This window comes from Malus sylvestris, chromosome 17 (assembly GCF_916048215.2).
Source record: "Malus sylvestris chromosome 17, drMalSylv7.2, whole genome shotgun sequence".
NCBI lineage: Eukaryota > Viridiplantae > Streptophyta > Magnoliopsida > Rosales > Rosaceae > Malus > Malus sylvestris.
Genome location: NC_062276.1, coordinates 21,229,972 through 21,302,060, shown reverse-complemented (window position 1 = coordinate 21,302,060; position 72,089 = coordinate 21,229,972). Strand labels below are relative to the sequence as shown.

The 72,089-nt window shown below is 37.2% G+C and overlaps 5 protein-coding genes, 1 long non-coding RNA gene and 1 pseudogene across 6 annotated transcripts in view; 4 read left to right on the top strand and 3 right to left on the bottom strand.

Annotated features, from left to right (window-relative positions):
* The window catches only part of LOC126611387 (transcription factor MYBS3-like), a 3,139-nt gene extending 2,659 nt beyond the window's left edge, over positions 1-480 (top strand). Inside the window, exon 3 of the mRNA XM_050279623.1 lies at positions 1-480. This exon is cut by the window's left edge and continues 256 nt beyond it. Within this exon, the coding sequence (XP_050135580.1) occupies positions 1-272 (272 nt within the window). The 3' untranslated portion in view covers positions 273-480.
* A 701-nt stretch (positions 481-1,181) lies between these two features.
* On the bottom strand, positions 1,182-2,432 carry LOC126611388 (uncharacterized). Its single transcript, XM_050279624.1, has one exon. It carries the CDS (start codon positions 2,144-2,146, stop codon positions 1,811-1,813), a length of 336 nt encoding a protein of 111 aa, XP_050135581.1. The 5' UTR covers positions 2,147-2,432; the 3' UTR covers positions 1,182-1,810.
* A 10,372-nt stretch (positions 2,433-12,804) lies between these two features.
* LOC126611373 (protein PAF1 homolog) lies at positions 12,805-18,361 on the top strand. Its single transcript, XM_050279608.1, has 12 exons — positions 12,805-14,230; positions 14,657-14,725; positions 15,202-15,309; positions 15,398-15,584; positions 15,674-15,747; positions 15,830-15,949; positions 16,311-16,416; positions 17,023-17,109; positions 17,199-17,267; positions 17,355-17,426; positions 17,543-17,686; positions 17,786-18,361. Exons 1-12 carry the CDS (start codon positions 13,272-13,274, stop codon positions 17,921-17,923), a joined length of 2,133 nt encoding a protein of 710 aa, XP_050135565.1. The 5' UTR covers positions 12,805-13,271; the 3' UTR covers positions 17,924-18,361.
* Positions 18,362-21,902: 3,541 nt separating this feature from the next.
* LOC126609608 (uncharacterized) lies at positions 21,903-23,966 on the bottom strand. Its single transcript, XM_050277462.1, has 4 exons — positions 23,658-23,966; positions 23,410-23,511; positions 22,431-23,322; positions 21,903-22,322 (listed from the first exon to the last, which is right to left on the bottom strand). The coding sequence occupies exons 1-4, from the start codon at positions 23,904-23,906 to the stop codon at positions 22,105-22,107; spliced, it is 1,461 nt and encodes a 486-aa protein (XP_050133419.1). The 5' UTR covers positions 23,907-23,966; the 3' UTR covers positions 21,903-22,104.
* Positions 23,967-41,728: 17,762 nt separating this feature from the next.
* Positions 41,729-43,444, top strand: LOC126609780 (clavaminate synthase-like protein At3g21360; annotated as a pseudogene).
* On the bottom strand, positions 43,277-49,310 carry LOC126609777 (lysM domain receptor-like kinase 3). The gene is made up of 11 exons (XM_050277705.1): positions 48,014-49,310; positions 47,349-47,423; positions 46,315-46,608; positions 45,935-46,080; positions 45,732-45,821; positions 45,545-45,650; positions 45,186-45,337; positions 45,008-45,105; positions 44,782-44,929; positions 44,218-44,325; positions 43,277-43,754 (listed from the first exon to the last, which is right to left on the bottom strand). Exons 1-11 carry the CDS (start codon positions 48,612-48,614, stop codon positions 43,590-43,592), a joined length of 1,983 nt encoding a protein of 660 aa, XP_050133662.1. The 5' UTR covers positions 48,615-49,310; the 3' UTR covers positions 43,277-43,589.
* Positions 49,311-65,096: 15,786 nt separating this feature from the next.
* Positions 65,097-65,811, top strand: LOC126609784 (uncharacterized). Its single transcript, XR_007618294.1, has 3 exons — positions 65,097-65,219; positions 65,295-65,341; positions 65,470-65,811. It is a non-coding gene; the product is annotated as an uncharacterized LOC126609784 (long non-coding RNA).
* Positions 65,812-72,089: the final 6,278 nt, after the last annotated feature.

The following is a 72,089-nucleotide window of genomic DNA, read 5'->3' as shown; positions in this document are numbered from 1 at the left end:
GTGCAGGGCCCTTTAGAGAAATGGTTGGTGAGCCCTCTCATCAACCGGTCTTAAGGCCGATTCCTATCGTTCCTAAGGAGCCTGTGAATGTTGATGCGCTGGGCATGTCTCAGCTCAGTCTTGGAGAGACGGAGAGAGGACTTAAGGAGCCTTCACCTCTCTCCTTAAAACTACTCGGAGAGCCATCAAGGCAGTCAGCATTTCACCCGAATGCTCCAGCTAGTGAGCCGGACGTGAGCAAAGGCAAGAGCAGCGCGATCCAAGCAGTCTGAATCTGGGGGAAATGGAGCGGCATCTCCGTCTTCTATTCGGGCTGTTTTGTACTTTTTGTTTTGCACTAGTCTGAAGGCTTATAAATAACATAGGCTAGATAAATTTCGTTGGAGAAAAGTTAATTCTTTCTAATTGTAAACAGCTAGAAATTTGAAACTGAAGGGTCCTGGACTCCTGGTAACTTAGTGATGCCTTGTGTCGATGAAATCTGAATTTCTTGTAGTCTTAGCATACAGTCTGATATAAAAGCATAAATGGTGATGGCAAAACATGCTTCATGCTCCAGTTGACGGGACCTTTCGGCCGTTGGACTCTTGCGTTCGACTGCGGATATGAGCCTCAGGCCTACCAACGTAGATTTCACCAAAAACTGACCGACTCCGTAAACTTCATAGAAAGTTACTATGGACTCTTTTAAACCCTAAATTTTCGGACTGACTCATACTCCCTTTTCATACCGTGACCTCAAATTCACAATTTGACCAACGGAAAAAAGTTATTTCGCAGTTCCACATAAATGAAAACTGAAAGCAGTTACCGATCATTTTTGTTTACGTTATTCCTCCAAAAATCATGTCCATTGAAAGATAAGATGAGATCATACACTTTAAGCTAGGGCTGGGTTCGGTTCTTATCGGTTCGGTTTTTTGCCAAAACCGAAACCAAACCGAAATTTTGGTTCAGTTCGGTTCGGCCCAAATTTTTTTCGGTTTTTTTCGGTTCGGTTTTTTTTTCGGTTCGGTTTCGGTTTTTTTTCGGTTTTTTTTTTTTTTTTCTCAATTCGGCAAAACTTAGTTACTTTTCCTGCAGCAGCTATTCGTACTTCAGCCTCATTATCCCGAAGAAGCCGAACGTATGCAGGCACTAGGTCCGACCTAATATATTGCAAACATCACCACACTCATCAATTAGAACCCAACTAAGTAGGTAGAGAGAGAGAGAGAGAGAGAGAAACAACTGATTCACAGTTACAGAATTACAATATCCTAATCCAAGTAAAACAGTATTCACGATAGGAGCCATGCTTTTCTCAAATCGAAAAGACTTTCAGATATCATGTATCATTCAGCACTTTCCAAACTAGTTGTGCTATTCTTTAAAAGCATTGAGAGGACAATACTCAATAATTCAGCACTTCCTTCACTTTCCCACAGTTTCTCTGTACTCATGCACAACAGAAAAAAAAATCCAACGAAATCCGAAATAAGCATACAAAGATCGATTAACCCTTACAATCAACTTCTTATTAAACGGTAATTCCCATTTCAATTCCTTACACTTTCCTAGCAACCAAGCATACGCTGATAAACTAACTAATCCCGCAACAATTCCAAATAAAGCATAATTCAAATCCCCTAATCACTAATCAAAAAGAACAAAACACAAATTAAAGCTAAGAACTTTCAAACAAAAATCATCAAAAACACGAAGCAGTACCCTCTTCTCCAAAACGACGGTGGACTGGGACCCATCAAGCAGCTGCTGCTGGGACTGACTCAATCCTTCCCTCCTTTTCTTGAGCAAACTATCCTCCCGCTTATTCTTCTTGATCTCCACCAAGTTGTCTTCCCTCCTCCGCCGCGCTTCCTCCGCGTCGACCCACCCCCGTCTTATACGATTTCTTCTGCACATCGGTCCTCGTGCCTGACCGCAGAGTCAATACCTGGAGGACTTTGGGGCCGAGGAGGTGAGAGGACTTTCGGAGGGTATGCGGGTCGGGCAAGGACCTGGAGGAGATGGATTTGAGGTCCATGTCGGTGAGCTCCAACTCCACCGAATCCACCACAGTACGCGTGTCATCGGACAAGGCGGAGTTGATCAGGATCATCGCCTTCACTTGCAGCGTCGGAAGCAGCGCCGGAACTCCCCCCATCCATTTTTCAGCGCCTGTTTGCCGCGGCGTTTGATTTTTGGGGAGCGAGAGACTGAGGAAGCGCAGCGGATGAGAGAAAGAGAGGAGAGATTTGAGAATGAAAAGAAAATGAATGACGGCTAGGGTTTGTGAACTTTATAAATTTTATAAAACATTAAGATTAGAATACCTATAAATATTATACTGGTACAATTATAGCAATACAAAGCCTACAGTCAAGTTGGTTTGAAGGAAGCTATCCCCAACCTGGACGGAAGGGGTTCGAATCTCCTCTCCAGCAGGTTTTGAGTATTTATATTTTATTTTCATATTTCGGTTCGGTTCGGTCCGGTCCGGTTTTCATACCTCAAAAACCGAAACTGAACCAACTAAATTCGGTTCGGTTCGGTTCAACAGATTCGGTTCGGTTTTTTTTTCGGTTCGGTTTTTTTCGGTCTCGGTTCGGTTCGGTTGTCGGTTTTTTTCGGTTTTCGGTTTTTCCAACCCACCCCTACTTTAAGCAACAAAATAAGTAGAGATCATATCAACGAAGCAAACATAATAACTAGTGATTATTTTGGGTTATACATCCTGGTGACGAAAATGCATGTACTAGTTTATACATGCACGAGCCGCTTCCTAGGTTTCTGCTTAAGCGCTCGTGTTGCTCCGAGCATTTTGCAGGTCAGCGACCGCACCTTGAGGAACGAAGAAAAAATGCTCGGATACGAGAAAGTTTTCTCAGGCGTACCCGATTGTACGTCCTCTTCACATTATGCGGTCATGTGTGGGACTATGATTTTTTGGATTCAACCACCTCCAATCGACTCCATTATCTCTTTGACGGAGATTATGGGCAATTCCGACTGGATTTCTCTTCTGTCCGCTGATGTGCTCGAATTTGATTCCAACATCACTCAAAATATCCGCTATATCCTCATTCCTGTCTTATTCATTATCGAGTAAACTGCCAAATACTTCCCCCTCCCCCACCCTTACCCCTTAACTAGTGCGAGGCTGCCGATTTACCTCTCCAGATGGTCCTGCAATAGTTACTTCTTTGATATTGTAGTCCTAAATCATTGCCTTTAGGTAGTCTCATTGCACTCCCATAAATTAAGGGGTGTAGTCAAACTAAGATTTTAAAGGATTTTAAAAGTGATAGATTTGATAGGATTTAGGAGGATTTAAAACTCCTACAAAATTCATATGGATTTTAAAGAATTTGAATGGATTTGGTTTGTAGGTTTTGGTGGATTTTCATATAATTTGTTTATTGAAAAAAAAAAAGGACAAATCTTTTCCCCTTGCCTTATTGGACTCGATAGCCACTTTATCCCCTCCCTTTTCGGGTTCTCTTTCACACCATCACGGCTCCATCTCTCTATCAATTGATAGATGAAAATAACTATGGTGAGCTTTTGAGCATAACATCATCAGCAATCATCACCACTGACTGCCCTTTTAATAGAAAACTAGTATCAGACACTGTTACCTACACCCTTGCACACCTTGCAGTCAACCAAGCCCGACTCTAACTTCAATTTTCCATTATTAACCGAAATCCTATATATGATATATCCTTGAATGCTTCAAACTAATATTATGTAGTGACACACCCCGATCCTAGAATCAAGGCGTGCTGGCCGTCACGTGAGCGTGACGTAACCAAAAGTGCGATGCGGAAGCAAAAGATATGAGAAATACGAAGGAATAAAAATCAACTACTAGCAATAATATCCAACTAGCATGCTAAAGTAAGTTTAAGTGTAAAACACATAAATTTAGAGCATAATTACTAGGTGCAGTCAAGTAAGACTATAACTACGTTACAACACCCGTAGGTGAGTCCTACATTTATATAGTATGTCAATACGCCGTGGGAATCCTCATGGGCCACCAACGCTGCTAACTAGAACCTGGAGGGGCGCAAAACAAAATTGAGTGGGTCAGTAAAACCAAAGCTTTTCGAAAACATTTCATCAAAACAATTCTAACCCCTCACTGTAAAACCTGTATACTTTCCCAGAAAATAACATAATAGTATATAAATCCTCATATATCTCAAATCATCAATCTTTATCAAATCCAGAAAATATGCCATGCTATAAATCTCAATAACAGAATATGGATGCATCAATATAAAAGGTGACATAATGAATCAACCGGAGACCCTGCAGTTGGTCCTGTACGGTTAATTCTATAGCTCAATATCCAACTCAGCCGGAGTCACCACAATGACTTGTATGGCGTTACTCTGCACATAAGTCGGAACTACCTGAAGTAGTCTGTACGACGAGAATGGTGTAATAATACGCTCTAGTGCTTCTCTCATCAATCATCTGCGCGCATAATCTAAGGTCACCTACCAGTCGGAACCACCTTTAGTGATCTGTACGACTAGCATGTCGGAACCCTCTCATGGTCTGTACGACATGCACTTACTTGGATCCAAGGTGAGCGTGCGGTGCGGTGAATAATATAAGCATTAACACCATGGGTGCAGGTTACGAGCTCTCAACAAATTCACATCATCATTAATTCATATAAACCATATAAACTCACCTGATACTCGCCTGTGCGTCCACATCACCAATTCACATATATATATATGCATCAATTATCAATTCATATATCTCATAATATGCATGCATGGCATTTTAAAACATACTTTCATATAAATTCAATTTCTGGGAAAATCAATAGCATATAGGTATAAATAGAAAACAACTGCCCATTCACTGATAAGTCGAAGGGTCGTAACCCCCGTGACGTCCCTGGATGCGCTCGTCCTCGGGATAGGTATCACCTATATGCGAAATAACTAAAACAATGTTATTTAAAGCACATAACCGACAATTCGAAATAACTTCTCATACGATGCTCAATTTGGGTATATGAATATACCATAGTGACCTACTCGACGTCACGGACATCGACATATTTTCAGAAAAATTCTCTGAGGCTGCACGAGCCCCCACGCGTCGGGATGGGCACGGGTCCACGCGCCCCCACGTGCATCACCCCTAACCTCTAGTCGTCGGACTAGTTCGCCGGTCGCCGGAAAATTGGAGATTTTTCAATCTCCTTGTTCTCCGTCATTTCTCAACCATTTTTCATGCATTTTATATCAAAATGAAGCCCTAAGCATGTAGATTCACGTTACACTACTTTAAGGCTCTAAAAACTACGAAATCTCACCGGAGAAATTCCAAGAAAACCGGCCAACTTCGAACTCAACTATCCCGACGTCCAAAACCTTCAAACTAAGTACTCCGAGCTTCCTTAGGACCTCACTAAGCTCACTATAAGCTTAGAATTCCCTGAAAATCAACACATCACGAATGCATGAACAGTACTCAAATCGGACCTCGGGTTTTCAACGTGATTTCTAAGGTTTCCCGTTCTAAAACTAGTACCAAACGACTCAGAAGGTTGAAAGGATGAAGAACTTTACCTTTTTGGTGTCGATCCGCGATGTTTAGAGGGAATTTGGCCTCGTCCGTACGTTTTCGAGAGGGAGAGAGTGAGACTGAAACGGAGAGGAGAGAGAGAGAGCACGGGGGAGAGAGATGAAGGGTTGACCCATATGTATGTGTGTGGTCCATCCCAAAATAATCACCATCCATTTTTCTTAACTCCCTAACCACAAAAATACAACCTTTACCAATTTAAATAATTTTCCAAAAGCTTATGAAATATGTATTTAGACCAATAATGTGTCACACACACATACCTTAGTAACCACTAAGGGTAATCCTGTCATTTCACATCCCCGATAAATAAAATCTCGGGATGGGCTGTGACATGTAGAGTAGGGATCAAAGATGTTGAACACTACATTGGGTTCTAATTGTTGAGCATTGTCACACCCCGACCCACGAATAAAGACTATTCATGAGTTAGGGCGTGAGCCATATCTTAGCTATAGAAATAAATTTTACAACCAAGATATGGTGAAAAAATTTAAAATAAAAGTGATTAATAACTAAAACACAATACATCACAACACAAAATTTTACATGATAAAACTTGAGTTTACCACATATAATTTATTGAATACGCAGCAGAAATAAAATAGTACATAAATTAATTCACAACAAAAAGTACCAACAAAATAATAATTGAAATGAGTAGCTCTTGCAAATACATAAAATGTATGCAACGAGATGCATGAATGTACTCACTCCCTTCTAATCCCGTCAACACATACCTAAGGCACTCAAGCCTGCACGTCCCATACCATGCTTATACCACTTGGCTCCGAATACCTTAGAATATGAATTAACTCCCGTTCATCCCTTAACCTAATTTTTGTAATTAAACTCTCAGTTTCCACTTTATTAAACAGACACTTCCTCCAACGCCCAATTGTATATTCAAGCCCTTCCCCTGACACTTGACATATACAAGATTTCATTATTTTATAATCAACCAATTTGTATACTTAAGCCCCGCACCCTACGTCTGACATATACAAGGTTCATTATTTTATATTCAAGCCCTTGAATATCCTCACAACGCAAACACTTTACACAACTCAACACAACTTTTTTTCTTGCTTTGCATGAATGTTTATGTATATGTCATGTTCATATAGATACCAATACTCACATTTTATCTAACAAGCCTGCAAGTTTCAACATAAATTAATTTGATTAGTAACAAGAGTAATATAATCATTTTATTAATAAAATAATAATCTTTAATGTAAATGATGAGCAATATGTTACCATTTCCTTTTTTTTTTTTATTGTTTAAATTTCATTTCCTCCCTCTTGTTCTCTTTCTTCCTTCACCACTTCCGCTTCCTCTTCTTTAATATAGCTGATATTCTACATATGTAATAGGAGTCAGATTGCTAAAAAAACTTCCATGAAAGGGAGAGAAAGAAACTGGAGATGTTGGCCATGCAAAGAGGTTGGCATAAAAGGCTAGCTCAACCGAACATCAGCTGTTCGAACTGGGGTACAAGTCATAACATAGATTGGATTATAGTGGTTTTTGGATATGTTATAGATGAGATGATAAGGAACAACTTTTGTGAAGGAAGTGTTTTGATCGGAGCTCTAAAAATTGGGGTTTTGGTGCTCATAACATGGCTGTCCAATTTTCTGTGGGATTAGAGACTGAGTTGGTATTTTAAACATATTGGACGATCACACTGTTGGAATTTCCTCAAATTTGGATATATCATGGTAGAGAGACAGACAAACAACTCTCATGAAGAAAGTACTATGATATAATCTATGGATGATGGTATTTTGGGCTGTTAAATAGGCTGGACGAATTTTTAGTTTTTTTTGGATATCTTTCTTTTGATAGATGAAAATGATGGTGAGTTTGGTGGAGATTTGTTGGGTAAGGTCTCATGTATTTTTTATGGGATTTGTCTCACACTTTTTGTACATCATTCTCAAGGGAAATAAATAGAGATTTTCAATAGTTTGGTGGAAGTGCTTCTCATGACAATGATCTCCCAATGTAAATGCATAAACAACACAAGATTTAAGTGGTTCGCCAAATCGACTACATCCACTCGGGTTTGCTTTCATTATTTCACTATATATACGAGGGACTTACAAATACAATGACAGATGGCTTAAAGCCCTAAGAACATTTTAAAGAAATATAAGAAGGTAATATGAAAGGGAGAATTGCTTTCTTGTTGGAGTGGTTCCTTCTTCTTCTTTTTTCTTCTTTTTCCTCTCTCTTTTTCTCCATGTCTTCCGTTGGTTCTTGCTCCTTCCTTTATAAAGATTGCATGACATCTTCATCTCCAAAATATCTCCCAAGTGTGCCAATAGAAAGAAACCAAGTGTGGTGCCAATCATTAGACATAAAATGTGTTCCAATACCAAGGCAACAAGTGTTGTCCTAATGATTAAGAATGATAAGTGTTCAAGTGGCAAAGCAATAAGTGTCTAGTTAATTATGAACAAATGAATATCATGCAAGATGTTCCTTGTATCAAGGGCCACGTCCAAACTCTAAGGAATATGAATCCCACCCATTCTCACCTCATTGGAAGATTTGGAACAAAATTGAATAGAAAATATTGTAGCCAAATGATTAAGATTCCTCTTAGCCTTGTGAATCATCACTCTAAAACCACAAAATATTGCCAACTCATGCACTTAGACATACGTATAAGCCAAAGGCTTCCCACCTCCACATTTTGGAGTGATGAATAATCACCAATCATTAACTCCTAATGATTACAAACTTTCCACGTCAACCTATCTAGAGTAGTGACTAAGCCCTCCTCTTTATTCTCTAATGGTTGCCAAAACACCACTTAGCCTTTGTGAGAAAAGTAAAGCCTAACTCATCATAATCTCCTTCTCCAATTCAAACTAAAAATATCTCTAATTACATATGAATTTGAAATACTACTAGCTAGTTTTTGAAATAATTCGTAGCAAAAGGGATTTTACATTGAAACTATTTTACATATTGAAAGTAGGTTCTTGCATAAAAGATATCTAATAAAATCATTACATAAAAATAATTACCCACACACACACACACACACATATATATATAACCATTTTTTTTTAAATATGGGGATTACAAGCATTAACGTGATTCCCCTTTGACTCGAGAACTCATAACAAAAACCCAGCTCAGACTGTGAAAATACAATATTGTGGAATGCTTACAAAAAGAGATTCTACCAAAGTATATGGTGGTACCTGTTTGTGGCTGGGTTTGGTAGAGATTTAAGGACTGCCCAGATGGAAAAAGATTTGAGGGCTGCCTAGATGGAAAAAGATTTGAGTTCTTGGTTATATATACTTCCTGCTCTCAAATTTCACAAAATCCACAACTTATGGAAATCCTCCAAAATATTAATTTTTTTGAATACACTTAGATTTGGATGGAATTTAAAATCTCTAATAAAATCTCAATGGACTACACCTAGATTTGCATGGATTCTAAAATCCTTTAAAATCTTTTAATTGACTATACTAGGATTTTAAAGTCTTTTAAAATCCTCTCAAATCCGAGATTGACTACACCCGCTAATATACAATCGTCTTGGTACTTTTTCAATATATTATGTTAGCAACAATCCACCGTTTTCAATCTTGATAAATTCGTACCTACAAAGCAATCAATACTTTTAATCAAATACCAAAGCCTCACATGCCCACGAGAGGGAGTTGGCCAATGAATCATTGATGCCTAAGTTAGTTTTTTTTTCTAGAAAGAGTAAGTGTTTAAGGCTTATATTCTTAGCAAAAAACTTACCGAAATTTGGAGGTGATGAGGGTATTTATAAGAGGTAGTGGCATGCCATGCTGAAGGTTTTGTCCTATACATGGCAGCTTCCTATTGGCTAAGTTATGTGATGCGCAAAGGAAATGATATTTCCAATATATTAATTAGGAGATAATACCTTAATGGGAATATGTCACAGCCCGTCCCGGGATTTATATATCGGGAGCGTGAAATGACGATTTTACCTTCGACGTTACTAAGGTATGTGTGTAATATGTTTTGAATTTTCATGGTTCCTAAGTTTCTTTGGAAAAAATTGATTAAGTTGGGTAAAATTTTGAATGGTTGGATTGTTTGTCGGTTAAGGATTTAGACAAATGGATGGTGGGGATCATTTTGGGACATCACAAACCCTCCATCCCTCTCTCCCTATCCCGTGGACTCTCTCTCTCCTTTACCCCGACCCTCTCTCACCCAAAAACTGTACGGACAACACCAAAACCACCCCAAACTTCATGGATCGACGTGGAGATTAGGACCATCGTGTTCGTGAGTGTCCTACGAACTCAAAGATACCATTTTCAGGTAAGAACTCCTTCGTTTTCATGTTTAAAACCCGAGGACCGAATGTGGCACTATTCATGAACTTTATGTTTGTTGATTTTTAGGACAATCCAAGCTCACAGTGAGCTTTAGGAGGTCCTAAGGAAGCTCGGGGACATTCGTTGGGAAGTTTTGGACGTCGGGATCGTGAAATTCAAAGTTGGCCGAATTATCGAACTACCTCAGGTAAAATTTAGTGGAATTTAGACCTTGAAATTGGTGTAATGTGATTCCTCATGCTTAGAGCTTCATTTTGGTACCAATTTCGTGAAAAATGGTTGAAAAATGAGTGAGAAACCATAGTTGGAAGTTTTGCCTAGAAACCGGCGACGTCACCGGCGACCGGAGAAGACAATGGCATATTCCGTTAAAGTTAACGGAAAATGCTAACGCCGTTAGTTAACCCTAACGGTAACCGTTAGCTTTTGACGGAATATTCCGAGGAATATTCCTGACGCCGTCTGCGACTTCCGTTAGGGCACCTGCGCGTGGGCCGCGCGTAGGGCCGTGCCCTGGCCGGCGCGTGAGGGCGCGTGGAGAGTCCAAAAATTGTTCTAAAAATTATGCGACGTCCGTGACGTCGAGTAGATCGATGTGGTATATTCATATACCCAAATTGAGCACCGTATGAGAAGTTATTTCGAATTATTGGTGATGTGTTTAAAATTAACGTTTTTATAGTTGTTTCGCATATAGGTGACGTATATCCCGAGGACGAGCGTATCCAGGGACGCCACGGGGGTTACGACCCGTCGACTTATCAGTGAGTGGGCAGTTTTGATTTCGTATTACCTATATACAGTTATTTTTCCCAGAAAATACGTTTTTATGGAAGTTATGAATTTAATTGCCATGCATGAAATCATTGAGATATTTAGTTTGATTACTGATGCATATATATGTGAATTGACGCGGTGGACGTTCAGGTGAGTTTATTTATATTTCAGCTGAGTTATATATGTGAATTGCCTTGAAAGCTCATAACCTGCACCTAGGTGATAGTGCTTATATTGTTATTCACCACACCGCACGCTCGTCGATCCAAGTAGGTGGATGTCGTACAGACCATGTGAGGGTTCCGACATGCTAGTTGTACAGATCACTGGATGTGATTCCAACTAGTGGGTGACCTTAGTTATGCGCGCCGATGATTGATGAGAGAAGCACTAGAGCGTATTTATACACCTGTCATTGTACAGACTACTATATGTAGTTCCGAGTGACGTGCAGAGTTGAACCGTATAGGTCACCGAGGTGACTCCGGTTGGATTGGATGTTGAGCTTTAGAATCAGCCGTACAGGACCATTGTAGGGTCTCCGGTTGATTTATTATTTCACCTGATTGATATTGATGCATTCTGATTATATTTTGGACATGGCATATCATTTATGAGATATTATGATGATGGATATGTGCTGAGTTATGATGTGGCGTATATATATATGTATAAATACTATTTTCTGGGAAAGTATTCATGTTTTTACGGTGAGGGGATTAGAATTGTTTTAATGAAATGTTTTGAAAAACTCTTTGGTTTTACTGACCCACTCATTTTGTTTTGCGCCCCTCCAGGTTCTAGTTAGCAGTTGGTGGCTCTCGAGGTCTTTTTCCGGCATTCTGACAGACTCTTGTCATGTAGGACTCACCTGAGGGTGATGTATTTTTATTTTAGTCCTACTTGACTGCACTTAAACCTATGCTCTGAATTCACTTGTTTGCTTTATAACTAGTCCGGATATTTTAGTAGGTTGTTCTGTTAGAGTTTGGTTTGAATTCCTGCTTATGTATGTTGTTGTTTCGCTTCCGTGTCGCACTTATGGTTACGTCACACTCACGTGACGGCCAGCACACTTGGATCCTCTGGATCGGGGTGTGTCAGAATATCCCTAATTGATTGAGAGCCCTGCCCATTTAATGAGAGCAATTTTGTCTTACTTGAGTAAAAGTTCACATATCGCCTCTAGGATTTTTGAGATTATTTTTTGTTCCACAAATGCCCCCACATATGTTAAAAATAATTAAATATTTTATTAATTGTTTAGTCATGGGACACAAGTTGGCAGCCACGTCATGTATGAGATTAAAATGAAATAGTAAGTAAATGTATGAAATTGAAATGTTTTAATTTTTTTTATGAGGTTACAATTAATTTTGAGGAACTAAAATGTAATTTAACTTTATATTTACTATAGTGGATGCACCCGATACACTCGAGTTCAAAGCCCTACTACATTTTCAATTATTTAAAAGTAAAATTAGTTTTGTTAGGCTATTTTCATTAGTTTTCTAAATATACTAGTTAACATGTTATCATACATCCCTCCTAACACATATATATATTTTTTTAATTAATGCACTGCCAATAGCCTTGATGAGATGTCGCGTGTCTCATATTCAAACTTGGTAACATACGAGACACAAACACACAATAAATGTGAGACACTATGCGTTAATTTACGAAACACCATAATAAACATGATATTCTGGTCTCACTGAATATGGCATTCCATATTTGGGGTAATAAATACCCTCTTATTATGGAAAAAAATATCATCTTCAAAAATCATAATTTGAAAATTCGTTGCGATTAGCCCGTTAATTTTGTTAAAATTTGACGGATACGTCCACATAACTAAATTACTCAATAAAAATATAAACCCATGTTGGCGCACACCAAAATTATACAAATCATTGGGAGCGTTTACAAAATAAAAAAAATAAAAAACAATTAAATGTTCCACATATTTGTAATTTTGTAAAATTTCAATAAAATTTGAAAAAAAAGATGTTTAAAACCAACATGCAGCCAAATCATGAAATCCAAGATAAAAGCTTTCTTGTAGCCAAAAACACCAAAAACAGAATAACAGAGTGACGTGGTGAAAGAATCCGAGAGCTCACCAAACACTCTGTGCGCCTCGTCGTATCATATATAAATACCCAGAGGAACAGCGTCTCCTTCCCTCCGATCTCCGATCTCTCTCTGGTCACTCAATTTAGGGTTTTCTGATCCTCTCTGCAACTGTAATTTAGGGTTTGGAGCGAAATCTTAGCTTCCTCTCGTTCGCATATAATCTCCCTCATTCAATTCAAATTTTCAATTTTCTAGGGTTCTGGTTTTCGATTTTGTTTAGATATCTCAGCTATTCGATATGTAGGTGCGCATATATAGCTTACAATTGGGAATTTTGTTTTGGATTTTGATGATAAATTTGTTGCGTTAGGGTTTTGACCAGAGCGAATTTGGAAGGGACGTAGTAGAATTTGGCTTTTTGTGGTAAAGTAGATTGTTTGGTGCTCGAGAATTTGCTCAGCTATATGGCTTCATACCGGCCATTCCCACCCCAATCATCGTTCGCGCCACCACCAAATCAAAACCCTCTACCGCCAGCACCGCCGCTTCCGCAACAGCGAGGCAGTCAGTATAACCAGAATTGGGGATATAATGCTAGTAGTGGTGGTTCTGGTGGCAGCGATGGGGCTGTTCCGGCGGCTCCTTCTTCGTATCCACCAAATTACAATTACCAGCATAGTAGTTATGCCCCTCCAAGAACTCAACACCCTCGTCCACCACCACAATACAACTATCAAACACCGCCTCCACCACCACCCGAGTCTTCATACCCACCACCACCGCCCCCTCAAGCTCCTCCAGCGGGGCAAAGTAATATGCCATTACAGCCTCCACAAGCCCCCATGTACTACCAGAATTCTCAGTATTCACAGTATAGTCACCAGCCAATCCAGCCTTCGCAGCAGCCACTACCTCCGCCCCCACCACCTTTGTCCCCTAATTCTTCTGTACCACCGCCACCACCTCCCCCTGGTTCACCTCCACCACCCCCTCCTCAAAGTAAGGATAGTGGGGTAGATAGGGGATCCCATGACAAAGGGGCTTCCAGAGAGGCATCACTGTCCGGGAGGCGTGAACGTGGGCATTTGAATCATGGGGTTCCTGAAAAACAGCAGAAGCCCCCTGTTCCTTCAGTGCCAGCAAAAAAAGCAAATGGGCCCCCAGGGAGAGTGGAAACGGAGGAAGAGAGGAGATTAAGGAAGAAGAGAGAGTTTGAGAAACAAAGGCAAGAAGAGAAGCATAGGCAGCAGCTGAAGGATTCCCAAAACTCAGTTTTGCAGAAGACGCATATGTTGTCTTCTGGGAAGGGACATGGTTCCATTGTTGGGTCGCGAATGGGGGAAAGGAGAGCTACTCCATTTTTGAGTGGTGAGAGGACTGAAAATAGGCTAAAGAAGCCAACGACATTCGTATGCAAGTTGAAGTAAGTATGCTAACAATGGCTTACCTTTGTTTGAAGAACATAAATTTGCCCTTTCTAATTGAACTCAATCTTTTTCTGTTTTAATGGAAACCGACTTCAAACCTTGATATATCCATAACGATTTGATAATACGATGATAATTCATTCCTTGACAGTTTAAGTTGAACTGGTACTCAGTTGATTCTATATGTTTAGTGGAACATAATGATCTTTTAAGCAATATAACATGTTTTAAAATGTAAGCTTGTCTCAAACCACCGACGGTATGTGACAGTCAATCTCATATATCCTAGATGTCTGAACAACATTCTTTTAGTCTACTCCAAAGAAAAATAGAACAAAATAATTTTAGTTTGAATTGGTGCCCGCTCACCACTCTGTGTTTACTCCCATGATGACTCTAATTAAATTGTATTTTCTTTGAAGATTCCGGAATGAACTTCCAGATCCTAGTGCACAGCCAAAGCTTATGTCATTGAAGAAAGAGAAGGATCAGTAAGTCATCTCTTCTGTTGTTCAACCATCTAGACAATTATGCATTTAGCCGTGTTCACTGGTTCATGACTTTTGAGTGTGCAAGAATGAGTAATTGGCAGTTCATGAAATTTTAACTGTTAGAATATAAAATCCAGAAAAGATTGGTGTGGTGGGGGACACTAATTTACATGGCTCGGCTTAGTTTTAAATCTTTTGGGGAAACTAATAGTCTAGGTTGAGTTCATTTTTTCATGTTTTAACACCCACTCTATGGTTTAAGTATCATTGGGATTCTGGGATCCAGCATGTTTTTAAGTTATTGTTGAAGCTTGGACTATGGGAACCAATTCTTATGGTTCAGTTAATGACTTTATGACATATGATCGGCTGTTTAATTGTTATCCTTATTCCTTTGTTATCAAATTATTGAATTTCATGATCAAATTCAATTATTATTTTGTGGTAACTTTTACAATCTTCCCTCCCTCCCCCAGATATACAAAATACACAATAACATCGTTGGAGAAAACATACAAGCCCAAGCTTTTCGTTGAGCCAGATCTTGGGATTCCTCTTGACCTACTCGACCTCAGTGTATACAAGTATCATACTTAACCCTAAACTTTTTAAGATCAATAGTTTTGGTATTGCAAGACAATTCCGAACATATGTTTTTACTGGTTCAATCAGTCCTCCTCCTCCAAGTGTTAGACTACCCCTTGCTTTGGAAGATGAGGAATTATTGCGGGATGATGTAGCAGTGACACCTGTGAAAAAGGATGGCATCAGAAGAAAAGAGCGGCCTACTGATAAAGGGGTTGCATGGCTAGTTAAAACCCAATATATATCTCCTCTTAGCATGGAGTCTGCAAGACAGGTAGTCAAACAATGCTCTATTTTAGATGAGAAATATCTCTTTAAATTATTGGTAAGCTATGTTATAATTATGTGCATTGCCATCTACAGTCTTTAACTGAAAAACAAGCAAAGGAACTGCGGGAAATGAAGGGTCGCAACATTTTGGAGAACCTCAATGACAGGTTGCTCTGCGCCCACCTACTCTTGTGATTGTGAAACTAATGTTTATTATTTATTAACTAATTATAATGAATCATATTTCAGGGAAAGACAAATCAAGGAAATTGAGGCATCATTTGAGGCCCGCAAGTCACGACCTGTTCATGCAACCAACAAGAACTTATACGCTGAAGAGGTTCTACCTCTGTTGCCTGATTTTGACCGGTATGTAATATTTAATGTTCTATTTAAATAACATGATGATATATCCTTTATATGCTGATCTATATAAGTAAAGTTATTATATGTGGCGGCAATGGAGTATGGTTAAGTCAAGCTGTGCTGTTTATTAACAGCTTGTTATTTTAGGCGCCAGACACTTTGAAATCAGAAGCATCTATGTTCATAAATGGGCGTGTGTACATGCAGATTCTAGATATTATTTCAATGATGACAAATCTGAGAATGAACAGTTGGGCTGGCGGCTGATTAATTAAATACCTAAAGCATTTACTTAAAGAAATTGTATTGCCTCTAGAATGTTCATATTTACTTTGGGCTGTTACTGATGATTCTTTTGTAACAGGTACGACGACCAATTTGTCCTTGCATCATTTGATGGTGCTCCTACTGCTGATTCAGAAATCTACAGCAAGTTGGACCAGTCGGTTCATGATGCGTATGAATCAAGAGTGAGTTGGGGTTATGATGCATGCAACCAGTTTTTTGTCGTAAATTTTGGATGTTCAAACCTTCCATTTTCAATGTCTTGGGCTTTGCAGTCTATAACACTGTTTAGAAGTGAAAGCCCCAAAATCAGTGAAGTATAATAGAATTAAAAAAAACTAATAGAAGACCAACATATTTGTATGAATTGAAGACCAACATATTTGTACGAATTGGTCTGGTTATAGCTCTGGCAGGCAAACAAGAAAAACTAATATAACCTGTATCCACTTCGTCTCCCACTAAAAATAGCTCTGGCAGGCAAACAAGAAAAACTAATATAACCTGTATCCACTTCGTCTCCCACTAAAAAAATTACCCAGGTTTGCTCCTAACCATATTTCAAACAGTATTCCTTCACTTCCTGTTAATGTGTCTTAGGTGGTTGCTTATTCGTTTTGGTTGGGAAACAATTAATAATGCATGTAAGTGCCATCGCACAACATAATGTCCCTAGCTTTAGATGAATTTGAATGTTTTCATATTTCTCCAAAGTTGTACTTCGAATATTTTCTTGTTTCTTCAGCATCCAATAATTGGCTAGTAATCTGTTATGATCTCATCCATTCCAGGCCATAATGAAAAGTTATAAGGTAACAGGTGTAGATCCAGCTAACCCTGAGAAATTTTTGGCTTACATGGTTCCTTCACCGAATGAGGTAGGCATGCTTGTTTTGAGAACATTAGCATTAACAGTTCATAGCTGCTCTCGGGGCTCATTTATGATTTACCATTTCAATGGTGGCAGCTGTCAAAAGATCCCTACGATGAATCTGAAGATGTTTCATATTCTTGGGTTCGCGAGTATCATTACGATGTATGTACCTTGCCCACAGTTTAAGAAGTTAATAAGTTTGACTTTTTGACTGTTTATTTAATAACAAGCCTATTCATGTCTCAACAGGTAAGAGGTGATGATGTACACGACCCCACAACGTACCTTGTTTCCTTTGATGATGATGAAGCACGCTATGCGGTATCTCCTCGAATCGAGAATTTAATCTTTAATTATGCATGCACGTATTTCTTGATCTTTGTTTTTGGAGAAGTCTTCAAAGGTATCATTGTTATAAATTTTCCATTACAATGCAGCCCCTTCCCACAAAGCTTGTTTTAAGAAAAAAGAGATCCAAAGAGGGAAAAACCAGTGATGAGGTTGAGCATTTTCCTGCACCTGCAAGAGTGACGGTTAGGCGGAGACCAACTGTTGCATCAATTGAACTAAAGGATGCAGGGGTATGAGAACCTATTTGTTGAAATTTAAATTTCTTTGGGGGTAATATAGGGTTTTGATAATCGAATGATTGTAATTGCATGACTTGCCGCTGTTTTCAGGATTATTTAAGGGGATCTGTATCAAAATTGAGAACAAGAGGCTATGATGTTGAAGATACCCTTGAAAGGCCACAAAAGATTGCACGACACCATGATATGGATGAATATAGTGGTGGCGACGATGATTTATCCGATTAATTTCTCCGTTGATGTAAATGTCGCTGACTGTCGTGAAGGCTAGCAACTTATCTGGGATCTGCCCAAATTGCGATCGGATGTCAATGCAAAGTAAAGGCAAGTTCGAACTCATTTGACAGCTTGTTTTTGGGACGCCCATTCGATCTTCAAAATATCTGCTGCACGTATCATTAGCCAGAAGACATTTTTTCTCAGATACCATGAAATGGTAAGATGAAAAAGAAACCTTGTAAAGAAGTTAGACGTGTTTTAGAACGTTTTGATTTGAATATAGTGCTCTCGAGTTCATCCAGAAAGAATAGGTTTTCCCTCCCACCAGTTCTAATCCATGTCTTTTACTTGATTAGGTAATATGGTATTCAGCAATAAATTGTGCGCCTGCTTGTTTTATTGAATATTTGATTTTGTTATTAATATATTACATACTTTACAGAGGTATTTGTCGGTTCACCCTCTCTCTAGAGCTGCTAATTTTTCTTTTGAACTTTAATTTTAGCCGATTACTCTTTTGAGCTTTTATAATTAGTCAATTTCCTCTCTAAACTTTAACTTTAGCCGATTACCTCCCTAAACTTTTATAAATAGCCAATTTCCCCCTTACCATTAGATTTTTAAAAATTTCATCCTTTTTGCCCCCATATTGTTATTTATTGTCTGCTTGATCAAAATGAATGGACAATTAGATGAAATTTTTTAAAATCTAGCATCAGGATGGACAATTGGCTATTTATAAAAGTTCAGGTGGGTAATTGGTTAAAATTAAAGTTCAAGGAGGAAATTGGCTAATATAAATGTGTAGGGGATAATTGGCTAAAATTAAAGTCTACGGGAAAAATAGATAACTCTATATAAGTTCCAAGGGCAAATCGACAAATATGCCTTCTTTACCTCAAGTCAATTACTCAGATTATGGCCTACATTGCATTTTAAGCAACTTAGATTAAATCTTAAAATTCAATTGAATTTTGGGACGCGCATCTACTTTGCCATAACCGTCCAAACCAAAGCGTACTAAAGCGTATGTAACAGGGGCGGTCTATAGATTTATGAGGTTCGGGACGATGTTAAAAAATGTGCCCTCATTTTATATAAGAAAATGATTTGTTTTCACACGTAGGACATTGATAAAATTATATTTAGAAAATCACTTCAAATTTAATAATTTAGAAACATGGAAAAACTAATTTATTTTGTATCGTGAGAAGGATACAAAAAAACTCTAGGTTTACAAGTAGATAAATATGAGTTTTGTTTTCCATTTGAACTTTTAAAGTATTTTTGTATAAATCGTGAGGTGTTTTTTCTTATTTACTAACCTTAATATGGGATTAAAAAAATAATGATGTTTTTGAGTATTTAATTGATATGTATAAGTAATAAATGGGTACTGAATTAAACCTTTTTATGACACGTCATATGATTTGCAAATTTGGTCTAAAAATTTGGTCAACGCATTACTCTTTGTTGAATATTAGACTTGAATTGAAACAAATATTTTAAAATAACAACTTACATAGCTATTAGCTTCTAATTAAATATAAATTAACAACCAAACAAAAATTTGTAAAAATTGAAAAGAATAAACATGCACTTAGCATTTCGAACTTAAGACCTTTCATTAATGTTAAACAATAAACCATTTATTCTAATTAAACTTCTTGATTATTTAGCCAAACGTTATATATTTATACTCTTATGAAAAGAAATTTGTAAAAATTGAAAGGTAAATAAGCACACATGGTGTTTTGAACTCAAGATCTCCTCATTAATTTCAAACAACAAAACCACCAATTCTAGTTAAATTTCTTTGTCATTGAACCAAATTTTATAAATTTATACTCTTATGAAAAGATATATAAATATACCACCCTAATAATTTTGGTGCCTTCAATTATTTTGGGCCCCGGACGGTCGCCTTGCCAGCACTGGGCCTGGTCTGTAACATTCTTTTTTGTCAAGGTTTCTGAGTATGAATTTTTGGCGAGTTTTGGGTCCGGAGGCAGGTAGAAGGTCCCAGGGGTCAGGAAAGAGATCCTCTACATATCCCTTCCACCAAATCCACCAATCTGGGTCCTTGAAATTTAATCTAACGGTTAAAAACAGGCGTCCTTTAAAAGTTATAATAACTTTAGCCGTTGGATCAAATTTCAAGGATCAGAATCATCATCTTTGCATGTTGATGGAAGAGTTAAGCAAGCCATAGCTGGGTCCAATTGGGAGGTCTATTTAGTACCTATTTATTCAAAATTTTAAATAGCATGTATACAAGCACATATTTTACAAAATTACAATCTTGCCCTTCTATTATTTTCTTTGACAATTATTACATCACATTAAATACTATGTCGTTTTTGGTCATTTAACATATTCACAACAATTTATATAAAAGTTTACCAAACACTCAGATATTGTTAATTTTTTTTTCTGTTAACAGCACTTTTACCAAAAAAAAAAAAAAAAAACCAAACACTCAACAACTTTATTTTACAGCCTTTTATTCTCACATCACAATAGTAGTATTTTTTTTAAAAAAAAAAAGCACAACAATACCAAACTAGCCCTAAATTTGCACTTTACGGACAATAAGAGCTCGCTAAAGCTAAAACATTCATGGAAGTGAATTGAGGGATTTAGTGCCCCTGCTATATTGAACAATGTAAAACATTCTACAGAAAACTAAGTTGCCTCTTCACGTAATCGCCTAGCTGCCAACACAAGTACGCTGTGTATTCGAATATTTACAACTACTCAAACGCTCAACTAGTAGAAGCTGTTTTACGTACAACGATGAGTGATCCCCACACTGGAAAACGTTAAATTCACAGCACGATTCGATTTGTTGAGCTAGCGTTGGAAAAGTCGATGACCCTAGCCATGTTCGTTGTGAATGGAGTCCAAGGGAAGTGAGCGTATAAAAGTACTTTTGTTGGGACTCTAGGTAAGTCCTAGCAACAACTTTTGCATCACCAGCAGAGACCATTCCAGCATTAGCTTTCCTCCTCAGCAGCGCCAAGCAACCAACAAGTGCACCACGTAATCAAGCTATGAATAATTGCACTATCTAGTGGCCTTGATGACAGAAGCGTTAGAAATTCTGCAATGCAAACACATTCCGAGCTTCAAAACCATCCGACACTAATTCAAACTAATGCAAGTACCAAAACTTATTAAATTCGAAGCGCTCCCAAATAACAAAAAGGATAAAAAGTTTCATTATTTAACAATAATTTCGATTGATTAAAGTTTGATTCCATAATTTTCCGAACAGTGAGGCGTGAACCTGCTGGGAAGGAGAGCGAGACGTCTCAATGTGATGAATCAATTCACTCGGTCCAACCATTGCTAGCGAATATTGAGGTTTCAGGGTTTTAGGAAGTGTTGAAGAAAGGGGAGGGTTTTGCTAAATTATTAAAAAGAAAAACTAATGAAAAGGGCTTGAAAACTTTGAGTTTTAATGATAAGGACAAAATAAAGGGTAAAGTGAATAGTACCAGGATTGACTTTTTAGTGTAAAAATGTGGTTTTTCGTTAAAGTGAACAGTACCGGGTGCTTTTCGTTAAAGTTCCCTTAATAAAAAAGCCTACATTTATAATCTTCTCAACTTATTGTATGGTTTTACACGTTTAGTTCAGAAATAATTTTCTAAAACACATGTATGTCAAAAGTGCTTTTACTAAAAATAATTAAAACATTATATTAAAAATTCATGTTTTTTTTTTTATAAAAGCACTTTTAACTCATTCTGCTTAACATCAGTCATGAAAACTTTTGGTTATTTGAAAGCTTTTTTCTAGCCAATTTTAAGCACTATTGTTCTCTATTTAACAAGCACATTTTTGTTCTGATTTGATCACTCATAGTTTAGATTAAATAGAATATCGCTCGAATAAATAAGCCTCAAGCTTATTTTCTGATTGTTGCTTCATGAACACAACCACTGAGAGAGAGAAGGGCAAACTCCAGTAGCAATCAAAGGGCTTAGAACAACGATGAATTTCCAATTTTTAAACCATGAAGTCGGCAAAATTACATGTCCTTGCTGGTGGTTCGAGGTACAGTGGGGATACAAAATTATATGTAACAAGCTCCTTGTGCTTCTATAAGATAGATACGAACCACCTTGTACAAGCAAATCATAATTTTCGAAAGATCATGAAACTATGCAACCAAAAGCCAACTGCTAATCTCCATCGACAACCTCATCCAATCGGTCAAGAAATCCCTTATGAGTTACAGTGTCGTTAAATCGAACCCCATTCAAAGAAGCTGCTTCAAACTTTGTCCATAGCTCCCTCTTTAAAGTATTCTCACCAGGATGTTTGCCCGTTCGAACAACGCTTTCAGCTTCTTTCCAGATGGGAGTGCTTTCTATCAGTGAAAATCTGCCACCTGCAGTCTCTGTGACAAAAGAATAATACAAAGGATTTAAATCAAAACATGTCCAGTATGTTATCCGTGTGCTCACAAGTAAAATAGTACGAAGCAAACGATGAGTGGCGAAAATACCTTGAAGACAAGATGTCTTGATTGGGTGAGTGCCTCCTTGACAACCATTCTCTTTTGATACAGACAAATTAATTTGCTTATCTAGAAGACGCCCGGTAATTGGCAATTGTAAATCAGTAGCAGCGCTGCCCGGAGACTTTTCATCATGGGGATCAAGTAAAACACAAGTTTTAGGAGGCGATATGCACCATTCTGGTGATGATTCAACATGGTTCTTTCTAATTCCTGATTGGAACGGCAGTTGTAGCGCCAACAGCTCCGGATAACGGAAAGCGAGATCCCCAGAAGCTTCGTTGCCAGAGGAATCACTGGAATATGTGAATCCAACAGGAAAAGGGGTGGACTTATGAACCGCATGATGACCCTTGGGAGAAGACTCCGAAATGGGTTCAAGCACAACACATGATTTAGGAGGAGACATTTTTAGGCATGGAGTCATCACATTCACAACCATGGATCCCCCATGTTTCGGAAACATTGGCGGAGGAGAAACAAACTCAGGCTCAAGGCTGCTTCCTTCTTCAGTAGCAACCGAATCAGAAGGCTTACTTGGAGTTGACTTTGTTTCCATGAGGTCAAGCGAATTATCAGTTGCATCTCCGAAATTGGCCTTGAACTTGGGTATCCTATCGACGGTACATGAAGTAATTCTCTCAAAGACTGATGACCTAGAAGGGACCGGGGGTCTGGATGACAGAGACTTTGAAATGGGAAGAGGGGTTAGCTTAAACAGATGTCTCCCTCTTTCAATAGTGCACTCCGCGCGCCAGGACACAAGGGGGGAAGGAGAGATTAAGGAGTCTTGTGGACTCTCAATCTCTACCCTTTCGACTTCATCTGCAGCATACTCCGTTGGATCGGAGAGTGCCTTCTGAAACCTGGGCACCCATGGCTGCAAGCAATTGCATAAATTTGCATAAGGTGCGGATAATAACGAAATTCAAAGACTAATCATATGATGGGTATAAATTTCGCAGACCTTCAAAGACGAAAGCATTTCGGACAAGAAATTCACGAACGATTCGACTTCTTTTGTTGCTTTTCCTCGGCATTTAAATGCTTGCACAACCAATTCATCAATCTACCATTCAATTTCAACCCAAAATCACACATTCTGACAGATTCACAAAACCCTAAAGAAAATGAAATTTTCAAATAAAGACGAAAACTTCAACTTTCTGTAATTCCCAGTTCTGGTTGTTGAGATCGATGGAGGAATTGTGTTACCTGGTGAGTTAGGGCGGAGAGATCGGACTGAACGAGCAGGAGCCGATCGAGAGCGTCGTCGTTTTGGTGGTCCTTTTCTTCTTTATCATGTTCTTCGACCCTAAGCTTGTGCCCTTCCTTTTCCTTCTTCTTGGCGGTGGCGGAGAATTTAGAGAACCTTACTCCGCCGCCGCATCTGCCGCCATTGTTGTTCGATATCTCCCTCAGCGCTGTCCTCGCTGACCTCCCTTTCTCTTCGTTCCTCGGCATCTCTCTTCCGCTCTCTGTCTCTGTCACTCTCTCCTTTTGAATTTCATCAGTGGCGCTCAATTTTCATTCCCTTTTTTTGTTCTAGTTATTGGGTCCATCACTTTATTTGATCCGGACCCGGCCCATTACACCCCAGCCCACCACATAATTTAGAAAAACTGAAAATAGAGCCCACCACATATGAGTCCATATTTAGCTCTGTCGATAGATCAGATTTATTTCTAATTTTCTTTAATACATTGATATTTTTACATTATAAGGAGAGAGAGTTCGGTTAAGCCACACAATAGACAACTTAATTTGGTATCAAGTTATTCATCCACGAGATTCGAACCTAAAACCTCTCACTTACAAATGAAGAAGAATATCTCTATATCGTAGTAGTAAGTGGCATATTTATTTCTAAATTTAATTCAATATTTTTAGTCATGTTAGTATTTTTTTTCTAGGTCACATTTTCAGGCTAAAGCGCCTTTAATCTTTTGACTTGAGTAGGGGTAGGGATGATTCGGTATGAGATCCTAAACCAAAAATGGGATCCCGAATTTCAAATCGAAAATTTTCGAGAAGCGTATTTGACACACCCCGACCCAAATCAAGGCATGTTGGCCATCACGTGAGGGTGACATAGCCATGTGCACAATGCATAAGCAATAAAGATAAAAGAGAATACGAATAAATGTAAACCAACTCATAAGAGTACTAGTTAAGACAAGTGCTAGAATATGTGTGAATACACAATCAGAGCATGAGTAGCCTAAGTTCAGTCCAGAAAACAAGTACTAATTAAACGACACCCAAAGATGCCCTACATTTGTGATAGTCTGTCAGAATCTCCAATCAATCATTGTGAGCCACCAACGAACAAGCTTATCTAAAACCTGGAGAGGCGCAAAACAAAAAGTGTGAGTGGGCAAAAACAAAGCTTTACAAAACCATTTCATTTATCAAATGCTCTAACCCCTCGCCATAAAACATGTATAACTTTCCCAGAAATGGAATATAAATATATATATATATATATATATATATATAAATTCATGGATAAATAACATATTAGCCAGAACCCCTGCAAAGGTCTGTACGGCTGAATTCATAGCTCATTAGTTAATCTAGCCGGAGTCACCGCAAGTGACCTATACGGCACTACACTGCACTACATTGCATATGAGTCAGAACCATTGCAAAGGTCTGTACGACAAGACTGAGTGTAATATAGTTATGCTCAATGCTATGTTCTTATGATAGCTGTGCGATAAATCGCTAGTCACCTACGCGTCGGAATCACCTATGATGGTCTGTACGACAAGATTGTGCACCTAAATTGGATCTAATGTGAGCATATAGTGCAGGAGGTGACATTATAAATAGGCATGTACTATATCTTTGGCTAAATCACAATCACCCGGGGTGCAGGTTTATGTGCTCTCAATCACGTGTCACATTATCAATATCTCATATAACAAAACAATACTCACCTGGTACTTACCTGAGCGTCCACAACACCAATTCATATTATGCATCATATACTAATTCATATGCTGAATATAAATTTATATGCATGACATTTCAAAGCATACTTTCATTTAAACACATTTTCTGGGAAAATATCAAGTATATAAATATATACTGAAAACCAAAAGCCCACTCACTGATATGTCGAAGGGGCGTAGCCCCCGAGCCGCCCTTGACTGCGCTCGTCCTCAGGATAGGTCTCCCTTATATGCGGAACAACTAAATAAATGTTAATTAAAGCACATAGACAAAACTAGTTAATGACTTCTCATACATTGCTCAAATGGGATGTTTGAATATACCAACGTGATCTACATAACCTCACTCAATTTTCCACCAAATTTCATGAAACTTGAACCAAATTGAAGCTTAGGATGAATAGAACACAACCATACCTGTTTTGGGACCTAAAATCCACGGAAATTTGCCGAATGACCTTCGATAATCCGGTCAAACTTCAAATGCATCGATCTCGACTTCCTGACGTCCAAATTATGTCATTTTTCTTCTCCGAGCTTCGTGGAGAGGTCCCTAAGCTTCCTATAAGCTTGAAATCCTCTAAAAATCATGCATTTACGACTGCATGAACATTACCTCAAAACTGAAATCTTGGGTTCTCGAGTTTTCTAAGCTTTCCCTTCCTATAAATGGTACGAATGAACTTAGGAGCCTACAATGAACTCAAAGGTCATATTCTCCTCGTCAATCCGTGCCTAAATGGAATGGTTCGAGAATTGTCCATACGCTTGTATGGACGTTGCAGAAAATCGAGAGAGGGATGAGAGAGAGTGTACACAGGGAAATGGATAAGTGTGTGTGTGGTCCTAGTTGGTTACTAACCCACAAAACAAAGTAACAAGCCTAAGTCTTTTTCCAAGAACTTAGGAAATATTAGAATTGTCCAACTTAAGTACATAATACACATAACACACTTTAACGTTCAAGGGTAAATTAGTAACTTCCACGTTTGAGACTAAACCCACCTTAAAAATTTTGTCCTCGAAATTCGTACACAACAATACATCCACTAATAACCATAAAACAATCGCGGATACATCTCTCTCATCCGATCTTTTGTCTCCCATATAGCCTCCCCTACATAGTGATTTCTCCATAATACTTTCACCAAATGCATTGTCTTATTTCTCAGAACCTTATCTTTCCAATCCAAAATCGTCACATGCTCCTCGTCATAAGTCAAATCCGGATTAATTTCCAAAGATTGATGAGGAATCACATGTGAAGGATCTGCAACATAATGACGAAGTATAGAGACATGAAAAACATCGTGCACTTTGGACAACTCTGGAGGCAACTCAAGTCTTTAAGCAACTTCACCGACTCGCTCGGTGATCATATATGGTCCAATGTACCTAGGACTCAGCTTGCCTTTCTTTCCAAACCGCACAACACCTTTCCATGGTGATAGCTTCAGAAATACCCAATCACCTACATTATACATCTGATCAGTGGCATGTCTGTCTGCTAGACACTTCTGTCGATCCTAGGCCTCTTTCAGGTTAGACTTAATCATCTGAATATTCTGGGTAGTCTCCTCCACTATCTCAGGACCCACTAAAACTCTTTCACCAACCTCTGACCAACATAAGGGTGTGCGACAAGATTTACCATAAAGAGCCTCAAAAGGTGACATACCAATACTGGAATGAAAGCTGTTGTTGTAGGCAAATTCCATCAAATCCAAGCCAAGTGTCACCAAACTGCAACACCAAAGATCTCAGCATATCCTCTAACGTCTGAATAGTCTTCTCAGACTGCCCATCTGTCTGAGGATGATATGCCGTACTATAAAGTAATCTTGTACCAAGAGCTTCCTGGAACGCTACCCAGAACTTATAAGTGAATCTAGGATCACGATCCGAGATAATACTAATTGGAACTCCATAGTACTTCATGATCTTCGATACGAATAATTCAGCTAATCGGCTTAAAGAATATTTCTCCCTCACAGGAATAAAATGTGCTGACTTAGTAAGCCGATCAATTATCACCCAAATGCCATCATAACCATTCTGTGTATGAGGAAGCTTGTACACAAAATCCATTGTAATATTTTCCCATTTCCAATGTGGAATAGGAAGTGGCTGCATCAACCCAAACGACTTCTTTCTTTTTGCTTTAACTTGCTGACAAATAACACACCTACTCACATACTCAACAATTTCTCTTTTCATACCCGACCAATAATAAAATGTTTGAATGGTATGATACATCTTGGTACCTCTAGGATGCATTGCATATGCCGAAATATGCGTTTCATCAAGGATTTATTTATTTAACTCTGCATTATTCGGCATATACATTCTGTTCTCTTGCATAAGCATGCCATCAGTTTATCGAATTCTGAAATCTTTCTTCTTGCCTCGATTTCTTGCTTGAATTATTTCCCGGGTCTCTTCATCATTCGTCTGAGCTTCAAGCACACGATCAATTAAAATTGGCCTAACTTGAAAATTCGCAAGTAAGGCTTCCTCTCGATCTTCCACTCCTAACTCCACTCCAGTGGACCTCAAATTTGCAAAAAGAGGAACATGACAATCATAGATGGCATTAAGTCTAGCTGGAGTATTCCTACTAAATGCATCCGCCACTGCATTTGCATGACCATGGTGATACTCAATCGTGCAATCATAATCGCTAAGCAACTCAATCCACCTTCGCTGCCGAAGATTAAGATCTCTCTGAGTAAAAAGATTCTGAAGACTTTTATGATCTGTGAAGATCTTACATTTCTCGCCATAAAGATAATGTCTCCAAATCTTCAAAGCAAAGATGATAGTCGCTAACTCCAGATCATGAGTAGGGTAATTCTTCTCATGAGGTTTCAACTGTCTTGAAGCATAAGCAATCACCCTACCATGTTGCAGCAATGCACAACCCAAACCATTCAAAGAAGCATCACTGTAGACCTCAAAATTACCACTATCATCTGGGAGTGCCAAAACAGGTGCATGAGTGAAATAATACTTCAATTGCTGAAAACTTTGCTCATAATTATCATCCCACTCAAACTTAACATTCTTCCTGGTCAATCTCGTCAATGGTAAATCAATAACTGAAAAATCCTTAACAAATCGTCTATAATAGCCTGCTAGGCCAAGAAAACTCCATACCTCAGTGACAGTTCGAGGTTGCTCCCAATTCTCCACAGTTGCCACTTTTTGAGAATCCACTCGAATACCTTGAGCTGATATAACATATCCCAAAAATGCCACTTGATCTAACCAGAATTGGCATTTGCTAAACTTAGCATATAACTGGTGTTCCCTCAAACTTTTCAACACCAATTTAAGATGTCTAGCATGCTCTGCTATAGACTTAGAGAATACCAGAATATCATCAATGAAGACAATGACAAACCTGTCCAAATATGGCTGGAATACTCGATTAATTAGATCCATGAAGGTTGCTGGTGCATTAGTTAACCCGAATGGCATCACAAGAAACTCATAGGGCGTGTTTGGCATGCCGGATAACCCACTGGATAATACTATTTAACACTATCCGGTGTTTGGTGCCATTCCGTATTAAATTAGCACCGGATTATTTATGCGGTCCGGCCTATTTTATACGACGTAGGCCAGATAACTTATACACTCCAAATCGTTGGTATTAATTAGTCGGGTCGTTGAAAACAAAATCAAGCTGACTCTTTTTCCATCTCTCTTGCTAGTTTTAAATTGTGAAACTCAGTGCCATAAATGTTCTTCAATCTCCTTTTGAGGAAGTAAATGAACATGATAATCTTTGATGAATTGAGTTTTTAATCCGATACTGCACCAAACGCTCGATTAAATAGTCAGTACGCTCGACTAAATAGTCAGTATTATCCGATGACAAATTATCATATTCGACTGAAATAGTCAGTACAATCCGGCTGCCAAACGAGGCCATAATGACCATATCTAGTCCTGAAAGCTGTTTTAGGGACATCCTCACTTTTAATCTTCAATTGGTAGTAACCAGACCTCAAGTCAATCTTAGAGAACACACATGCACCTCGGAGTTGATTAAACAAATCTTCTATACGTGGCAATGGATAACGGTTCTTAATTGTTACCCGATTCAATTGCCTAGAATCAATGCATAGCCTCAAAGTTCCGTCTTTCTTCCTCACAAATAGAACTGGAGCTCCCCAGGGTGAAGTACTAGGCCGAATAAAACCTTTATCCACTAATTCCTACAACTGAACTTTCAATTCCCTTAATTCAGCAGGAGCCATTCTATATGGAGTCAAAGATATAGGATCCGTACCTGGAAGCAAATCAATAGTGAACTCTACGTCTCTATCTAGCGACAATCTAGGCAAATCATCAGGGAACACATCTGGAAAATGTCTGACCACACGTACATCCTCCACACTACTAGGAGCATTATCATTCAACACCACATCAGCTAAATATCCCTGGCAACCTTTCGATAACAACCTTTTAGCTCTCATGGCAGAAATAACACCATGCCTCACCCCACTAGGCTCTCCTACAAATGTAACTTTGAATAATCCAGGACGATGGAAAGTAACCATTTTCCCGTAGTAATCTATCTTGGCACGATTGTAGTGTAACCAATCAGTGCCTAAAATCACATCAAAATCAACAATGTCTAACGGAATAAGGTTAGCTGGCATAACAACCTAGGCATAGAAAACTCTAAATCATATCCTAAAAGTGTAGGACGAGGTTGTGTCACTTGAGTAAATGTATGAGAAACAACAGAATGCGTAGCACCACAATCAATTAATACTTTAGCAAAATGACCAAGAATATTTAACGTACACATGATTAAATCAGGATTGTTCTGAGCATCCTGCAGTGTCTTATTGTGGATACGTCCTTGATTTTGCTGTCGTCCACCACGACCTCTGTTAGTATGAATACCTCGTCCTTGTCTTGGCTGACCCAATTGTCCGAAGATCCTGCACTGCTAGCAGCAATCTCTACCTGCTGGGGTTGTCCCTCCTGGTACCACTGAGATCCACCTGCTAAATGTGGATGATATGGCATAGAACCTCTCGGATACTGTGGGTAACCACTCTGATAATGAGGGTCATGGGAGTACTGATACTGCTTTGAAGTATAAGGAGCAGCGTCGCCCTGATAATGATAAGCACCTTCACGACCATTTTGGGCATAACCATTAGGTCCTGAAACTTGATGGGTAGGCGCAGGTGGTGGTAAGGAAGGCTATTGGGGCCTCTGCTGATTCTAAGGGCAATGTGCAGCCCTATGCCTCATCTGTCCACAAGTATAACATCAACCGCTGCCTCTCCTACACTCCCCAAAATGCCTATTATTATATATGCGGCATAAATGAGCACCTGAACCACCCGAACCACTAAAATCTCTCTGCCTCTGAAATCTAGGGCCTCCAGAAAATCTACCACCTTTCCTCTGCACATTAGAGCTCAAGCCTCCACTAGAAGAGCTGGAACTGACACCACTTCTCTTAAAACTTTGGGTCTTACGAGGTCCCTGAGATGATTGACCTTTACTTTTATCATCTCGCCTTTGGTTCCCGTTCTTTTCTTCTTCATCTTCACTTTCATTGGGCATGTTATCTGAGTCCTCAATCCATAGTAAAGCCTCATAAAACTCCTGGTAAGTGGCATAGGAAGTCGATGTCGCTATAGAACACCATTTCTTCTTAGTACCCAACCTGAAACAACGGAGCATCTTAACCGGATTAGCAACAACCTTCGGATGATAACGAGATAAGTTAGTGAATCTCCTATAATACTCATTCGCTGTCATCTTCCCCTGCTTTAATTGAGTAAATTCTTGCTTTTTGCGATCAATATACTTATGGGGAATAAACCTTTTCTAAAACAACTGTTTAAACACTTCCCAGTCCGCAATTTCCTTTGGGGTCAGCTGATAAGATTCTTGTCTCCACCAGGATGTAGGTTTCAGACCCAAACACCAGGTAGTCATCTCGACCCATCTATTAGGAGGAAGATTCCCCTGACTCTGCATTACACGAAAAGTCTTCTTAACATGATTGATCCATTTCTCCGCTCCTTCGTGCCCTTCATTCCCCATAAAATGATTCAGCTTCAGATTATACACAGTATCAAGAGGTGTCATTTAAGGAGGATGAAGCGAAGACTGAATGGCATTAGCTATAACTTCCCCTAATTGAGCAATATCAGGGAAACTAGGCTCAACTGAGTAACGTGGCTTTCTAAGAGGCGGCATAGTTTTGACAGAAAACATCATAATGATTAAGATATTCATGAACTATACAGGATTGCTAAACCTAGGCTCTGATACCAAACTGACACACCCCGACCCGAATCAGGGCATGCTGGCTGTCACGTGAGGGTGACATAGCCATGTGCATAGTGTAGAAGCAATAAAGATAAAAGAGAATACGAATAAATGAAAACCAACTCATAAGAGTACTAGTTAAGACAAGTGCTAGAATATGTGTGAATACACAATCAGAGCGTGAGTAGCCTAAGTTCAATCCATAAAACAAGTACTAATTAAACGACACCCAAAGATGCCATACATTTGTGATAATCTGTCAGAACCTCCAATCAATCCTCGTGAGCCACCAACGGACAAGCTTATCTAAAACCTGGAAGGGCGCAAAACAAAAAGTGTGAGTGGGCAAAAACAAAGCTTTACAAAACCATTTCATTTATCAAATGCTTATGCCATGCCATAATATAAAATAGAATAAGTAACTCAGGTGAAAATAAATTCATGGATAAATAACATATTAGCCGGAACCCCTGTAGAGGTCTGTACAGCTGAATTCATAGCTTATTAGTCAATCTAGCCGAAGTCACCGTAAGTGACCTATACGGCACTACACTGCACATGAGTCGGAACCACTGCAAAGGTTTGTACGACAAGACTGGGTGTAATATAGTTATGCTCAATACTATGCTCTTATGATAGCTATGCGATAAATCGCTAGTCACCTACGAGTCGGAACCACATATGATGGTCTGTACGACAAGATTGTGCACCTAAATTGGATCCAATGTGAGCATATGGTGCGGGAGGTGACATTATAAATAGGCCTGTACTATATCTCTAGCTAAATCACAATCACCCGGGGTGTAGGTTTATGAGCTCTCAATCACGTGTCACATTATCAATATCTCATATAACAAAACAATACTCACCTGGTACTTACCTGAGCGTCCACAGTACCAATTCATATTATGCATCATATACTAATTCATATGCTGAATATAAATGTATATGCATGGCATTTCAAAGCATACTTTCATTTAAACACTTTTCTGGGAAAATATCAAGTATATAAATATATAATGAAAACCAAAAGCCCACTCACTGATATTTCGAAGGGTCGTAGCCCCCGAGCAGCCCTTGACTGCTGATAGGAACATATTTATGCGACTTAGTTAGCTTGTTCTTGTGTATTTGTGTTCTTATTTCTTAGTTAATTATGTATTTTAAGCTATTTTCATGTGTTTGTAGGTCATAATAACAAAGTTGGCAAGAAAGTGCATTTTGGAGCATTTTTGAGCCAAGATTGGATAGTGCAAGCATGGAGACATGAGGATGGACATTTTTGAAGATTTGAAGGCTAGAAATCAACATGTGTGTGTGCAAGTGTGTTCCTACAACTCCAAACATCCATCCACTACACCCATTACATCCACTCATTACCAAACATCCATCCACTACACCCATTACATCCATTCATTACCAAACATCCACCCACTACACCCATTACATCCACTCATTACCAAAACACTCACCCACTACACCCACTCATTACCACAACACTCACCCACTACACCCATTACATCCACTCATTACAACTCCATACACTCCTCTCCCTAGCCTATAAATACATCCACTGATGTGAAATAATCCAACACGTAAATTAAACCCTCTTTTTATCAATTGTAGCAAAGTATGTAAGTAGGGATCGTTCTAGGCCGGGGATTAGGAGGGATTGCTAAATCACTTAAAACTGACTCAAAAACATAAAAACAAAGTTTAAAACACTAAACTAGACTCAAAGAATGCAAAACTAGACTTTAAAACACTAAAACAAACCAAAAGACTCAAAACAGCAAGTAAACACTCAAAACTGCTTTAAAAACACTTTCTGGATAGTTTTGAGCACTAAGGAAGAATTTGGACGAAAATATGTTATAACTTGACTCAAGACACTTAAAAACACAAACTAAATCACTTTCTAACTAATATGACACTTCAAAATAAAGGGGGAATTAGTTTTGACGAATTTGAAAATAAAATAAAACTTTGTAAACTAAAACAGATTTTAAAATGAATTTGGATGATTTGAATGGATGGAAAGCTAGCTAAGGGGTTCTTCTCCACACATGTTATACTTGCAAACAAAACGATTTCCAATTGCTTTTCAATAAACCATGAATTCCCAACGCCCCAGATTAACCGTGAACTGCACTAATTAACCCTCAAATTTTCCTCAAGTTATTGAATTGGATGAATTGCATACGACAACTCAAAACATTCCTCACACGTTCCCTGCATGAACTGCATAACAAAGATACAAGCAAAGATCATTAAGTTCTATGAAAATCATAAGCATTGGCGAGACACTCGTTACTATGAACTGCATGAAACTTATGCCAAGAATTCACTTAACACGATTGTGATCAACAACCTTTACTACTTGTGAATATAAGTTCGTAACGATTAGGTGAAACTCCCTTATACTCTCGCATCAAATTCATGCATGCAAATTAAGTGTCGACCCTCAACCAACATACACAAATCAGTTTTAATTCTTGTAGATAAGCAAATTGAATTCACAACTTATGAAACGCAATTGAAAGTAATCAAATTATATAGCAAGCATAAACATGGTTTTGAATCCCCCTTAGCCAAGGGGGGGTTTAGTTCCTCATACGCACAAAGCAAAGATAAACAAGTTTAAACATTAAAATCCAAAGAAAGAAAACACCTAGAATGCTCCAACTTGGCAGCAGGTGCATCCAAGATTCCTCCTTCCTCCTTGTTGCGGCAGAGAAGTTGTGGACAGGTTTTAGGTGGTATTCGTGGTGTAGAATGGATGGGGAATGGTATAGAAAGGTTTAGGGTTGATGGGTGGTGCGGCAAGGGGTGTTTAGGGGCAAGAATTATGGAGAATGGTGGTGGAAGGGTGCGGCAGAGAGCAAGGGTGATTTCTGGCATGAATTGATGTGTATGAGAGGTGGTTTCTCAGCCAAAGGGTTAATATGAGTATATATAGGCACTTAAAACCCTAGGGGAATCAGATATGGACTTGTATAATTAAAACCCATCAGGAAAAGGCTTAAAACAATCAGATTTTGAATGGGAAAAGGCCTCCTAGGTGCAGCAGGTAAACGATAAGGTGGATAAGGCTTCTAGAAAGGCAAGGAAATCAGATTTCTAGAAGGGAATACGTGCGGCACTAAGGGATAAGGCTGATTGTGAAGGGATAAGGTGTCCTAAAGTGTTTAGGACTCCTCATTGGAGCTGAAATCTTTGTACATTAGGATTAGGAAAGTTTGTCTTTGTCAATCCTTCATCATCTTGGATTCCTTTTCCTTCTTGGACTTGGAAAACTTCTTTGTTGCTGAAACTTGATGCCATTTGGATTTAACTTTCCTACTTCAAGTAGGAAACCTTGTTTCAGTAGGAAACTTCATTCGTCTAGGAATCCATCTTCAATTAGGAATCCTCGATTGATTAGGACTTCTTCTTAGACTAGGATTTCTTCTTCAATTAGGCACTTTCCTACTTCAACTAGGAATCCTTGCTCAAGTAGGAAACATCATCTTCAAATCTTCAATTTCGTCCAAACCCTTGGCTCCAAATATGTGAAATCCATTCCAAGCTCCATTTTGCTCCAAAAGGCTCCAAATTGCATCTTTTTATGTAATATGCCCTTAAAACCTGAAAACACATGAAACTAGCTTAAAAGACTTCTTTAACTAAGAAAATATAACGAAAATGCATAAGAACTAGCTAACTAAGGCGCATAAATATGCTCCTATCATCCACCCTTCACCATAATTTGGGGGGCCATCATCCAAAGACACTACATTTCACATCTCACAACTTCATTCACAAACACAATTTCCTAGCCGTGCAAATCCATTCCATCCATATATCCATACACATCCTAGACACTTGTGCTACAACAAGGTGGTGAAAACAAAGGTCCTTGGCGTTTCAAGCTTGGAACTTTGGAGCGCTTTAGGTGTACTTCGTTCTTGCTTTCAATGTCTACTTTGTTATTTTCTAATTTTGTTGCAATTATGAGTGGCTAAACCCTATTTAGTTAGGGGGAAGTTTGAAGCCATGAACATGCTTGAGATTTGAATTGATTTCTTCCAATTGTGATTTGATAAATTGTGATTGCAATTCAATTATCTATTTTATTCATAACTGATTCTTGTATGTTTATTAAGGATGCATACTTAGGTTTCATGCATGAATTAGATGCTAGAATATAAATGAGTTTCACCTAATCGTTACAAGTTTATATTCATGAGTAGTGAAGGTTGTTTATCACAATCGCGTTAATTGAATTCTTGGCAATTGTATCATGCATTCATAGTTATAATTGCCTCGTCAATACTTATGATTTTCATTGAACGTAATGATCTCTGATTGTATCACTATTATGCATTCATATAGGGGACTTTTAGAGAATGATTTGGGTTGTCGCATGCATTCATCCAATTCAATGAGTAAAGGAAAATCTGAGGGTTAATTTGTGCATCACGGTTAATCTGGGGTGTTGAGCATCATAGTTTATTGAAAAGCAATTGGAGATTGATTTGTATGCAAGTGTGTCATGTGTGGAGAAAGACCTTCTAGCTAGCCCATCATCCATCCAAAACAACCAATTTCGTGCAAATCTGTTTAGTTCTAGTTTCTGTTTTGTTTTACTTTATTTTCGTCCAAAACCCAATCCCCCTTTACTTTAGTGTGTCTAATTAGTTAAAATTTGTTTTAGTTTGTGTTTTTAAGTGTTTTGAGTGTATAGAGTCTAGTTAAGTTTTTTTAAATTTCTTTTTGTAAGTCAATTTAGTTTAGATTAGCAATCTCTCCTAATCTCCGGTCCAGAACGATCCCTACTTATGCATATACTACAATTGTCAAAAAATGATTTAATTTGAGTGCTTAACTTTCATCGCATCAACTGCGCTCGTCCTTAGGATAGGTTTTCCCTATATACGAAACAACTAAATAAACGTTAATTAAAGCACATAGACAAAACTAGTTAATAACTTCTCATACATTGCTCAAATAGGATGTTTGAATATACCAACGTGATCTACACAACCTCACGAACATCCCCATATTTTTAGAAAAAAATTTCGACCACCCACGCGCCGCCACGCGTCGACCAAGGCACGGCCAGACGCGCCCCCACGCGCAGGTAACCCTGATGGAAACCTAACTGCCGTTAGGAATATTCCATGGAATATTTCGTTAAAACCTTAACAGACGTTAACGGCATTACCTTTTGCAGTTAGAATATTTCGTCAGATTTGATGGAATATGCTCCTTCGTCTTCCTCAGCTCGTCGGAGTCCGATGCCGGTGACCTCTGCGTTGCCGATTTATGGAAAATAATAAAACCTTCATTTATCACTCAATTTTCCACCAAAATTCATGAAACTTGAAGCAAATTGAAGCTTAGGACGAATAGAATACAACCATACCTGTTTTGGGACCTAAAATCCACGGAAATTTGTCGGTGGACCTTCGATAATCCGGTCAAACTTCAAATGCATCTATCTCAACTTCCCGACGTCCAAATTATGTCATTTTTCTTCTCCGAGCTTCGTGGAAGGGTCCCTAAGCTTCCTATAAGCTTGAAATCTTTTAAAAATTGTGCATTTATGACTGCATGAACAATACCTCAAAATTGGAATCTTGGGTTCTCGGGTTTTCTAAGCTTTCCCTTCCTATAAATGGTACGAATGGACTCAGGAGCCTACAATGAACTCAAAGGTCATATTCTCCTCGTCGATCTGTGCCTAAATGGAATGGTTCGAGAATTGTCCGTACGCTTGTACGGACGTTGCAGAAAATCGAGAGAGGGAGGATAGAGAGTGTACACAGGGAAATGGATAGGTGTGTGTGTGGTCCTAGTTGGTTACTAACCCACAAAACAAAGTAACAAGCCTAAGTCTTTTTCCAAGAACTTAGGAAATATTAGAATTGTCCAACTTAAGTACATAATACACACAACATACTTTAACGTCCAAGGGTAAATTAGTAACTTCCACATTCGAGACCAATTAATATTACAACATTTCAGAACGGGCTGTGACTGTATTTGAAGACCGATTCCGAACCGAAATTTCGGTATTCTCAATTTTTTGGATTCACAAAATATTTATGGTATTTCGAGATGGTTCAGTATTCCCAAATTTCATACAAATTGAAATACCAATCATTTATGCCAAGTCAAATTAACATGCAACCAAAAGAAAATAAGTAACAAACCCAAAAAAAAAAAAAAAAAATTGAAGTTATAAACCTAATATGTTCGAAAACTAACAATACAATTTTTTTGATTTCGTGTTGAAGAAATATACATGTTTGGTTGAGAAGCAGCAATGCAGGGTGAGTGTGTGTGTGGGAGGTTCGTACTTACAAATGTGGCGATAAAGAGTTATGGTTATTACCTGTAAACCACACTTACTAGAAGTTAGCAACAATTTAAATGTAATATATATAATATTTATTTTCGGTTCGATATGGGATTACTAAAAATTTGAGGAGACAATACCGATTCCTGTACTGAAATTTCGATATTGGTTCGGTTTTTGGTTTGGGATCAGAATTTTATTGGTTTGGGATTGAGATTTTTTTTGTTTGGTTTGGGAATTTTCGGGATTTTTTTCCAACCCTAAGTAAAGGTCGTCTTGTTAGTGAAGCTTATGTAGGGTTCCTATCTCTTTGTGTATGTGAGTGTATATATCCTAGGTCACAATTTCACGAGCAGTGACTCTACTCTGAACTCTGAAGTCAGTTTCGTCTCCAACTTTGCTTGCTCATGAGGATAAAGCTTACTTGCGGGTTTGCTAGATTTGACTGTGATTCTTTTTAACACATTCATTTTGGTCATTGGCCAGAGACACATTTTTCACAAATCTGAGCTAGAAGTGGCCTATAACTTTTTGGCTGAAGATGAACTAACTTGCGCTATGTGGCCTATAACTTGAGCTTAAGGGGAGGGATCCCCATTTTTTGAAAAAAATGGGGATTATGTGTGGGGCCCACTTCACATCTAATTTCAACGATCCGAACCGTCTATTTTGTTAGTCTCGATTCATAGATCATCCTTGCAAAATATTAGCTAAATTGGAAATGTTTAAGATATCTAATTGGGTTCAAGGAAATGAACGAATACTTTGTTATATAAGAAAATATGAAATTTGATATTGATAATTAAATAGGCAAATGGTTTCGGATTGAATTGAATTTTTGCAAGGATGATCTATGAATCGAGACTAACAAAATAGACGGTTCGGATCGTTGAAATTTGATGTGAAGTGGGCCCCACACCTAATCCCCATTTTTTTGCCTCCCCTTAAGCTCTCTGTTATCTCTCAACGTTAAACATAAGCCTTATACCGAATTTTTTTTTTGTTTTTTTGGAAACACAATGTGATATTTTATTCAAAATTATTTTTAACTTTTGTATAAGAAAATTGGTGTGAAAAGCTAGTATAGTCAACTCGCTCAATGACAAAATATTTTTTTTCGCTTGTAAGTGAAATTTTTTAAATCTCATGACAATTACACTTAACGGTCGAACCTACAACAACATGATAACTCACTAACTTGAAATGTCAAAATTGAAGCTTCTGACCAAAAGACATGAGAAATGTCAAATTGAACCTAGACACAATTCTGGACTAAAAAGACCCACCCAACACAGCTCCATATTATTTCACTCCCTAATGGCAACTCCAGCCCTCTCTAAGAGGCTGGCCCAAAGCCTAAAAAAATAGGCTGGCATCTAAAAAAACCCTTTCACCCTTAAAAATAGGCCACCCCAAAGTCCAAGCCAGTTTTTAGGTCAGCCAATAATGGGTTGAGGTAGAAACCGGCCTATCTGGCATCATGCTAATGCCAGCATGACATCAGCGGGCCACACAATTTTTTTTTTTTGCATTAGGTGAGTAAAAAACACATGCACGTGGGCGTGCATCCCCAACTAGATTACAATCACCGGGCCCACTTACAAGCGCACTAAAGGGGCTGGGACATGGGCCACGTGGCTAAGCCTCGGCCGTTGGATTTCCAACAATTAGTTTTCTGAACCGTTGGATTTCCAACGATAAAAAAAAATTTGAAATTCAAACCCAATGACTAGTGATGTGGCAAGATATAGACCGTGTCCAATTCGGCCAATTTTTTTTTTATAAAAAAGGAAAATGTCAAGAATTGTTACCATTGGCCACGTGTTCAATTTGGGGCTGTTGGATTTCAATGCAACAGTCCAGATTAATTAACTAATAAAAATTATTAAAAATTGTTTAGAATTTTTTTAATTTTTTTCTATAAATACCTAACCATTACTTCCATCTTACACCACATTTCAATATTTTCAATATTTTTAATCAAAGCTTGGCGTGACAAGATTGGTTAAAAATCATATCTGAAATTAAAAATAAATTTATTTTTTATTATTTTATAAAAAAATTAATAATATTTTAATACAAATTGAATAGACTTTAGACCAACTTATTTTTTAAGAATAGAGATATATTTGGCTAATTACTATTTATTTGAGTCAATTACTATTCATTTGGATGAATTAAATGGACGAGCTAGCTCATTGTTTTAGAGGCGGACTTACTCTAACCCAGTTTACCAACTCACCCCGACACTGCAAGCCGGCTCGTCAACCCAATTGCCACCCCATACCAAAGAGGCACCATGTGTTTGCACCAAAAATATACCCATTTTTACTTATTTGGGCAATTTGGGTAAAATATGAGATTTGGAGGGTTAATGAGCAAGAAGACTAATCTGGAGAGATATTTGATGCAAGTGGGATAGATTTTACACTATAATGTTGTTTCTCCTATTTGTTTGGGTCGTGGAGGTTTGTCTAGCCTTTGTTTAATCAAAGATAAAGTGCATGCTTTTTCATGCAAGTGGATGAAAAGTCACCATGCATGCTTTCTGGCAAGAATATGTGAAAGAAGTCATCTTACTTATTTTAATTGTTAGTTTATTACAAGTGGGAAAACATGTGATGAAAGCATGTGGTGGAAATGCAAGTTCCCCTTTTAATATTATTTCTCCATGCAAGTTGGCAAGTGAAATACAAACTGCCCAAGCAATGGAATACAAACTGCCCAAGTTTCTTTCGGGCAGGTGCAATGTCTTCAGCAGGGGGTTTCCTCCTGACCTCTACATAAAGGAGCACAAGCACAAGGATTGAGGACACTCAAAACAACCAATCAAAACTCTACTCAAATTAGCTCATCAGCTTCCTTGTAGACATTTATTTTTAGCCAAGCATCCTTTGCTTTTCTTGTTTATTAGCTCTGCTACTCACTTGTAGTATCGATCTGATTTGTAGCTTTTATGTACTCATTTCCAATCATATAAATTACAAGCAATCTGCAATATTAGTCACTTTCCTCTGTCATTTATATTTCCAAGCAACCTTATCATTTACATATTGTTCTATCTCTCCATATAAGTAAAGTCCTTATTTTTAAGGCAAACAAAGAACCTTAATTTGAGCAACTCCCACTCAAATGACATAGGCCCCGTTTGGGATTGAGGTGATTTTAAAAAAAGCTACTGTGAAAAAAAGCTGAGGGTCATTTTTGTGTTTGGTAAACTGAAAAAAAATGGCTTATTTTGGAAGCTGCTGTGAGAATAAGCTGAAAATCAAAGGAAAAGCTGAAGCTGCTATTTGCTGCTTTGAAAAAAAGCCAGTTTTTTCAAAGCACACGGAGCTACAGTGCTCCTTTAATGAAAAGACACACTATCATCCTGCTTTTTTTTCCAAAAGCACTTTCACAAAAAAATTTACCAAACACTCTACTGGCTTTATTTCACAGCCGCTTATTCTCACAGCACAGCCGCTTATTCTCACAGCAGCTTTTTTTCAAAGCACAGCAATACCAAACCAGCCCATAATCTCTTAATTTGAAGTCAAAAGGCGCAACCTCAATCATTCAAATCCCGTCTACTAGCGGCATCTAGTAGTGGCACGCCCGCACCTACCAATCTCGTATGTGAAGGAAATCCCCGACTTGCCCGCAAGGCCCCATGGCGGATTTAGGGAGCGAACACCATGGCTGGTACCTTGGTGGAAACCCCAATTTCACAGCAGAAGCTCAACGGCGGAAGCTAATTCCCGGTAGTTATATCTTCGCCTCTGGCATCACCAAAACCATCGAAGCCGAAAAGCCCTACCTGAACGCCCAGCTCCGAAAATTGGGGGCCGTACTCTTTAGGCCTTCGGCTTCGAGGAGCTTCCCTATGTGGGCGGAGCCGCTTCTCAAACCAACGTCGTGGGTCGGGTTTTTATCGCCAACGAGTCCCCGTCCGACCAGAAGATTCCATTCCACCACGAAATGGCTCAGGTATATTCTCATTGCACGGCGCCTGTGGTGTGGTGTTTTTATGACATGTCGTTTCAGGTGCCGGAGTACCCATCCAAGCTGTTTTTCTTCTGTGAAGTGGAGCCTGGAAGTGGGGGAGAAACTCTGATTGTTCTGAGCCACATTGTGTACGAGAGGATGAAAAAGCAGTACCCGGAGTTCGTCGACAAGTTGGAGGAGCACGGGTTGTTATATAACCGGGTTTTGGCGAAGACGACGATCCTTCTTCTCCAATCTGCCGTGGCTGGAAGTCCACCTTCTTGACCAAAGACGAGCATAGCTGAGCAAAGGTATTGCTTCAAATTGTACAAACTCCACTTCACTTTAGCTGTACAATGGGTAATTTTTCAGTGCTCTTGCAACACTAACACCACGTGTCATCCCAAGGTGCTGACACATTTTTCAGTGTGATCGTAACACTAACACCACGTTAGTAACGTAGTGTTACAAGCCCACCCAAAATGTATATATAAGACGTGTGCAATTATTAATATCTAAACTGCGTAAACTCTAGAAGGGTAAATCACATAAATTGAGTGAGTGTGTAACACCATGTCAACATGCCACCCAGGTAACATACATTCGTCCAATATGGAAATCAGATGAGCTCTCTACTAAAACTTTTGGCAGGGCTGCTAAGCTTGGCATGAAGTTGGAATGGTTGGATGATGGAGTGAAGTCAATCATGAGACCAATCCCTGCCATCAAATATAACAGCACAACGCAGCGCAAGATTTGGTTCAACAGCATGGTGGCAGCATATACCCGCTGGAAAGATGCAAGGAACGACCCTGTAAAGGCCGTCACTTTTGGAGATGGCAGCCCATTGCCTGCGGATATCATCCATGACTGCTTGAAAGTTCTTGAAGAGGAAAGCGTTGCCTTCCCTTGGAGCAGAGGCGATGTTTTAGTGCTCGATAACTTGGCTGTCCTTCACTGCCGGAAATCCTTCGCTCCACCTCGCAGAGTCCTAGCTTCGCTCTGCAAATAGTTTAGGTCTACAGGTTTCAGTTTCTCTTCGTAACTTTTACTGATATTTTTGTGGATGTTTCCTTGAATTCGAAGTATATACTAGACGCTTTCATCCACTCGAACGGCTGGATTTTGAAGAGCAAATCGGACGTAGAAACGAGACACTGAATTTCAACGTAGAAGCTCAAGGCTTTCTAGAAATTGAAGATGAAAACTTGCTACGCCACACTATATGTAGGGGTATAACAGAAAATCCATGTTAAAAGTAAGATAAAAGTTTCAACTGTAGATAACTTATATAATTAAGCTACTGAAAGCTTTACTTGTAATACAAGGAAACAACCCTTCCTCAGCTCCTCCATCTAATTTTACATTAAATCAAAAAATTCCCACAAATGACAATACAAAGAATAAAACATTAAACGGGGAAAAAAGAGGACCGAACGAAGAAGCCACTACAAATACCACCAGCTTATGACTACGTATGTGCCGCTATACACACATAATGATACAGATAAACGAGGGGCAAAAGAATGAAATATTGTAAGGCATCGGGTTGAAAAGGAATTTGCGGTTTCACTATCTTCCCTGAACAAGGCCACTGAATACCTGGCTGTTCCCTGCAAGAGTAGCTTCCCACTCCACTGAGGATAGGAGGATCTGTGATAGAGAAATCACAACTCCTTTCATGTCAGGCCGTAGGATGGGGTCCTCATCTACACATTGCTTTGCTATCATGGCCACCTGTGTAATGAGTTACGCCAACAAGAAGAAATGTACGCGTTACTGATGAACATTGAAATACGACTTCAAAATTAACCTATCGTTTGTTTTGTATACTTTGACAATATAATTACTTGTGAGAGAGGTGTGAAGTATTAACAGCCACTTTCTGTAGCATGATAACTTGATTAACAAAGCTCAGGATGACTTAAAAACAATGTCACATTTCCATATTCAAGCTGATGGATCAATTCTAGTATAATTTACTTTCAACTTATGATTCTCTCACAGGTCGCGATCCCCATTCCTGCGGTCCATTGAAAGAATAAGCGCCACTTTATCACTCAGATTTTCATATAAATCAATTTAAATGTCAATTGTCATCAGAAAATTATAGCACTTTCTTGTACCAGAGAGGCACGGTCAGTAAAAGCAAGCAAAAATATTCATCAATCAATATGAGTTCAACAGGTGATTACTCTACCTTGAACAGGCAATCATGAGGATACAAGTCCATCATATTTGGATCAACGTAATCTTTCAAGTTTGACATGCTCGTGGAGTCTGGTGAAGTCCTTAGAGCTGTTTGCATCTGCATTCAACCAAAAATAGGGACGTGTCATACAAATAGAGCAAATAACAAGAATTCTTGCACTAGAAACATTTGCAACAGTAATAGAAAATATTTGGAAACTGTAAATCCCACAAAGGGATACGGAAAACCCAAAGGAGACTGAGTCACATGTCGATTTTTCTTAAGAGATGCAAAGTAAGTACAAAATGGAGGTGCAGTGGAATAACTAAAATCTAGCTTTTATTTCTCATTGAATGTTGTCAAGCGCATGGAGATTGCTTTGATTTTCCATAAGGGTAATATGCTAGGGAGACCAAATTTTTAAACCAAATTTGCAAACCAAATGATGTGCCACCAATATGAACAGGTAAAATCATATAAATTTGACTTACTCTTAAAAAATGTTACGCTCCAAAGGATCATTATATCGTTTATCTATTGAGAACAAAATTACGTCTCCTCAGCAGAACTTACAATTGACACCAGTGAACGTCTCTCAGAATTTTTTGTGGCTGTGCCTTCAGTTCGTATAACGGCCTCCTTCCCCGATATAAGCTCAAAAAGAACAACTCCAAAAGCATAAATATCACTTTTTGTAGTAGCACGACCGTCACTCAAGTATCTATGGAAGCAAGAGATATGAAATTAAAACTTGAACCTGTTGAAGACAGAGTAGTCAACTGCAAGTACGGTTACTTACTCTGGGGCCAGATAACCATATGTACCAACAACTTTGGTTACGGTAGCTTCTCCATCACTTGTTTTACCAAAAATTCTTGCCAACCCAAAGTCTGAAATCTAAAATACAAAGACAATAAGTGAAATGTATGAAATGTATAATGCACAACACAAATGGAATCACTACACTATCTTAGAACCTTTGCCCTGAAGGAACCATCAAGCAAGATGTTGCTTGTCTTGATATCGCGGTGGACATAATGAGTTTTAGTGTGCTCATGGATGTACTCGAGACCTCTAGCAGCATCAAGTGCAATCTGGACCCTCATGACCCAGGAAAGTGATGTATGACCTATAAGACAGTTTTAATCATACACAAAGATCAATAACATGTGCATGGCTCAACAACACAAAGTTCGCATAATTTTGGAAGATTATTAGCCAATTTTTAATACGCTTTAACCTGAATACGATTATGGGCCAAAGAAAGCAACAGGAAAGTAAAAAAACAAGACCTCCGGGCTAGCTTATGACATTTTAGTGTTACCATGCAACTTACCTTTGTTCTGAGGATCATGCAAATGGCTTTTAAGTGAACCTTTTTGGGCATATTCATATAGAAGGAAGAGCTCCTCGTCATTTGCTGTATAACCAATCAATTCTACCTTGAAATAATTAAATGCAAATAAAAGTCAGATTTCTAAAACATCCAAAGCAACAAGCTCCAAAACTACAATGAGACTTACCAGATTTGAATGATGAACCTTGCATAGAACTTTTATTTCTGCCAGAAACTCTTTAGTTTTTGTAGCGGTCATTCTTTTAATAGCAACTTCCTGGATAGAAGTCAAACCATTACCCACAAGGTGACAATTGTGTGACAAGGAAACTTACACTAGATGGTAAAAGAAAAAGTAAATTATGGGAAGCAAAGTAGAAATCTGCGAACCTGCTCACGGAGGAGGCCATAATACACGGAACCATATGTTCCATGGCCCAGAAGACGCGAATCAGAAAACCCATCTGTTGAGGAAAAAATATCTTCATATGTGAAAATGACAGGCTTCTCCACATCAAGTACATGACTGCCAATAGCTGCAACAAGTAACGGAGAGGATCAGTCCGACATTCCAAGATTAAGGAGGAAGACCACATTTTGGTATATAAAGATTGGATTAAGAAGCAGATTACACACGCACAACGTGCATTCTAAGTTCTCTTTTTTTCCTTATACAGAGAATACTCATCACTCATTTAGAAAGGCAGAACTTCGTAGTCAAACATGAGGAATAAATACAATTTGAGATAATATAGTTCAGACATTAAAACCTTTGGGGATAGTTGCCTGCTGACTGCTAGGATCTCCATTAGTTTGCTTCCAATCTGATGAGGTGCAACACATGTACCCACCCGAAGCACAACAAAAACTTGGCTTCCGAAGAACATGAAACCTAATTTGACCATCAGGATCTTTTGAACTACTTCTTTGTGCTTCAGTAAAGCAGCTTGATGACCTCAGGCAAACATATAAAACTATGCCTAATACGATCACAACAAGAATGATCCCTAAACTCCCTACAATCCATAAATATGGCAGATGCGCCTTATGATTCTCTTCATTTGCTGCAAACAAAAAGTAAACAACTTATTATAATGATTTAAAAGATGCAGTATTGTGCACTACGTCGTTCTTGAGTGGAAAAATCCAGGGAAATTAGAAAGGCAAGGGAAAGCTAAGAAGAAAGAGAAATAGGCGGGGATGCTTAAAAAACAGTTTGTTTCAAAGCATTAACAACTAATATTCTCATCGAACTAACAACATTGTCTGGAAACAAAATTTGCAACAGATTTTGTTGCCTGGAAAAAAAATTTGCAACAGATTTTGTTGCCTCTGCTCCTCCGTGCCTAAAGTGTGTGCAAAAGATTAGAAATGCATCACAATTAAAAAATGAAAACGAATTTCATGCATACTTACACGGCCATCTTTCTTCGCCTTCTTGACAATAATTTTAAACATTAAAAGTAACAGATTTACAATATAAATTAGCCAACATTTCTTCACAAGATCCCCATTGAGATATTGCATTGAGAATCTTAATTTGTTTCTGATCATCTTTCATTTTATTCAAGAAAGGCAGCATAAACTTGAATCTACGTCTCTAATGAAAAACACTTTATCATGTAAAACCCTTAATTGTTCTGCTACTGTGACGACTCCAATGTTTCCTCTACATTAAGGTCACCAAAATTTGACAATAAAAGAACTACTACCAAGGCAACCAGTTTTAGTTTTAATTTTGTGCATATTACATTAACAAAACTATCGGCTCGCCATTTCAAATTAAATTATCGTAATACCATACCTGAAACACTGGCATTGGATGGAGAAGGAACAGGAGCAGGAGAAATCGTCTCCAAAGGATACGGCTCACCAGGAACTAGAACCATGATAAAAAATCAAACAAATAAACTTACAACAATGGATTTAGCTCTAATCATAATGACCCAGGAACAGGAAGATCCATAAAAGAGATAGGAATACAAAAGAAAATTTAAACAAGTACTGATTCCCAATGGACCAATTTCTATTGAGCATCATCCATTCGCCTAGCAAACCAATGAATTTTTCCTTTTCATACCATACTTACACTTGATTGTAAGTATTAGCAGCAAAATTTGGTAAGGGTACAATCATGGTGATTTGATCATTGCTCCAGTAAACATGACATGATATCTCATTTAAAATTATTAATAAACTGATAGACCTGCACTATGCTTCCTCAGTTTCACTCAGTAATTCATCTCTAAATTCTACTACAATGTTCCCACAGTTTACCACACAAGTTTAACTGAATTGCATTTTTGATAACTTTGAACTAATCTAACCCGAAAGCAGATTAAAATGGACAGCTTTCCCTCACAGTATACCAACAATTATACCCAATAAACACCTCCACTAAATTACACAAACAGAGTAAATCATAACTAAATCACATGAACCCAAAAAATAAAGCAAAAAAAGACTCACCTGAATTCAAAGGAATGTAATACAGATGGCCAACAGTCACATTATCAGGATCACTAATCCCATTCACCTTCTCAATGCTATCCATGCTAACCCCGAACCGGCTAGCCAGAGACTCAATGCTATCCCCATCCCTCATCACATAACTCATCAGATAGTTCCACAACCCACTCGAACACCCACACATCAGCCTCAACGACACAACTGCGCCGTACCCGGCCCGCCTAGTGGTATTAGGCAGAAAAGTCAGCCCACCATAGGCCTCCATAACCATGTCATAAACATTCCCATCTGCAGATTTCACAGTAAACGTTGTGTTGGTTAAGTAACTCTTGATCCCCTCCGCACAAGAACAGTTCTTCTTCACAAACACGTAGCCCCGCCCGTCGCCGCCCTCAACGGTCACATCTTCCGGCAATACGTCGAACAGGCTCTGAATCACCGGCAGAGTCTCATTGGGTTCCGGCTTAAAGGCCAAAAAGGAGGTGCACAGGCGAGTTGTGTCCGTACAGTTCATGGGGCTTGGGGAGAAAGCTGTGGAAAGGGTAATTTGAAGGAGAAAAAGGTGTAAAAGTATTGGTATTGGATTCCATTGAAGCTTCATGGTCAAGAAAATTAGTTCAGAAAAAAAGGAAAAAGTTGAAGAATTGTGAAGTGGGTTGTGGAAAAAATGTTGGCTTGATCAATTGGTGGGGTGAGATCAAAGATTTGACAAATTGGGATCTGTTCAGCAGAATGATTGCAGTACATTGGTAGCAGAAAAAGAAAAACGGGGAAGAATTGGGAAGTGGGTTGTTCTAATTAGCTCAATTTATGGGTGTGGATTGTGGAAAAATGGTGTCTTGATCAATTGGTGGAGGGAGATCAAAGATTTGACGAACTGGGTTTTGTTCAGCACAGCAGAGTGACAGCAAGAACTTCGATGGAGAAGCACAAAGTTAAGCTACATTGATTTGATGGGTTTGGGAAGAAATAGTAAGACTTGTGGAGTGAGATCATGACACTGACAAACAAAGTCCAACTGCTGCTGAAATTAGTGTGAGTTGGTGATAAAAATTTATAGCTAAAATCTAAAAATGGGATCTTAATTTAATTGTAATCTTTTGTATATTTTAAGTGGTGATTTGGATTTGGAGTGAGAGAAAGATTCGGCAGGTTTTGGAGGAAATAGGAAGAATTTAGCAGCAAGAGTTTGGAAATGGAGGAATAAATAGGGAGGGTGGGGACTAAGGGATGGCAGGAAGGAAGGAAGAAGGGATTGCAAACAGAGCATTTGTGTTGAAAGCTCACTGATTGACAACTCTTTGGTTAAAATTTTGCATGCAACAGAATACGGTGTAAAAAAACAGAGTATACAGATTTGCAGAGAGCCACCCACCTGGGGATATTGTGGACCATTTGATTTTTCTGGGTTTTTGACTAAATTGCCCCTTTTATGGCTTCCTAATCTTTTCTTTTTCTCAATCAAAGAAAGGGAGGTAAAAAATATATTGGAAAATTGGAGCCTTTATTCACTTATTAAAAATAGAAGAGAGGTGATCTCAATAACTCATTATACTCAATTTTAGTTTGAAAATCCTATCTACTTTGACCAAGTTCAAATAAATTCAATAAAAACTTAGAAAAATTAGGCTAAAACTCTAGTTGTGTACATCAATTTGGTTGAGCTTGAATAACAAGTTATGAGGAATTGAGCATACTAAATTTGTGTCTAAATTAGGCTCGTATATCAAATTGTGCGGTCCAGTTGTAGTATCATGTTGAGGATTCAATTTCTATAATATAATTTGGTAAAGTTGAATTTACAACCTAGGGGGTGTATTGTATATGGTGTTTGATGGACTTTGCTTGTTTTTGAAATTTAGGTGTATTTAATACCACATTTTAAGGAGTCAATAAAAGTCACTCTGTATTGGATAAAGACTTTTATGACTCTAGAAAGTCTATGAAAATTTTGTGGCATTCAATTATGACTTTTTGCAAGTTACAGAATTCTAAGTGTACTTAAAATTTCATTGATTTTAAAGGATTTTATTAGACTTTGAGTGGTTATAGTAAGTTTATTGTCATTTCAAATCCAACATCCACCCTTAAAATTTTGATGGATTTCATTTTTTTTTTCATTTTGATAATATTCTCCACCATCCACTATAATGTAATGTTTATCCTTCCACCACCATGTCGCCACCACCACCTTACCGTGACCATCTCTCCAGCCCAACCGTCACCATTATCATGATCATCGTCACCACTATCATTGCCATGAGCACCACTCCATTGCCACTGCCACCTCCACTCCAGACCTCCTCGACTACTACCACCTTACCATGGCCGTCACCATTGTCCCATTTTCACCACCATACCACAACCTCCTATGACTACCTTTTTATTATCATCATCACCCCTACCATGATCACCAATGATATCATCTTTATCATGACCGCCACCTCTACCACCATCATCACTACTGCCCCAACCCTACTCCACCACCCCAACCCGCCACTATTTCCACCCGTATGATTATCGTAATGACCAAAGACACTACTTTACTACCAACATATTGCCAAAAATCACCACATGGCACTTCCACAATCTCATAAGACCATTTTGTCATGGTCATAATCATCATTTCAAATAGTGTGAAATATTTGAAAATAACAGTACTTTATTAATAGATTGGTTATTAAAAAGTCCATAACAATCCACATAACTCTATTATTCCATGATTAAAGTCTCAAAAACTCTATATTAGTCCATGTCGAATTCAATCGACATGCACATGGATTCTATGTAAGTGATGCAGTATATAATATTGAAAAAAGGGAACAAACTCTAGAACACAATAAATCCTTAATTTTTGTTGATTCTCATAGATGAGAATATCCAAGAACAAAGGAAACCTATGCCATGTTGATTCCTACAGAATACCCAAATTGATAGAACGAAAGAGAGTAAACTCTTACTTGTAATTTGACATCCAAAAGTTGTCTTGACAAATCTAGACTTACAATGATTTATAGTGTTCATCCCCCATCCCATGCATTGAACTCATCACCCAAATTAATTTGATGCATGAACCCAATTTATCCCAATACAATGAGCCTAGTACAAAATACTTATGATGGCTCTTAGATAATCCTAGTACATGGAATATTATTTAAGCCAAAATTACTTTTTAATGCACTGTATGGACTTCCTCGTACATGAATATCACAATTATTCATGTATGTAAATGCTACTTTCTCTACATCACCAAGTCAAGTATACTTCTTCAAAATCTATGTGTTCATAATTCTATGAAAATCCATCAAACTCAATATACAATTCATTCCCCCCTAAGCTTAAACTATATTCGATTTTGTTGATAGGGCTAATCGATGCTCTCTAACGCGCTCATAATTTAAATGAATTGGTGTTTAACCCCTCAAGGTTGTGGTCCTAGTTATGAAGGGCTACAAATTTTTGAATTAAGTCTATTCAAACATTTCATCATTTAGATTGATGTCTTTCACGGAAATTTTCTTTTGTTTGGTTCACATTGCAGCTAGACGAATTTTCCAGCCCAAACGCGGAAGCTTTTATATCGACGAGCACTGGAGTTATCGCATCCCATACTCGTAACTAGGCCAATGAGATGACCCATCGCCTTGCATGGTTCGCATTGAGGTGGAGGGATTTTGGTCGTGGTTCAAGGAACCACCGGTTTTGTTAGCTGATTTTTTTGTGATTGCATATAATGGTGAGGAGACTGGTCTTTGGTCTTCGGCCTCTTTTTGGTCTATTCTATTGTGTACTCAGCCCTTTTTTTTTTTTTCCTGAAACGAAATTCTATGGCTGCTCTTCAAAAACTTTTTTGTTTTTGTTTTAGATCGGATCACTTTAACCACAAGTTTAATTATTAAAAATTCTTGCATTGTCACGATGAGTTTGTTGGATTGCTCTTTAACTATTATTGATCATCACACAACTTGTAATTGATGAATGATTATATGTAAGTATTTTCGTTATTTAGAATAATTATTGATCATCACATAACTTGTAATTGATGAATGATTATATGTAAGATTTTTTTTTTTGTAATTTAGAATATAAAATTATTTCACATATTTAAGAAATGATGAATTTTTGGGGACCAATAAGTAGTTAGGATAGATTTTATTTCAACTAGATGTAGGGCTAGTTTGGTATTGTTGTGTTTAAAAAAAAATTGTTCTACTGTATTGTGAGAATAAATAACTATAAAATAAAGTTGAGTGTTTAGTAAATTTTTTTTTTGTAAAAGTACTTTTAATAAAAAAAAATGTGTTCGGTAAATTTTTTCTGTTAATTGCCTTGAATATGTTAAATGACTAAAAATATATGATATTTAATGTGATATAATAATTATCAAAGACAAAAATGTAAGGGTAGAAATTGTAATTTTGTAAAATATGTGAGGATATACTTGCTATTTGAAAATTTCATTAAATGAGCATTGATTACCATGTTTTAAAAAAAAACACTCATTTTGGAAATATGGTAGACCCTTTATGCTTTTCTACTTTTATTGACAGCAATTTAAAAAAAAAAATTTATAACCAAAACACACTTAATATTTTAAATTTTTTAATAAGTTGTGTTTTTAAAGTACCACGATCCCAAACCAACCTGTAGACTATTGAATAAAAGGGAAAGAAAAAAAAACAAGATGCAGTTTGAAAATGAAGTTTGGATCAAAATATTAAGAGAAAAAAAAAGATTTAGATTGAAAATTAAGTTTTGATCAAGATGTTAATAATTGCTATTAACCAAACAATTAAAATAATTTCCAAAATACTTCTATAAAAAGGGGCGAGGGTAAAATAATTGCTAAACGAAGGCTGGTTTTGGGAAAGGAGGATGGGCACAAGTTGCGAAGAGCTGGCAAAGAGAACGACAGTTGGCCGGGTCCCACGAATATGGCGCCAATGTCTCAAAAACTCGCCGCCGGCGATTCCAAGGTCATATGGATGAAAATTCGTTGACTCTGGCCTATTGACCACCGAGTCACCGACAGTGACACATTTTAAGGTACTTAGTGTTCACACCAAGTTAAAATACAACAAAACATTCAGAGCCGTTTGTTTACATGGAAGATGGAACAAAGGGAATCTAACCTAGTGATGAATGAGTGGAGATATTTACACTCGAGTAATACTAGATATATCAATTTATAGATTAAATTCTCAAATCAAATAATATGTTACCAATAATAAATAAGTACGTTAATCAATACTTAAGTAATAACTTAATTATCAACTTCAATGTCACGTCGTTTATAAATTTAGAAGCTTTTTTGCTCATCACCATAAGTATGGTGTATGCTCATCATATACATAATCATTTGTTACGTGTACTTTCACTAATCAACATTCAATGACATAAACATAAATTCATCAATCATATGACATGTACAAAACTAGATAGTCTCCTTATCATTTTCCAAAACGAATTAATCTTCATAACAATTCTCTTTTTGTCTCATGTGAATGGAAAGTTATTCAACATAATAAAATAATTTTGAATAAACTCAAAAATTAATCACATCCATGGCTTATTGTTTTATATAAAAGAAAAAAAATAACCCTTGACTCTTTAAAAAATTGTAAGGATGAAAGTGTTAGGCTTCAGAGATGGTCCAACAGTCCGCTATTAATTACATTGATATTTTATTTAACTTAACTACCAGTACTTCAATAGGCTTATAATTTTATCATAAAAAAAGTTGGTACGATTAGTAGTGAATCTAGTTGATATAATATATATATATATATATATATATATATATATATATATGTCCATCATATTTCTGATATGAAACGTTCTTCAACAGAAAATAAGGGGAAACAATCATAATTTAATTTTTAATTACAACATTTGCTTTTTCGCCGATTGGCTAGGAACATGATCTAAAATTTGGATAGTGTCACCGAAATTTCCAATTAATCCTTTAACAATTTATTTAACAAATATGAGACATCAAATCGTCTGTGTACCTCAATTACTGATTAATAAGAAGTTAATAAAAATTAGATTTATAGATACGTGTCAGTTAATGATTAGGATCACAGAAAAGTCACACTCATTTTTAATGCAAAAAATTTGATCTCCACGCATGCATGTATGCATGCATGCATATCTCGTGATCATCTCTCTAGAGCTGATCACTACAGTAGTATCGCAGGTAGGAAATACCTGCCCGTTGCTAGGCGATCTTCTAATTGAAGAGAATAAAATCGGAGAGGTTGGGATTTGACTGGGTAGGACCGCAAGTGGGTAGGAGACAAACTGTAAATAAAATATTAATGATTATTGGGTGCATCGTGCATGGGACAGAGTCATGCACAGCAGCGCGAGAGAGAGAGAGAGAGAGAGAGAGAGAGAGATACTAACCTGGAGCAAACGCCAGAAGATATGATATTAGTAAAACCCTAATCCCCCAAAAGAGGAACACTAATTATTACCTACTATAACTGTGTAATGCCGTACTATCTTCTTTATTTTACATGTCCTTTCAATCTTCCACCCTTCTCTTTTTTCACGTGGGTTAGGGTTGTTGCCAAGGACTTGGATTGTCTGCCCTCCAATTTCTGTGCCCTTTTCATGCCCTCCTGTTTTTGTGGTCACGGTTAAGCCACGTCAACATTTTATATTACTATTTCTTTTTGTTTTATTATTTTTATAAAAAAATAATATAAAATATTGACGTGGCTTAACCGTGACCACACAAAACAGGAGGGCACGAGGAGGGCACCTAAATGGGAGGGCAGACAATCCAAGTCCTCTTGCCAAGGAGTGTCCTCCAGTTTTGTGTGTCACGGTTAAAGCACGTCAATATTTTATATTTTTTTATAGAGATAATAAGGCAAAAAAAAATAGTAATATAACATGTTGACGTGATTTAACTGTGACTATACAAATAGGAGGACACGAGAAGTAGGAGGGCAGATAATCTGCCTCCTCTTGCCAAATAGCCTCCATCTCATTTTAGAAATTAACAACTAGTACGATATAATGACATTACTTTTCATTTTTAAATGAGATAGATTTTAGGTTCGATTATCGTCAAAGATAAATTTGAATCATATTATTGCTAATCCATTGTGAGATTTAGTTCACTTCTTCATTCTCTTAATATATATAATATCATTTGTTTAAAAAAAAAATTAAGAAGTTAACAATTCATGGCTGAATTTTAGAGTTATGTCCAACAAGTATTTTGAAAATCTCTCTGCATCCTTGAGGAGCTAGGTAGAACTCATCTAATTATTGTTTAATATATTCTTTATTGTTTACCAGATCAGTTAAAACTACTAAAAAGTTGAAATTATTTATCCATTTTACTTAACACACGCAATATGAAATTTCTCTCCATATTTTAAAAAATAAATAATATTAGGTAGACTAAATTTATAAATTATGTGATGTAGCATTAAAAAAAAGTACGTTAACTAGCATTTAAGTAATAACAATTACCCTTTTAAAAATTATTTGCATACTATTTTCACTTCTTGCATGCTTCTTGTTTGAACTAACTTAGATTGAACAAATTAAAAGATAATAAACAATTATAATATTTAAGAGAAGTATACACGAAGTGAAAAGAGTGCAAAATTAAGAATAAATACGAAAATTCAAATCATACGCCCCATCATTTTCTACAATCATCCGAATGCGAGTTTTTCACAAGTAATTCTCCTATGTTTGAATGCAGTATACAATTCAAGTTTTAAATAAAAAATATTTCTAACAAGCTCATCGAGTAATATTTACTATTCATCCATGAGTAGTGCTATACTTATAATTTATTTATACCATTACTTGTACTATTTTTCTAATAAAAGTAGAGCCTCCAAATGCATGTAAGTCTCATCTTTATTAAAAAAATGTTATAAATAAATAATAAAAATTATACTTTTGCTTATCAGTATTATGAAACGGGCTTGAAAGAAACGAAAATTTCTAAAGATACCGTTTGGTACGCAGACGGGACGAAACATGATGGACGGAACGGGACGGGAAGGAACAAAGATTTCGTGTCATGTTTGGTACTGGCAAGATGGAACAGAACGGAACGGGATTAAATGACTAATTTACCCTTTTTATTTGTCTGTCTCTCTCCCGTTTCTCTGCTTTCTCTTCTTCCGTATGTGTTCTTCGCATGCCCAGATTGTTCCCAGTAAAAATCAATCTCAGTAAATCAAACCCATACTTTCTCTTCATTTGATTTTCTTTCTCTTCAATTCAAACCCATATTTCTCTTTTTTTAATTTCTTTCTCTTCAAACCAGACACAGAAAAATCCCAAATTATTATTATTTTTTTTCAATTTACAGAGGCTTCGTCGAAGCGTCGGAGAAGAAGGTGGAGCGCGGAGGTGATAGCACCAGAGAAGAAGGTGGAGCGGGACGGAACTATGAGCGCCTGCAAAACCCTAGTCCGTACATCTCTCTCCTTAATAACCTCCACCCTCCGAACCAATCGATCCACCGTCTCTCTCCCCCATTCCCCCTCCCTCCTCTTCCCTCCCTCCTCTTCACTCCGTGGACTCAACCCTAGAATCGCCGGAGAACCTGACTCAGGAAACAGTGGAAGAGCTTATGAGGAAGAAAAATGAGGTCGCGCGCCTGATGAAAATGGAACACCGCCACGAGTCTGCGCACCAAATCGGCGGTCGGTGGTTCCTGTATCTGGACAAGTTCAACTGCGGTGAAGGTGCTTTTCTCAACAGCGGTGGATCCGTACATAATGGATGTGAGGAAAGAGAAGTTTAGGAAAGTGGTGAAGAATCGGAGCTACAGGGTGTGTCTGGTGGTTGAAGGATTGGGAGATTTCGGCAAAAGGTGCAACGACATTTGAGGTGAAAGGGGTCTAGTTTTGGGTTAAACTTTTGAAAAAAAACCAGAAAGAAGATTTCCTTTTTCTAAATTGTTTGTTGGTATATGGTTGGTTAGTGAATTGGTAATCAGGGTTGACTTTGCGAAGGGGAGATGCAGGGATGAAGAACTTCATAGAGGCAGGGAAGAAAATAGATAGGGTTTGTTGTATGATTTAGAAGGTGTAAATATTGAAAAAGCTATGGGGTATTTTTGTGTTAAATTTTATGATTTTTGTGTTCCACGGGATGGAAAAACCCGTTCTGGGGGGGAGAAAGGGGGACCAAAAATTAACCCATTTTCATTTTGTGGAACACGCGTTCCACATAATTTTTGCGCATCAAACATGGGATGGAACCGTCCCATCCCACGTACCAAGCACACCAAAACGGAAACCTAATTGCTTAGGCATCCAGCAGTGAAGAAAACCAAACACAATGATGGGACCCGTTCGGCAAGCTGGATGCTGGGAGCATGTGGATTTGGTTTGGTTTAGTATCTGTGTACTCAAGTAATTTATTGTATGAATTAAAATTAATCATTATTTTTGTACTAAGCAATCAAAATCCAGACTGGCCGCCTTGTACTTGAGAATATTTCTAAGCTTGCATTGCTGATTTGATACATGAATCTCTGCCCAAGGCCCCACTACTTTTGGATCTTGTCTATGTTTTGGCTTTACGTTTCAAATACGAAAATAATTTACACATTTTATTTAACTTTTTACATTTGTTGGGTTTGATTTATTCAATTTTATGATAAATCTCTTTCTTGTAAATATTGTAGCAATGCTTTATTGCGTGTATCAAATTTGTTAATCTTATTTACTCTTAAGTATATATGAAGTGCTGTTACATCATCTATTAAAAAACTAAGACCAAAATATTCTTAAGTGTTTGGACTTAAATTAGGCATTGGGCCTGCTCAAGGCCCACCTCGTTGAAATCACTAAATTTTTTTATTGGGTATTTAATTTTGGAACATGTGAACAGTGTGTGGACCAAAGTTTAAAGGGTGCTTTATGAGCGGCAACACTGAAGGATGGTTGTTCAGTTGCGTTTTACAGAGAAAAAAGTGTTTTTCAATGGCAATTTTGTAGTTCAAGAGGATCAAAACTCAAGTATCCAAGTGGAAACTCATCCTTAATCACATCAATCACTTGGACAAGCAGGACTGAACTGAGAACTTATTCTACAAGAAAGAAGCAATTATGTAAAAGGTAGTGGAAAGGTTGAAGAAAAGGACACTTAACTCAACATACAAAAAGATCTTTTTTTTTTTTTTTTTGACAAGCAACGATAGATTGGTATTTCATTAATCATCTCAAACAATACATAAGTGCCAATTGGGTATAAAACTCCAGTGACCAAGAAAATGATCTAGAGGTGAATTTGCTCAAACAAGACAACACAGTAAACCCCTTAGCAACTACCACATGTATGAAAACTTCACAAGCCACCCATATAACAAACTTGCATTAGCAACTGTAAAAAGGTCATCGTCGAATAGCGAAGCCACATAAAGTCATCGCGGAAGCAAGACCACATAAAGTCATCGTAGGTAGACGAGACCACATAACACATCACTAAATGTGCAAACTATATCCAGCCATCATTGCAGTGAGGCCACAACACTCACTAGGCGAGACAACATAACTAACTAAGCAACACTAAATTAAACTAATCTAAATCAAACTAAACCAGACTACTCCAAACAAACTATAGACTACTTCGAGAACGGAACCACATGTCGCCTAATTCGTGGATGGATACAAAACCTAGACAAGAGCCACTTGCAATGGCACAAAATGAATCTCCACCCTCAACAATTCAAAACAAGCAGCAGAGCCGCAAATATTGAAACTCAGGTCGGAAATTCCAGATCTGAAATTTTCATGCGACGAGGCTGCCACAAATGGTGCAACCTCCAGATTAGCATACCCAAGGCTATGGTGCTGCGGCGCAGAGGTGCTGTAGTGGTGCACAAGGTGTCACAACATATTTGGGCGTAGAAGGCAGGGTACCACAGAAAACGTCGATGAGAGTACCATAACACCGAATCAGGTAGACGGAAGTGGATCCAAACCATCAACAATCCCAATCTGAACCCTAGACCCGAATCAAACCCAAATCAAGAAACTGAGAAGGGCAAAACCTGGATCTGGGTAGGAGACACGAAGCCCTAGAACTGTAGTACACAAAATGGTAGGAAAGAACAAACAGGAGGGAGAAAAGAAATCGTGTTGAAACTAAGATGGGGGAAGAAGGTTAAAGGAGGAGCGGAAGGGAGGAGAAGGAAAGCTAAGTGAGGAGAGGAAAGAAAGGGAAGCTAGAGGGAGACATGGATGGGTTGCTACCGTCCCCAAGCCATGGCAAGAGGCCGGCGGCAAAAAGACTTCAACAAAGCTATGCATCCTACTTTTTCATATATTCCTTTTGTATTCCAAGCACTCTTTATATTTATAGCTCTGCTACTTCCCTTATAGTATCAATTTTTAGTAATAGAATTTTCTTTCTTAAACATATTCTATGCTTGCAAGAACTTGCTTGATTGGCTGTTAAACTTGTTCGAAAGGTTTAAACTTTGTCTGAATACTTGAATTTGTCATTTATTTCCACAATTTATTGCTCTTTTAGTTAACATTTGGCAAGTCTTTGCAAGTTCCTTATATTCAATGCTTCACTTATTCTCTATTTTGCTTTACTTTTTGTCGTTCTCTTTACATAAGGGTTACAAATTGACTTGGACTAGTTCTAGGCAGTTTGTGGGTTTTTCTTTGCATGAACATAAGGAAAATATAAAGCCATTGTCACCAAGGCATATAAAAGAAACTAACATAGATTTAACCCCTCCTCATGGTACAATCTTTTTATAAGAAGCTTAATTTACTTGTGGTGAAAGCAAATGACCTAAAAACAAACAAACTAATCAATCAATTGTTGGTCTTAGCCAACAGTGGCACGCCTGAAAAATAAATGTGTAAGAGAGCCTAGGAGCATGCTAGAGGTTTTGCTAAGGCACCTTCAAATTAACACATAATTCATCTTATTATGTGTGCGGATCTCACAACCAACACTAAGCGTCAGAGGTAAAACCCATGAAAATTATGTCTAGTGATACTCGGTGGGATCATGAGTTCAAATTTTATATTAATAATTATTGAGGACAACAAGAGGAAGAAAAGCTTATAAAAACAAAAATGAAGGAGCATTTTGTTCTTTCAGTGACATTACTTGGAGCTTTATGTCTGCAAAAAGTACTTACCAAAGTTCTTCAATTGCGTGTTAGTGAATCTTTCATTTTTTTAGCTTCAATATGGCATCTCCTTTAGCCAAAAAAAAATAAAAATAAAGGTTTAAGATTCCATTATGAAACTAATTGGCAATATAGAAAGTAGCTTAAATCCTTATATATATGTCTATGCAAGATCCTTTCTTCCATATATGTGAAATTCATTTTCAATAGTTTTATATCTTTTATTCGGATTGCTAGGTCTCGAGCTATTTATTTATTTATTTATTATTATTATTATTATTAGGGTAATTCTATTAACACCCCACAATCTTACGAAGACACCCCACATTTAAGTTTGTCATGTGAACTTCCTCTTTTACCCCTATTTGAATTAAGGTGAGGAAACAAAAAAAATCCAACTATCCAATTATTTGCCGGTAGCCTACCATCTCTTACCCATCCACTTACCATGGCACCACCTTCTCTAAAGCTCATATTCTTGTTCAAAAAGCTCATCTTCTTGTTCGAAAGAATTCTCTGTAATTGATATTTGGCATCAATTGTCAAGACAACTAGTGCTTGTTGATTTGATATATGCTTCTGCACTTCTAATTTTCATTTTGTAGCTGCATGTTTCTACAATTCTCTGCGAGTATAAAACCTCTAAAATTTGGGGATTTTCATTGCTTAATTGAAGTGAAGGACTAGTGCATTCTTTTTTATTTTCTTTGGAAACGGGGTTGTCGTCTTTGTTGAAATGCGGCTCTTCGATTCCGATTCCGATTCCGATTCCACCGCTGGCCTTCTCCGTGGCCGTCGAGCTTTTCAATACATTCGTGAGCTTAATTGAATTTCCTCTATTTCCACAAAATTAAAGCTTCCTCTTGAGCTTAATAAAAAAAAATTAAGCCTGATTCTCTACCTATTATATAATCAATTTTCTCTCTGCAATCAATTTCAAGAACGAAAAGGGCAAAGAGGGTGGTGAGGGTGCAAGTTGAGAGGTGGGTTAGGGGTGATGGGGGCTGAGATGAGTTTTGGGGGATTAGGAATTGGGGGTTTGTGGTGAGAGTGTTGTTGAGGGTTTAAGGGAGAGTAGGGATTGGGTTGTATTGGATTTGGTTTTGAATCCGAGAGTGGGAGTAGGAGAGAAGAAGGTTTTGAATTTAGGGTTTGGTTTCAGGTTTGAATTCAGAGTTTGGTTTAAACTGAAGAGGGGAGGTCAGCGAGAGCGGAAGGCTGGTCAGAGTGATTTGAAGGGGGTAGGGCCCACTCTTTTGTATTTAATTTTGACATAAAAATGTATTATTTTAAATGATATATTTTATAAAAAAAAATTTGAATGGCACAAGTGGACTGCCATGTCAACAAATATATGGACTCTCTATTTGCCAAATCATCACTTAACAGCCAATTTGACGGAATTACTAACGAAGGTCTAACATGACAACGAATTCATAAATTGAGGTATGACATTGCAATGTTTAAAACATGAGGTATGAAATTGTGGTGCAACCTATAGTTGAGGTAATTTTATGTAATTTACCCAATTTTTTTAAAAATTTTAAATGTACACATTTTCAGATGTACCAATTTATTATATGTAAAACGTGCCAATTTTTAAAAAACTTATATGGGTACATTTTTTTTCACTAATTTGAGAAGCCAAAAATAGTCAAGAAAAATATGGAGGTGACATGTAGATTTTTGGGTAAAAAGATAAAATTATACTCAAGGCACACCGGAATTCCCACACGCAAGCAGCGGACAATAATGGCTCAATCAAGGTCAAAGGTGATCAAAATAGGTATTTATTCAAAACCTAATTCATCAATCCTCATTATATCCTCCCCACAAGGTAACTCCCAATTATTCTTTCAAATTAGGATTGATTACCAAAATTAATTGATTAATTTTCTAATTGATTTCAAAATATTATTTTGACATAATATCTTGCAATTAGAGCCAAACCACCAAAAGTGGCTGGACCCATTTTCTCCAAAGAGGGCCAGCCATACCCATATAAATAGCCCTTATTTCTCCAAAAAATATAGTCCAATTCACTTCTAAAATTCTCCAATTTCTCTAAACACTTTTCCCTCAAATTCTAACTTTAGCATCGGAGGTTGTTCGGCTAAAGCCCGCCCCTCCCCCCCCCCCAAAAAAAAAATCATTGTGGGCGCGTGAGACTCTTGGCCTTGATTTTGCAGGTGCATTTTCGTCCAAGAAGAAGAAGGCGGAAATTTGCATCCACAGTATCCATGTCAAGTTTATTAGAAGAAATTTACTAGTGTTATTAACCTTAATTCTATTTTTTTTTTGTGGTTTTGAAGAATATACCCATGCTTCGGGTTTGAAGAAACTACCAAACGTTTTATGGTACTATAATTTTTAGTTAATTTTCATGAATATACCCATGTTTATATATATATATATATATATATATATATATATAGAGGAAGCTGTTATTAGCACTCCTAAAATCTCAATCCACACTCCTTCTATATTTTTAACTTATCTATTTTAATTCTTTTAATGTGATTTCCGATTTTGCCTTTATATTGTTTTTAATGTGCACAAAATTTTGAAAACCTCATTAAGTATAATTTTTGATGACTTAAATAAATTGTAGATTTTGAGCATGTTTTTCTTTTCTTGAAAGCCTTACTAATCTTTCATTTGAAATTGATTTTGCTTACAAAAAAAAATTGGAGGGATTTCTGGTAGATTTATTTATTTTTTTCTAGATTTGCTCCAATAATGAAAAAAATTGATACAAATTAAATCAGAAACAATGACCCCAGATTTGAAGTTCTACACAAAAGAGAGAACAATTTCCAAAATCTGAACACTATTACTAGAATCCCAAACAGATCCTTGAAAAATATCAAAAGGAAACAAAATATGATAAAATATAATTTGAATTTCAAATCGCATAACAAATAACAATCAATGTAAGTAAAATCCAAAGCAGCAGCCATCAACCCAATGGAAAAAAACTCCAACACTTAATTTCCCGCGAAAACAATGAAGAACAAAAAATGAGTGGGAAGGTGTAAGTAGGCTCATTGTTTATGGTAGATTTGATACAGAAACAAAAAAAAATTATACAAAATAAAATTGTTGCTAAGCGAAGGCAACAAGTAATCTTTCTAAAATACAACATAGTAGTTTGTGGTGTCATAGTTCGTATCTTGAACATCACAATGAGACATAATCTCAAGTTTTTTCCTTTCTGAAATTTTAACCATGGAAAAATTAAACAACTCACAAGAACTAAACATAACATCCAAACAATCTTAAAAAAGAGAGTTCCATTGAAAAGTTCTCGATCATGTCCAAATTCTCTGTATGGATTTCAACAGCTTAGCTATATATATGTGTGTGTGTGTGTGTTCAGAATGGTTGTGTTAGTCACATAAGCCTCAAGCATGTTTCCATTTTCATGATAATCACACTCTAATTCTTATGTAGGCCTTAGAGTCTTTTGCACATAAGGTCCACTGGAAAACCTCAAAGTAAACAATTGTAAAGCCGACTTGCTTCTAGAGCATAGAAGGTCTTTACAACTCCCTATAAATATTTATGTCATCATACTTAATGAGGTTTTCAAGATTGTAGACTTTAAAAGTAATATAAGGGTAAAATCGAGAAATCACATTAAAAGAATTAAAATAGATAAATTAAAAATATTTTTTAAATGGGGATTAGGTGTGGGCCCATTCCACATTGACCTTCAACGATTCGAACCGTTTGTTTTGTAAGTCTCGATTCATAGATCATCCTTGAAAAAATTCAATTCAATCCAAAACCATTTGCCTATTTAATTATCAACATAAAATTTCATTGTTTCTTATATAACAAAGTATTCATTAATTTTTTTTAACCCAATTAGATGTCTTAAATATTTCTGATTTGACTAATATTTTGCAAGGATGATCTATTAGGTGTAACTTGAAAAATAAACGGTTCGGATCGTTAAAGTTTGATGTGGTGTGGACCCCACAAATAATGCTCATTTTTTTTTAAAATGGGGATCCCTTCCCTTAGAGGCTTCCTATATATATATATATATATATGTATATATCCCTTAACAAGAGGGATCCCCATTTTTCTAAAAAAATGGGGAGCACCCTCTTGGCTGTTGGATTAGCTTTAATGAAATTGTATGGTTGAGATTAAAATCTTCTTTATCCTTTTTTTCCTTTTCTTTTTTTTTCTTTTCCCTATTTCCTTTTTATTTTATGGTTCTCTCCTCTTCCTTGCTACACAGACCTTCACTATTTTAGGTGAATAAATTGGATATTGGGTTGAACAATTAGGGTTTATATTTTTCGAATTCTAAACACCAAAAACCTATTTCCGTTTTGATTTGGGATGGTTTCGGTTTCGAATGGGTCCATAAATTTGGTGGTTTTCTTTTGGGGTTTTAGGGTAAAAACCTCACTACAAGAATAGTGATTATTAGGGGTGGTGGATTAGAGATGGATATAATGATTTGCCCCTATTAATATTTATTAGGGGTACAAATATAGATTTTTCTCTATTAATTGTAATAGGGGCCAAACAATAAATGCCCCTATTAGTGTTACCACTTTTAGGGGCGAAAAAAAACCACATGTACACAATTTAGTTATTAGTGGCAAATAAATGAGCCTCTAATATATATATTATTAACTTAAATTATTTTTTAATTTAATAATTTACATTAGAAGCATTTATCTCCTTATATTTAATTTGTTTTTCTTAATTATTAATCAAATAAATAAGACATTTATCAAAACCTTAATTCTAGGATAACCAACACACACATTCCCCATATTTCTCTCTTGATCTTCTTTCACGGCACAAACTCCTCATCTCCACTTGTTGATTCTTCATACCACATTCCATTTTTCTTGTTCCTTCATATTCTTCTTCTCATCTCCATTTTTTCTTGTTCCTTCATATTTTTATCCTCCTTCTTCACTTTTTGTTCTAGATTTTATATTGTTTTCTCTTCATTTCTATTCTTTTCATAATTTTCTACCTTTCAATATTCCTTTTGATGAGTCTAATATATCAAAAGAGAGATTTAAAAAGGTTTGTAGTAGAGAAAAAAACTAAACTTTTTTAGTTTGATTGAAGTTTTTTTTCTCTCAAACTGTTGTTTTGTAGGTAAATTTGATGGTTGCGTGTGAAAATTTGGAAGTGAAATTAGTTAGGTGTGTTCTTCATACATATTTTTTTTCATTTTATTTTTGTATAATATTAGGCATGTTATCAAAATGATAAATTACATCATAAACCCCTATTGACTTAATTTAGGTTTGATTATTTGTTTGTTTTGCAGGTTTTATTTTCTTGATGTTTTGTGAATGGTAGGTACATAATTTGATTGTTTTAGTTTGTTCGTTTCTTTTCATGGTTGTGAGATCTACATAATTTGAATGTTTCGGTTCTTATTTTTTCTAAAAATAGTTTTACTCTAATTTGCTTTTACCTTCTGTGGTGTATCTACAAGATGGATCACATGCTTTTAACTTTTCATCATTTCGGTATTTGAGATGCAGAAGATTGATTAGACATATAAATTTTGTTTAGACTACCATTTGTATCTAATAGGCTTAAACTTCATCATGTTACTTGTACCATTTGTATATAGTCAATGAAGTATGAATCATTTTAATATTAATTTTTTTTATTGACAGTTTATTTTTTCGTCTAGGGTGGTGGCGGAAAATAAAAATAATCGTAAACATATTTGACCCTAAAAAACGTTTTTAATTAATATAATTCCCAAAATGCAATAATAATAAATATATAATAAAGTAGGGGCCTTAATAATCGCCCCTAATACTATAAAACTATTAGGGGCGGAAATAAGTGCTTATTTGCCCCTATTTATTAATAGCAACGCTCTTTTTAGGTGCAATTTCAATATCCGCCACTCCTAACTATTAGGTGTGGAAATCCTCAAATTTTGCCCCTATTTCTAATTAATAGGTGCAAATGCATTGGTCTCTACTTGTTCATAGTTTTGTAGTGCCTTTTGAGTTCTAATTCAAATTGGTTACAAATTTGAATGGGTCCATAAATTTGGTGTTTTCTTTCAGGTTTTAAGATAAAGACCTTTTGATTTCTAATTCAAATTTGCTTACAGATTTGAATGGAATAAATTAATAGAGTATGAACTTAGGACCTTATAACCTTTTGGGTTTTATTTTGCAGGGAAAGCCACCAATTGGCAAGGACTTGCTATTGAGGTTGCCATTTTCATTACTAATTAAATTGTTTGCCATTTGCTTTTACTTATTAAATTGACTATGTATATGCCATATCTTGCCAATCATGCCATTTGCAATACTTGTTTGAACATTTGCTTTCTACTGAGGCTACTATTTGCTTTTGAGTATATTTCTTAGATATAGTTGATCCTTTGGTGTTCTTCCCACTAGAAAATTATCTATCAAACAACGCGAATGATTTTGCTTGTCACATTTTTTTTGCAAGAGCCCTTCAAGTATTTACTATGAATATGGACTATTCATGAATAATCACTTGCTGCTTGATCAAGCAGGAGCCTTTCAAGTCTTTACTTATCGATTTTTGTAAATTGGTATTGTTTTTCATTGTGTATGAGAAGCATTGTAAAAGAATTGGATTGATATTCATGAAATCAAAAAAGGCATTTGATGTCTTCCAAGTTGCCTCCAAAGTTGGTATGCTATTGTTCGTTGTCATTGAAATATAAATTTCTGAATAAAGTCATACAAAATACTTGAATTCCTTCAAGTTCATGCAATTCCTCCAAATTCATGGAATAAACTTATACAAAGTAGAGGAACCCCATTAACACAGGAACAAAAAAAATGAGATTAGCATCTTGTAGATATTGAGTGCTCATCATCTTGTAGTTAACCAAACTAGAAATCATAAAAATGTTGATTAAAAATAATAATGTTATTATATCTACAAATAATCCTGGAAGGGTTACTTGTTATGAATAACACTTTCATGGAACATTTTGGTCCACAGTGGCCATTCTACATCAAAAACAACAAACACATTTCAACTATTGATATATTAATTGCATGATATACATAGAAAAACACACGGAGTTTGTATTCTTACCGATTGTGGAGCTTCGGACAATTTCTTTTGTCATGATTAACTCCATATTGCCCACACCCATGACAAAGGTTACCATTAACCATTTTAAGTCTTTTTCCAGATCCTTTGGTCTTAATAGGATCAGGTTCAAGAAAACCAACATCATCTACTATCAATTTTTTTTTTTGCAGGATGTTCCATATCTTCTTTGGTTGCAGAAGGTTCCACGTTTTCATTGCTACTACCAACTAATGGCTTAATCTTTTCATTCACAATATCCATCGCCTCACAAAAGAATCACTTTATCAATCAAATGCGAATATTGTTGGAATAATGTACCACTTCTTTCAAGTACAGATTTGTCAACATATATCTTCACACCAGAGTTGTCTACTGTAACCGAAGATTTTGCAGATTTAGTCCATCTATTCAAAATGTATTCATCCGACAATATCTCAAGTTGACGTATTTTATGCAAATATGTCAAAAAATTCAATTTCACAATCTCTCACACCTAATCTCTCACACCTATCCCTCACGACTTCACTATCAAGTATTCAAGGTATGGATTGAACTCTTAATCTTCCTCAACAAATCTTTTCACTTTTTCATATAGGTTATTTTGATTTTCAGAAAATATTCTCTTTCCAGGGTTCAATTTTTTTTTTTAATTTTAGTTGTTTTGTCCTAATTTTGATGATTAGATTTTGAAATATATTTTTTCCCTGAATCCACATCGACATAGGTTTGTGGTTGTTTTAAGGAAGTGGAAGAAGACAATGGCATCTACTTAACTCAAAGCTTTTCTTTCAATGGTTAATCAGTAATAAGCAAGCGTATATGAGGTTGGAGGAATTAGCAGTTGAAGTTGAGGCACTTGCCTTTGAAGGCACAAAGAGGGGGTGTTTGGTAAAAGATCACCTCACCTAATTTTTTTTTTTTTTTTTTTTTTCTGATTTGGATTTTCAGATTGAGTAAAGTTTGATGCTTTATGTGAGTAAGCGTGTGATTTTTTTTTTCAGGGCATATCTTAAGCGATTAGTTTTTGTACATGGTATGAGTTAGTAAACATAATGACAGGAAGAAGACTATGGTTTAGATAAAACATGTTAATTTGCATTCTTCGGTTAAGATCGTTTGTATTTATAGTGTTCTAAAAAGATTATGTGTGTTCCTATTCTTTGCTAGAATGTTTTTGTATAAATTTTCATACATTTCTGCACATCTATTCTAATCCCATGTATATTTGCTTGCAGTTTTGTTGTGGAATGAAGATAGATCAGATCCGAAGTTTATTACCTTTTCAGTCTAATAAGACGATCAAAGTCTGTGTATGCAGAATTTTGAGACCTAAAGTTATAGGAAAGGATAATACGTTTGGCGGTCTTTAATGTATATTGGTTGATGAAATGGTAAGAATTTTGTTTTTTTAGGTTTTTAATTTTGATAATACCATGATCCATGAATTTATTAATAATGTTGACCTAAATAAGAAATGTAATCACTCCGTCTTAAAAACATATTCCTGGTCATCATTGCCAATGCTTGAATTAGATAGGAAGGAATGCCTACTAGATTTCTCTTCAAATCTCATACCACCAAAATAACTTTACACCAGTGTTGCTCGACTATCTCTTCACACTCACTTCACCTATAGGATTGGATTTGGAAGGTCTACTTGATTTATCATCTTATCTCATATTACACAAATAAGGTGTTTTATCAGGTTTCGTTACAATTTGCACCTCACTTACATACACATTAGTGTTGCTAGACTGTCTTTTCGTTCTGACTTCACTTACAAAGTCATGATTTTATTAATTGTTGTATGATATTTTTTTTACTTTAAATGATGTACTGTTCATATTTATCTTCCTAATTTTTTAAATTTATTTTTAATCATGTAGAAAGATGCAATTCAAGCCTCTGCAAAAGAAATGGATTACGAGTACGTTGCTCCAAAGATTAAATCTAATCATGTTTATGAGATCACACACTTTTGTACCAGTTGTTGTAAACCGTCTTACAAAATTGTCTCCCATGATGCACAAGTGTGCTTCAATACAATTTTTTTTTTTGAAAAGTTATCAGGTGTTCATCTACACATTCCCTCACATCAGTTTTACTTACTTGATTATTCTCAACCGTCTTCTCGCATCGATCAATATGATATTCTCACAGGTAATTGTACATATATATATATATATATAAATTAATATTAGTTTAGTATCATTTTGTCAATATTTTTTAAGCATTTTGAGATCTAATTACAATATTTGGACAAATATTGAAATGTTCTGGGACGCATCACCGTAGTAATAAAGCCTTTGGACGACAAAATGATCGGTAATGAGAAAATCGAGAAAACATGCGAAGTTAAGTTGCAAAATATCAGGTAAACAACATATTAAGACATCTAAATTTCTTAAAATTGGTGCACATCTTATTCAAAATACTAATTTTTTTTCTTAATATCCATTCACTTAGGAAAGAAGATGTTAACCTAATGTTGTGGGTGACACTAAAAGGACCTTTGATTTCGAAGCTTTGGAACACTTGACACCACCAGTTTTGGGTGTTTTTACAAGCCTTAAGGTTAAATGATTCAGAGGTATGAAATTTTTCTGTTCTATTTTCAATTGTTCATATTTATTATATAAAATAATGATTTAATTCCTCATCTATAAACAACAAAAAACTATTGTGTTGAACAACAATATTTCCACAATGATTTTCATCAATCCACACATTCTTGAGGCAGCCCCTTACAAAACAATGTCATTTCCTAAGTTTCAAATTGTTGATGCACAAAATCAGCGAGGACTTTGGTACAACAGAAAATGTTAAGTTTGTGACCTTCGCCAGATTGCTCCGGTCACTAGTGTGGATAATTATGTAAATGGATAGAGATAGGGAAGCAAACACAAGATGTATGTGGTTCACCCAGATTGGCTACGTCCACGGAGTAAAGGAGTTCTCATTAATTATGAAGGGTTTACACAAGTACATAGGTTTAAGCTCTCCTTTAGTGAGTACTAGTGAATGATTTAGTACAAATGACATTAGGAAATATTGTGGGAGAATGATCTCCTTTTATAGAAGAGAGTTTCTAGCATTGTTCTGACATTGACACGTGTCGTGTTGTGATTAGCTTCTGATGTTGACACGTGTCGCGCTATGATTGGCTTCTGATGTCGACACATGTCGCTTTGTGATTGGCCTCCTGGTTGGAGGGAAACTCTTCTGGGTCCATGACGGTATAACGTTGACCGGTGCTCGGTAGTTTCAGGATTGGTCAAGTATGGTACAAACAGTTCTCCTTTAAGTTCCAGAGTGAGGGAAGCTTCTCGGTTGGGAACTTGCAAGATCCAAGCTGCTGAGTAGTCACGAAACTTCTAAATACCGAAGTGTGGTATCGTCTTCACTTGCCTTATCTATTTTATATGTAGATGTGGCATCTTCTTTGGAAGTACTTTTCCTCCATCCAGGGGTGGTATCTTTAACCGATGAAGATGCACAAGGTAATGTATCAATTTCACTTGAAGCTTACTTGTAGTTTCGGGCTTGGTCAAGTGCGATACAAACCTTATAGTAGGAGTCCCCCAAGTCGCCGAGCTAGGAGATTTGCCGAAGGAGGTAACAGACAAGGTAAGCAATCAGACTTCCAAGCAAGTAATCTGGATCGGAGGTTCGACTTCGGCTTCCGATTGATTGTTCTCCTTCTCATTATGTCGTCAACAGCAACAAGGATAAGGAGAGGCAAATGGATAAGAGATGATATAAGATACTTTTTCTTTTCAAGAAGTAACTTTCCACAGGCTTATTCTTGAATTGGGCTGGAGGGTTTTCTGGTTTCCTCCAGAGTATAAGGCCGACTCAAGAATTTGAGGGTCAAAATAAGTCCATCAAATCTAGAGTACGTTCGACCCTGATGATATGGGATACTTTTGCTGTTGACAAAGTAATGGATGTATCAGCACGTGTTTTGTTACGATTGTCTCCACATGCTTCCTTGTATCTTTCTCACTTGCCCTATCTGTTCCTTAGGCAGATGTGGTATCTTCTCTAGAAGCATAAGATGTTGAGGATGAGTACTCGAGAGCAATGCCAGGTAAGTTCCTGACTGGAAGCTTGATTCTAAGTGCTGACTGATTACTTTCTTTCTCCTTGTCTTGCAGATAAGAACAAGGCCAAAGGAAAAGACAGGGAAAAAACATGATATGGGATACTCTTGCTTTTAACCATGATGATATGAGATACTCTTGCTCTGGTGTGGCTTGTTTGCAGAGGTATTATCGGGAGGAAAAAAAGCTGAGTATTTCGAGAGACTCTGCTGAGAGTGCCCTATCGGATGTGAAGAAAAGTTGAGCATTTTTTTATTTGCAGGTCTACCTGGCTGTGGAGGATGAATGTCGACATATATAGGAGTCTCCCTAACAACAAGTAGTAGTGCTATTCTTTTACCCTTCTTGGTCATAGCAATGTAGTGGGAGCTGCAAGCTTCACGTGTTTTAACTTTGTCAGAGCATTTTGAAAAAGTGGGCTGTGGTATCTGGAAAGCTGATGTTGCATGTGAAGATTGTAGACAAGTTTTATCCAAAGAAATCTGGCTCCCGAAGTTCGGAGAGCGGTGCCTCTTTGGTTTTCGAACAAGCAATTTTGTCGGGGATCTGGCTCTCGAGATTCAGAGAACGGTGCCTTTTCGATTTTTGAGAAAGCAATCCTGTTGGGAGTCTGACTCTTGAGATTCGAAGAGCAGTGTCTCTTCGATTTTTGAGAAAGTAATCCTATTGGGAGTCTGGCTCTCGAGATTCGGAGGGCGGTGACTCTTCGATTTTTGAGCACGTAATCCTGTTGGGA

What these genes read in the sequence shown, in the direction of transcription:
- LOC126611373 (XM_050279608.1), top strand. Translation starts at nt 13,272, where the DNA reads ATGGCTTCATACCGGCCATTCCCACCCCAATCATCGTTCGCGCCACCA. An exon ending in ACATTCGTATGCAAGTTGAA is followed by an intron (nt 14,231 to 14,656) that starts GTAAGTATGCTA and finishes TTTTCTTTGAAG; the next exon opens with ATTCCGGAATGAACTTCCAG. An exon ending in ATGATGAAGCACGCTATGCG is followed by an intron (nt 17,427 to 17,542) that starts GTATCTCCTCGA and finishes ATTACAATGCAG; the next exon opens with CCCCTTCCCACAAAGCTTGT.
- LOC126611388 (XM_050279624.1), bottom strand. Translation starts at nt 2,146, where the DNA reads ATGGGGGGAGTTCCGGCGCTGCTTCCGACGCTGCAAGTGAAGGCGATG.
- LOC126609777 (XM_050277705.1), bottom strand. Translation starts at nt 48,614, where the DNA reads ATGAAGCTTCAATGGAATCCAATACCAATACTTTTACACCTTTTTCTC. An exon ending in GACGTTCACTGGTGTCAATT is followed by an intron (nt 44,326 to 44,781) that starts GTAAGTTCTGCT and finishes GGTTGAATGCAG; the next exon opens with ATGCAAACAGCTCTAAGGAC. An exon ending in CTCATGATTGCCTGTTCAAG is followed by an intron (nt 43,755 to 44,217) that starts GTAGAGTAATCA and finishes CTCATTACACAG; the next exon opens with GTGGCCATGATAGCAAAGCA.
- LOC126609608 (XM_050277462.1), bottom strand. Translation starts at nt 23,906, where the DNA reads ATGCCGAGGAACGAAGAGAAAGGGAGGTCAGCGAGGACAGCGCTGAGG. An exon ending in TCTCCGCCCTAACTCACCAG is followed by an intron (nt 23,512 to 23,657) that starts GTAACACAATTC and finishes ATTGAATGGTAG; the next exon opens with ATTGATGAATTGGTTGTGCA. An exon ending in AAATGCTTTCGTCTTTGAAG is followed by an intron (nt 23,323 to 23,409) that starts GTCTGCGAAATT and finishes AATTGCTTGCAG; the next exon opens with CCATGGGTGCCCAGGTTTCA.